Below are 72,089 nucleotides of genomic sequence, written 5' to 3' on the forward strand. Positions count from 1 at the left end.
GATGAATAAATGAACCGATTATTTTATGTTTTATTGAAAAGTTACATTATCTTATGCCATGTTGAACTCATAGAGATGAGCTGAAAGAGAATAAAAGTGAGTGAAGGATTGGAAGGCTGCTTTTATAAGGCAAATTAAAAATAGGCCAAGCTCCAGCTCAATTGATGATCTTCCAGTAGACAGTTGAGTGCTTCCGGGAGAAGAGTGCCATTCTGGAAGGCAGAGGGCCTGTCCTCATCTCAAGGCTCCTTTCAATGGGACATCGCATCTTCACACAAGCAGCTGCTCCTTTGTCAGACTGTCTACTTTGGTCAAATGTGGCATTGCATGGGGCGAATTTAATGGCTTTCCACCTTCTAATGCAGTCAGAATACAAAGCAAGCAGAGGTTCAAAGTGTCTGATTCTGTTGTGCTGGGGAAATACATCATTGGTACAGCTGGAGATAGATGCTCACAGACACTGGGGACCATTCCCAATCTGTACTGTCGGCGTTTGTGCGGTGCTCATCTCTTTTTTTTCCTTCTCCCTGCAGAACCCCTTGGTGTCTTTTGTATTCACAGTCATGTCCATACACATCTACTCTGGAAAAGAAAGAATGAAAATAGAAAAAAATTAATGCAAGTTCAGTATCTTCTGTGGCATCTACTGGTTTGTTCTCAGCCTGCCCTACTTTTTCCTCAAACCTGGCTTGCATACCAATTTAGGATATTTCTTTGCAAATCTTGTTAGAGTTTCTGCAAGAAATAACATTATTTTTAAGGAAAAAGAATTACAGTTATAAACCCGTATAAAACTTTCAGAGTACAGTGCTTGAGGAAACAACCCTGAAGTGTATTTCTTTCTGCACCCAGGTCCTCCAGGATCCCATGGAAGAAGTAAATAATTAACTACCTACTGCTTGCTGGGAAAATGGCACAGAGCGCTAGCTTCAGGGTGTGTTGTGCCAGCACTAGATGGTCTTCAATGTTCTCTGTAGCCCACAAGTTCCAAAGTATCAATTGTGCCCTCAGGGAAATAACATTTCAAAACTGGAGGTAGGGGACACCTAGGTTAAGCCAAGGTGTTTCACTGGAAAACAACAGCAGCCACTCTGGCCTCACCTGCTTTGTATGTCCCTGAACATTCCCAACATTCATTTCAGACAAATTCCATTTTATTTTTCTACCTGAGGCGTTCACCAGTTTGGCTGGTTTGGCTTTCCAGTTTCTGGGAACAGTGAGCCACCTTCCGACAGGGAAACTAATAAGCAAAGTGTGGCAAGTGGCCAGCAAGGGACATACTGGAGGCTGGAAAAAGCCCAGAATGCAAATTGTGAACTGTAATCTAAAGGGAATATTGACCTTTTGAAAAAAGTCAAATCAGATACAAAAGGAGGAATTTCTGCCTATCAACACAGGCAAGACTACATTAGGGAAGCCCAAAATCCACCAGGGGAGTATGCTCAGAAAACCCTAGGGCTTCATTCAAATTTGGAAAAGGTGAGCACTATGTTAATGACCCCCTAAAAAAAGTCACTGGAGAGCTCACCTCAGTCTTCCATGCTTCTTCTTCTCCCTCTTTGGGCTGGGCCACAGGAGAGGAAAGGTACACCTTCAGGCCCCTCTGTCTCTTCCCCTTAATAAACTATCTGGTTTCTTACCTATGCATCTCTACAGAATTCTAAAGAGGCCTAGGGACATGCAACCTCCAGGATCTGCTCTCTTGACTCATATCTGTACCCGTGATAGTATCTAGAGGTGCAAAATAAATAAAGTTAATTGTAGTAAATGAGACTGATTTGGGCCATCCTACATCTGAGAAAAGACTCCTAACAGCTAATCTAAACACTACCAAGCAGACTATCCATGAGAAAGGGAGTCAACAGAGTAGCAAAGGCCCATCTTGCAAGCCCTGGACTTGCAGCTGAAGACTTGGGCCTGTCATCCCGGAGAGAAGAGGAGAGAAGCCACCTTTCTTTTGTTAAGGTTCAGTTACTGTGCTCTGTGTAGAAAGATGGTTTTGGTTTTATCATCTGTGTGGCATGAACACCTAGGTCTTGAGACCCATTTAGGGAGATGCGTAACAACAGTGTAAGAAAGACCAGGGGTTTAAAGTTTACCTCCTGTATTGTCCTTGGCTGGTGCCTTAGTTTGAGCGGGACCCCTGGGCCCAAATCTGCCTATCATATTGTTCTACTTGTAGATTTCTAGGACCCTCTGGATCCTTTTATTTTGCTGTTCTCCCATGCGTCTCTCATTTAGAGTCCCAATAGGATGCCTTCCCCTCTGTCCCAGTTTCCTGGTAAGTGAAGGCTTTCGTGGGACATGCCCCTTGGGCTAGTATGCAGATATAAGTGAGTATATACCATTTGATTCTTTCTGCTTCTGGGTTAACTCACTCATTATGATCATTTCTAGCTCAATCCATTTATCCACAAATTTCGGGAATTCCTTGTTTTTAATAGCTGAGTAGTATTCCATAGTGTATATGTACCACAGTTTCTTTATCCACTCTTCTACTGAGGGACACTTAGGCTGTTTCCATGTTCTGGCTATTATGAATAAGGCTGCTATGAACATGGTTGAGCAAATTTAAACCCCTTCCCAGATCTAGCCAATGGTCAGAATATTCTCCACAGTTGAGTGGAGAGTGTGATACGACTTTCTCACATACTCTGGTGCCTCACATTTGACCATGTCCCCTGGAGGGGGAGACCTGGTGGCACTCAGAGGAAGGACAGCAAGTAGCCAAGAAGAGACTTGATACCCTATGAGAATATATAGGGGGACGTAATCCCCCTCAGGAACAGTCATAGGGGAGGGGAATAATGGGAAAATGGGGGGGGAGGAATGGGAGGATACAAGGGATGGGATAAACATTGAGATGTAACAAGAAAAATTAATAAAAAAAAAAAAAAAAAAAAAAAAAAAAAAAAAAGAAAAGACCAGGGGACACTAACAAGCTCGTCCTTGTTAGTGAGTGTTGTCTTACACACTGACTATGGAGTTGAATGCCATATCCCAGAGAGGAGCGACAGATCGATACAATCTGGCTGCTTCTTCATTCAGTTTCTTAGCTCGTGGCTAAGAGCCAGGGATATATTTTGCTGTCTTTGTTCCGCACTGCACACGTGCTCTGGCAAGCAGCTGTTATGCCTTCCTTTCAGTGCTCAGGCAATGATCAGGGTACTTCTGTGAGGGCCTACAAGAATTTACATCAGTCCTGGCCAGTAATTACTGTCTCTTTCCAGACACAACTCCTACACGTTCTGCATTTCAATGCTCCAGTGCTGTGGAGTAAGTAGAGTGAGGCTAAAAATGCTTACAGTCCTAAACCTTGGAGTGCCGCCGCTACCAGCCAACAGGGCATCCTCTCTGCCAGGTGTTGTGGTGCATGCCTATAGCACGACAGTGGTGCAGCCAGCTTTAGGAGGCAGATGCAGGAGGATGGGGAGTTCAAGGTCAGACTGGGCCAGAGGACATCTTGTCTCAAAACATCAAAAAGAAAGGGGTTAAAAGGGCAACCCTTTCCCCAACAAAATGGTCAAGGGCATCTCTTTCAGATGCTGCTAATGTAAGATGTGGGTCTTTGGATGATTGTACTTGGCCTAGGCTGTTATTTACTGACACCCAAGTATTTAATAATCGTATCTACTTTCCATTTATTCTGCTCTGTTTCAACAACAAAGCTGCCGAGTTCCCTCCTACCAAAGGACTGTGTAATACAGTTAGAAATAAAACGTTTCACTTTATTCCCTTTTATCTACCCCCTGTCCTTTATTGCCCCAGAAATATTCTTGTGAGGCTTAATTAAATCTCACAACATTGCTTAAGCCTGTGGGGAGGTGTCACAAAAAGATATAAAAATGAGGGTTACTAATCCTGAATGGTGATGTGAGGAAATTCGTGGGGGTGTATCCGGGGCACTGTGAGTAAGGTAAACGGTTAGTTGTTCAGGTGTGGGAAAGACATGTTCCCCGCAGCTGGTATGGAGAGATGCTTCAGAGGAGGGAGCATCTGAGGTGAGCCACGCAGAGTGTATGGAATTTAATGTGAGTGGTAAGAAGCAGGTGATAGGCAGCGGGAATAAAGAGCTTAGGAAGGCTCTTACATCTCAGAGCAATGAGCGGATTTGTTTAGATTAAAATTGATAACTGAAAAATTGTGTAAAAACTACACTGTAGATGAATTTAAATGTAAAGGTAGGAAGTGAAAGCTTCAACTGATAGGTATGAAGTCAGAATATGTCCAGATGACATCATTAGAAGATAGATAGCTGGGGACATTAGAATATCGGGAGACCATTTTGTGGTTTGTTGTACTGGGCTGTGGCTGAGCCTTGAGTTCAAAACAAGGTGGAGATGGATGAGATGGTAGAACATCCAAAGGGAGAAGTGATAGAACATGAGGCACCTGAGGAGAATAGGCTGGTAGGTTGTGTCTGCCATGCAGCACCATCCCAGATAGTCTGGTTCTATCTGTAGCTTAGTTTATGAACACCTTGTGGCAAGAAGAAGGCTGCAAACTATACTTCTTCAATTCTGTTGCACTTCTTACCTTTGTATTTGTGATATTAGGTACTTCTTAGGATCTTTGGGCACATTCAGTGTGTGTGTTTTTTTCTTCTTGAAAACCAGTTAGTACATCAGTGGTGCATACTTTAATTGATAGCATCTTATTATTAAGGTGCAACATAAAATGTACATTATTACTGTATTTCAGTTTTGCCTTAAATAGTCATATTTATTTCAATTAAGGCAAACAATACAGCATATAAATTGCATTTAAATATTAAACACACCATGAATATCATTCAGTAAACATACATTGCTCTAAGTAAATTATCACAGAAAATAAATCAGCCTCCCGAGCTTTAAGGTAATATGAATGCATTCACCACTACTTAGTGAGAACTCTGATAAATGTGTTTCTGTCATAAGTGCTAGAAGGATACAAGTAAGTGAGAGAAGAGCAATTTCTTGGACTGAGGATACATAGGTAGAGTTCAGAAGAAAAAAAGACAGACACTTCATTTGAATAAGGCAGAATGTGACACATTATGGGAGACTCCCAACAAGGGTTTTGGATTGTCTGAGAAGATATGCTCATTGCTTCTTAGGACATCAGATGAAGTTTCGAGAAAGAAAGATGATACATTTAAGGTGAGCATGGGAGAACACATCCAACTGACAAAAGTACAAAACTGCAAAGAAGCCTGAGTGTTCAGGAAAGGAGGCAGGTCAGTGTCACTGGAAGGAAGACTATGGGTAATAGTAACCATCCTGGGAAGCATGGAGCGACTGTTATGTATTGGACATTGTGTGTGCATCCCTGGCCCTGTTGTAGAAGGTGAGCTGAGCACAGTGAAGCCCGGGGCAGTTAAGTAGCCTGGCCAAGAATGTAAGGCCCCATGCTTCACCAGCTGGCCTTCCTTCTTCCTTTCTAAGAAGGCACATGAAAGGTTACATGAACAGGAACACGTGGGGGAGGGGTTGCAAAAGATGGGAAGAAATCTGAACTTGATCCTGCAGCTACAATGATGGCATTTTCTGGATTTGGAATAACATGTGACACCTTCCCCCAGCTCCTCCCTCCCCCTCGATTATTGTCAATGTAGTAGAATTGTACCACAAAGGTCTTAATGATACGGTGATAGGGAAACTTAGGTTGTTTGCTCAAGGGAACTTTTAAACTGTTGCTTTTATTGTAGTATTTTGTATTGTCAAAGATATTTCCATCCATTATTATTTGATCCTTGTAACAACGCATTGGGTCTTTGGAGAAACACTGCAAATGACATTGGTCTTGTAAAAGTCCTACAGATGGTGGGTGGCCGATCTGGGGAAGCAGTAACTGTTCAGAAGCCTAGATAACTGCTGTCATCTTCTGGTTCTCGAGTTCACTGTTGTTTTGGTTTTATCTCAGCAAGCCTCCCTCTGCCACCAGTCATACCAATGGGCGTGCACATGGGTTTCCTTTGCTCTGGAAATCAAAACTCCAATGCAGAAGATGGTGTCCTCACCAAGTGGAGAACTAGGCCATTCAAGCTGCCCCCCTAGAGCTCCAGTGTCTGGAGTGTGTGGAATTTTCCCTGGACCTCATTACTCATTACACAACCATTTTGCTTCTCCCACCCACCCTCCATCTTATTTTAAAGTCAGAGGTTTAGTGTTGCTTGGCTAAAGAGATAGTGTCATTGGCTGTTCCTGCATTGACCAGAACTCACCGTATATTGTTTGTAACATTTCAATGCCTTCTATTGTATTTTGAGTCAATATTCTGGCATAGGTAGTACCTGGAGTAAAAAGCATGTTCCACTTTTAAAAAATTATTTATTTTTATTTCACATGTGTTGGTGCCTTTGCCTGCATGTTTGTCTATGTGAGGATGTCTGATCCCCTGAAACTGGAGGTATAGACAGTGGTAAGGTGCCATGTAGATACTTGGAATTGAACCCATGTCCTCTGGAAGAGCAGCCAGTGCTCTTAACCACTCAGTAATCACCTCAACTCAAATGCTTCAAGTTTAATATCATCTTGTCTCTAAAGAGTAGGAATGGATCATAAACTATGCTACAGATTAATCAAAAGTAGTATCTGAAACCAAGAGGAAATTAGCCTTTCCCAGTCTTGAGGCTGGAAGTCTGAAATCAAGGCAGTCCCCCCTTGAGACTGGACAGAAGCCTTTCTCACCTCTTCCTAGTTTGTGATGGTGAAGTCCAACTTCAATGTTCCTTGGCATGCAACTGCAAAGCTTCAACTTCAAAATCTGCTTCTATGGTCACATGGGATTCTTCAAATTAATCCTATTGGACTAAAGCCTACCCTAATGATATCATCTTATCATGATCACATCTGTAGGTACTAAGGGTTAGGACTTCAACCTTAAAAAAAAACTCACGAGGACAAGAGTTGTATTTCCCATCTTCTCAGGGTCAGTACAGTTGTGAGGTAGCAGAATTGCAGCATGGTTAACTTGATCATTGGACTATAACCCTGGCTGTACTAGGTTCTGGCTGTGTACCCTTGGGGAAATGTGTTAGATCTAGTATTTCTCTGTTGGAAAAGGAGCAATGTGGTACCACCCTTACAGTTAGTATGAGGTTAAGCACGTTCATCACTTTGCTTAGCTAGTGTTATGTCTATTCACTTTGGATATGCTTATAGAGTTCTGTTGAAGAGACTGTAAGATGTACTGAGAGTTTTATCATTAAGCCACAGTCCTTGGGCTTTACTGTTTACCTGCAAGTGAAGATGTCATGTGAGGTGACTACAGTTTCTTCTACTCTGAGTCTTGTACCTTTGTCTTGTTGTACCTTTAAGTGAGAGAGGGCAAGAGAATGAGAGTGGACAAGAGAGATTACTGATTGTATATTCTATTGGAGATTCTCTTTCTTTTACTTTTTTTATTTGTATTTTATTTTTATTAATTTATTCTTGTTACATCTCAATGGTTATCCCATCCCTTGTATCCTCCCATTCTTCCCTCCCTCCCATTTTCCCCTTACTCCCCTCCCCTATGACTGTGCCTGAGGGGGACTTCCTCCCCCTTTATATGCTCATAGGGTATCAAGTCTCTTCTTGGTAGCCTGCTATCCTTCCTCTGAGTGCCACCAGGTCTCCCCCTCCAGGGGACATGGTCAAATATGAGGCATCAGAGTATGTGTGAGAGTCATATCCCACTCTCCACTCAACTGTGGAGAATGTCCTGTCTGTTGGCTAGATCTGGGTAGGGGTTTAAAGTTTACCACCTGTATTGTCCTTGGCTGGTGCCCTCGGAATATATCCAGAAGATGCTCCAGCACACAACAAGAAAATTTGCTCAACCATGTTCATAGCAGCCTTATTCATAATAGCCAAATCATGGAAACAGCCTAAGTGTCCCTCAGTAGAAGAATGGATAAAGAAACTGTGGTACATTTACACTATGGAATACTACTCAGCTATTAAAAACAAGAAATTCCCAAAATTTGTGGACAAATGGATTGAGCTAGAAATGATCATAATGAGTGAGTTAACCCAGAAGCAGAAAGACTCAAATGGTATATACTCACTTATATCTGCATACTAGCCCAAGGGGCATGTTCCATGAAAGTCTTCACTTACCAAGGAACTGGGACAGAGGGGAGGACATCCTATTGGGCCTCTAGATGAGAGAAGCATGGAAGAATAGCAAAGTAGAAGGATCCAGTGGGTCTTAGAAACCTACAAGAAGAACATTATGAGAGGCAGATTTGGGCCCAGGGGTCACTCTATTGGAGATTCTAATAAATATTGTGGATTTATGGAAAGACACTTTGTTACTAGTTTATGTCTCCTGCTTAATACTTTGAACTATATCTATTCAACTTACTATTTTTAGTTAATAAAATTTAAAAACCATTTCTTTTTTCCTCAAGTCAGATTTTGTGTTAGATCAGGAATGAGCAGGAATGATGAATATACTGTTTTTCATCGTATTGCATTTAAATCTCAAAGCAACTGAGATTTTATATCCATTTAAAATTGTAAATAAGCTAGGGCAGAAATAAAATAAAAAAGATTCCGGTTTTCTAAGAAGTTACCTTATTGTCCATCTGTAGCTCCTTCTGCTACACACACACACACACACACACACACACACACACACACACACACACACACACACACTTCTAGATTATGGAAATAAAAACGGAGAAGACGATGCACATTCCATCAGTTTCTACGGGCTGACCCTCTTTGCTGATTCACTTACAATGTACAAAGACATCCTCTACAGGTGGTAAAGTGAGCCCCAGCAGCAGATGGAGAGCAGATTGGAGGGAGGACCAGTTGGAGAACTCAGGGGGGAAGCTTCCTGGGAGCTGTTCCTTTTGGATGTGATTTAACATCTTCCTCCATCCAATTCAGTTGAGCTGGTGCCTCTCTAGTTCTTTCTGAGCAGCCATTTGAATGGAGAGAAAAGGCAAGTGCGGTAGGATTGGAGGAACAGTCTTGAGAGACAAAGAAGGACAACAAAAGCTCCCCAAATGAACTGCCTTCTGTGGAAGGATCAGAAGGAAAGTCACTAAGGTGTGGTGTGATATGAGGTCAGGTATCTACCAGAACAAATGGGAGCAGGAAGAATGGACTAACAGGGAAATGACCAGACCCAGACTTCATGCAAATATTTTGTTATTCTAAGTATCTCACACAATTCCAGTTCCCAAACGATCTTCTAGCTTTCTAAGAAAGACTTTCCCAATGCTGAAGGGTTAGCTGCCCACACTGAAGTGAAAGGGTGGAGTTATGTAAAAGGTGAGTCTTAGGGGAACAGGAAGGAACCTCCCTCATATGTTTATCTTGCATTCTTATGAAAGCTTTGGTTTTGAAATGTAACTGTCTGTGGTGAGGGAGGAAAGGATAAGAAATGACTTTTGAGACATGCAGGCAGGCAGGCAGACAGAGAGACAGACAGACAAACACACACACACATACACACACACACGATGGCCATCACAGAAACAATTGATGGGTTTATATAGCCCAGGTCACTATTTTTTGTTTGTTTGTTTGTGATTTCATTCTCTCCTCTGCCACTATTTTGTAGATACCTCATTAGACTGTTTGGAGGAAGGATTTTGCTTCATTGGAAGAAGGTGATAAAAGAATGAAAAAAAAATCTGTTTGCCAACCAACACCAGACAACCACTGGATAAAACAGTAATTATTATTAGTAAACATAAACCAAAACATGAGGACTTTAAAACTAAGAGGTACTAACTAAACCTAGCTGACTCCTTAAAATTATTTATGAATTATTGAAATTTTGAAAGCTGACAACAGTATGTAGATGAAAACATGCATAAAAGGGTTAAGCCCTCTACAACAGTGATTTTGATAATTGTCTCTCTTTTTCTTCTCCGAGTCATCACCAGTGGTGGTTAATCCCACCTGTGAAGAATAAGACCACTACCACAGTGTAAAGTCAAATTTGATGCAAGCTTTAATTAAATAGTGGCCAAGGTGATAGACTCTCTGGTCAGGTCCATCTCTGGGTTTACAGAAAATGGCCCCGTCACTGTTTGAAGGGACTTAAAAAGGCAAAATCCACAACTCAACACATTTTCCATCTGGTCCAATCAGGGGCAAGCATACATCCTGATGTACTTCCTGCCTATGTACATCCCGCCTACATCTAATTAAGGCAAGCGGTCATCCTGCCTATACACCTCTTGTCGGTGTGTGATCAAGCACATCTGATGCAGATGGGTCAATCAAATTTTGTAGAGGGAGGAGTGAAAACACGTGGCTTGTTATCTCCCCTAAGCAATAGCCTCCAACATTTCAGGAAGTTATCTGTCCTCAGAGAAGGGGCTTAAAGATTAGATGTGGTTTTGCTTTTCAGATCTTTTAGGCACAGAAATTAAAACTTAAGAGGCAACATAAATTAAAACTTAAACCACCACAACTCATTTAACATTTGGTGTGATGCACAATTAAAACCCCACAAAAATCATTCTTGGGCTGTCTTTGTAGAGAGAGGGGTCTATCGGGACTCTTAAAGTTAGAATTACTGGTTGCATACTTAATTTCGTACTGTCAAATGACATCACTAATAAGGCTTGATAGAGCTATCTCCGTACACAAAGTGTCTAACTGCTCATTTATTTACAACTTTGCCAGTATTGTATATCGTAATTAGTATTTGCTATTTAAAATTTTTCTACTTCCTCTTTCACTAAAAAAGTTGAACACTGAGAAGTGTACTGGTGATTTATATCTTTCCTCTAAATTATCTGCTCATGGCTTTGTATTTTGAAAAATACTTTTCTAAGAAAATACAGCTTGAAGCTCTCTATTTGCTGTTTCTTCTTCTTCTTCTTCTTCTTCTTCTTCTTCTTCTTCTTCTTCTTCTTCTTCTTCTTCTTCATTATTATTTTCTAATTAATATACAGAACCCATGGCCTTGCCTTTATGAGTAAGTGAGCTAAAGCACCAGCCTAGCACTCCATTTATTAAACTAGTACATAATTGTTTCTCACAAGCAATACTTGAATGGCTCTTAATTTTCATCCTTGTCCATTGTAGTTTTTACTGGACAGAATTTTCACATGTTTGTGCTGTTGATGCTCCCTGAGTTTTTATGAATTATGTAGGAAAACCATTCCTGATCTTATCTTATTGAAATAGTCTATATTTTCTACTTCTTATATATTCTAAATATTTACATGTGACTGTTTGAGTATTAGGTATTTACTCAGTTCTGGTAAAAGAATATAACTTAATTCCCCTCCACCCAAATTAAGTCCTAGTTTTGCTTATTGGAAGGTCTATTCTATTGCTAATGGGTTGAAGTCACTTGATCGTAAAGGTTTGTGCACATGCTTAGGGTTGTTTGGGGATTCTCTATGCATTTGATAGAATTTGATAATATTCTTTTCCTTTACATTTTAAAATAAATTCATTCTATTTTTTTATCCTCTCATACATTACATCCTGACTGCAGTTCCCTCCCTCCACTCCTCCCAGTACCTCACCTATAACCTCTCTTCCCTCTCAGTTCCACTCATCCTCCATTTTCTTTCAGAAAAAAATAGAAGGCCTCTTAGGGATATCCACTGAGCATTCAGCTCTGAGTTATGCTGCATCACTTCAGATCTCATAAGAATAGGGCCCCATGCCTTCCCTCACCTCCATATACCACCGTTACTATTTTGCAATTTGCTTTGACTAGTCTTATGCCTTTTCTCTTTCAGACAACTGTAAGAATGTTTGTTAAATATTATAAACAAAACTATGGATTTTGACTCATAGTCTATTGACTATTTTAGAGGATTAGAGGATAGTCAGCATGGTTATAAGATCGTCTCCACTTGTGGGGGTAGGGTCTCTGTCTCCCTCAGTCTAGCCTTATAGATTTATAGCCACCCTCATAAAGTTTGCAAAATGCTTTCTAAGGCCATGCTTCTTTATGATGGTGTAGCTCTTTTTGATAATGGTTCTTTTACCCAGTGTTTTAAGTCTCTTTATAATAATGCAATATAACAATGTAATAATTTTAATGATTAAGTATATTTTTAACAAGAATTATCAGGTATCATATATAAAAGTTGGTGTTGCAACTTACTTATTTTTGTATTTAATTTTTGCAACTTATACTCTGGAAAACCATTGCTAAGTTCGTTCTTTCCTCTTTTGAAATGAGTGATAGCATGTTGACCAGGCTGGCTTTAACTCCTGGGGTCAAGCAACCCTCTTGCATCAACCTGAGAGGCTGGAATCCCAGCAATGTACCATTGTTTCCTGCTAATGGTCTCTTCTATGACTATCTCTCTGTCCTAGGGAGTCTAGTCATGGAAGCCTAGAATTATTAAATTATTTGTGGGTATGGAGTCCAACAGGCCTTTCAATATTTAGCATGCATCTGGGGGATATTTCTTTTCAGATTTAGATTTATATTACTTGCTTCTGTAAGAACCTAGCTTGCTTGGGATTTTTTTTTTTAAAGGAAAATGAATATTTACAGTGCCTTGGTCTCTGCATAAGGCAGTCTCTGTGAAGCAAATGTGGCTCCATTCAGCTCAAGTCAACTTGGTAAATGCATTCGAAAAGATGGTTCTAGCAAAGTTTTAGAGAAACCCAATTGGGTTTCCTTTAGCTGATGGTGACACTGTTTGCTTTGTCCTTTCATTAAAGGAGACAAAATTTCCAGCCCCAGTTCTATCCCTCTAAAAGAGAGCCATGTCTGTGGAAACAAGGAGGTACGGGTGGGTGTGGGGGAAAGCTGCTCCTGGCTCGACACTTTGCTGCAGAGGAGTCAGTAGGCTATTGTTCTTTGGACGCTGTGTGCAGGCTCCTTTCTGTCTTCTGCAGGCTTGTTTTTCTCACTTGGCTTTTATTTTTATCATCTTAGCAAATGGTGCAGTATGAGAGGAACACAGCACAGAGGGTTAACAGCACAATCTCAGCTTAAGCCAGGTTGGAAGTTAGGACTTTGAAGTGCTCTCTTGTCACCTCGTCTCCCTCTTTGATGGATAATTTATCTGGATAGGCACAACTTCAACATCTCTGCATTGACCGCCTCTAAAATCCCAGAGAAGTCTTGCGCACCACCAGATAATTTTTCACAATACCTGGATAACACAGGAAAAGGTGGCTTTCAAAACATACACATATCCCTGTCTCCAAGTGACCCACTTGTCACTTTACACCAACAGCAGGCCACCTTGCAGAGCTATTTCTGGCACGCACCCATGGCTATACATGTGCTCTCCAAGGCTGAAGCAGGGAGAAATGAGAATGGAACTTTTATGAAGTTGTTAGTGATGTTCCTTTGTGATAAAGTGAGTGGATGGATGTGGAAAAACATCTATTTTTACACTTGAAGAAGACAGAGTTAGCTCATCAGATTACCTCAAGCAAAGCGGATCTTGATAAGGCAACACGCCTCAGATAAACTTAGGCCCCTCTCGGGGGTAATAGTATGGACTACCCACAGCTTCATGAGCCAGTGAATTGACCATGAATAGGTTAGAAATTGTTTCTTTATCTGTGTATTTAAAACATTTTGTCAATTATTATCTAGGTTAGGGTTAAAGTTTTTCTCTCTTGTTTTATATGTATTGGTAACTTCATTTGGTGCTTCTCACATAACAGTTACAGAGAGCTTTAATGAGCCGGCTCTGTTACTTCCCCTCCGTGAACTGGCTACTCTCTAGAGACAGTCTTTCTGTATAATTTTACATTGCCATTTTCTGAAGATGAGTAATTGTTTTTGGAGAATGGCATTTAATTCCCATTGATTCAGGGGAGAAGGGAAATGTTCACCTTGCCAAGCCAGTCATTACAATGGTAAGGGTGCTAGACAGATAGCTCAGTGATTAGGAACACTCGCCACTTTTCCAGAGGGCTAGAATGCAAATCTCCATACCCTTGTTCCACCATATACAATCTCCTGTAACGCCAGTTCCAGATCTGACCCCATCTTCTGGAACCTGCACAAAAGCATGTGCATGCATTCACCACACACAGGCAACACACCTTAATATGAGTTTTTAACATTTAAAATATTAATATAATTTTGATATTTAAAAATAAATTAAGTAACTTTATGAAATTAAATTTACAGTCTACAAATTTAAATACTCAATAGTCCACTTTCATCTATGGAGCATTGACTCATGTCTTACTTATTTATGGCCAAGGAGTCACATAAAAGCTTCTGGTACAACTAAAGGCAAAGGGCAAAATAAAATGATTAAATGAACCAATAAACCAAAACAAAATGCTATGGTGTTCTTGGAAGCCAAATAAAATTTGAACAAGTAATATCACAAAGCCAGAATAGAAACATAGCTTAACTGTTGTGGAATTCTCCTCTCACCTCTGGTTCATGTTCCTGGGAGTGACTGGAGTTTTCTGAGCTAAGAGGAATACAGAAATTTCAGGGATTGGCCCTGACATTACTCTGTGAAGACATCTTGGTGAATTACTTTCCACTCTCTGAGGGTGCTGAGGGCCCCTTTGCTGCACTCATGGACACTGGGCAGTTGACAAACAAGTTCATATGGAATTAAGGTTGCTTCCTGTGAAGGCTTCCCTTTTGAGGCTGCCTACTTAAACTAAAATTCTTACAGCTTATTTTGTACTGTGTGTCACACACGGACTCTTATATCTGTTCTTCCTAAATGCTGTATTTATATATGTGGAAACTGAGGTGTAGAGAGTATATGCCTCAGCTCAGGCTGCTGGACAATAGACATAGCATGACAAGTGCCATGACATAAGACACACCATGTTCTGGGTGGCTCTACACACCAAACATTTTTTATTTTCAATTGCCCCTTTGGAATAGGGCCAATTTCCTTCCCTCCTCCTTTCCCTCTTTTCTTTCTTTCTTTCTTTTTCTCCTTCTTTCTTAGATTTTACATGTATTAGGGCCACCATTTGCTTCCATCTTAATCCAGTTCTACCAGTTAGGAGTCATGCAATGGTAGAGCTTTCCCATTCTCTGACTTGGCTCCCTCTTTTGATTAACCCTAAAGATTTTATGACTCACATTCGGTCAGTTCTGCGTGAGCTGACCTCACCTCAACTTCTAGTGGACGCATTCCATTCCATCTTAAAGCTTTCCTAATTCGCGTAAACTCGAGTAGTGACCTTCCAAATGACTTTTAAATGCCTGTTTGACTTCTGTGCTATTTAAAACTTCTCCTTTTTTACTTTTGCTTTGATTCTACCTTCTACTTTCCTGCTCTGCTTCTGTGTGCAACTCCTCAAAAAATAAAATAAAATAAAATAAAAAATCAACTCTTTTCAAGTACCCTGTAATGGCACATTGCAACAGTGGGACCATCCTGTGCTATCTTAGCTTGTCTATGTCCTACTTACTTACCTTTCTTTGCCCTACTGTTGCAGCTATGTTCCATCCCAGCTATGACCAACATTCTGCACTAAATACACCGCCTTTCCCTTCCCTCCCCACTGTGCCCTATAATGCGGATGGATAATTGCAGTAAGGACAAAAGTAGCATAAAGGCGAATGTTGAAGGCAACTACAGCTCAAGCAATAGGCCACCTGTTGAGGAACTTTAATGAGCTAGGGTGTGCTTTAGGGGAGAAATACTGCAGGGACTTTACCTGAGACCAGCATAGCTGGTACCTGTGATACTTACAGCCCAAAGAGCAAGTGCTGATGCAGTCTGCCTAAGTGCACTGAGGAGCTTCTATTAAATGAGGCCATGGGTAGGAAACAGATGAAAGAACTTGAGCAAGGTGTTTCCTTTCTTTCTTTCTTTCTTTTTTTTCTTTTTTCTTTTTTCTTTCTTTTAAGAACTGGCAAGTTCTGTTCTGGACACAAGTAGCAGAAGAGTATCAAATTCTAAGTGTTCTCACTGTTTGAGGTGGGGAAAAGTCAGATGATTTTTCTTTTTTCTTTTCTTTTCTTTTTTTTTTTTTAATTGTAGCAAAGGAGCATGAGGTTCTCTCAGGCCTGGGGAGTGGGAGTGACCTGCTAGATAGGGTTTGCGTAACAGTGTCTCAACCACAACAGTCACATGGGTTCTTTCTGCTTTGCTACTTTTTGACTGCTCGTCAGAGGGCTGTGCACTTCGCTTCCTCCCTCCTTCAAGGCCACCGAGCTATGTGCAGGCGGCATTAGTCTTTGTCCACAATGTCTCTGCACAGGCCCCTGCAGCGGCAGACCAGCAACGGCAACTTGAAGTATGGTGCTGATCTTGCGTACAGCTCCTATTCCCCGCTCACAGGCCCGCTCACGATGGAGGACAACCGAAGGATTCAGGTGCTGGCAGACACCGTGGCTACTCTGCCTCGGGGACGAAAGCAGGTAGGGTCATTTATGTTTGTCTGACGACAACTGAGAATGATGCTTGCTCCCCTGTGTCTCCCTGACTTCCTTGAGTCAAGCAGCCTCACTCCCCACCCCTAATAGCCATTTTGGTTCTTATTCAAAAGAGAATTCTTTCCTCCCTCCGACCCCCTCCAGGACAACCTCTGTCTACGAAGCCAATCCACTTAGAAGTTAATGTCCGAGAGTACATGTGAGGAAGGAGATGACACGCTCACAAACAAGTGTAGCAGTTGAGAGATGGAAAAGCAGTCACTTTTCTTTTTTCTATAGTAAGACTTACATTTTTTTTTCATTTAAAAATGTGCTCCAGTAAAATGAAAGTTGTTGAGCTCAAGAAACTTGCAGGTGGTTTACAGGTACACAACTGGCACCATCACTCTTTCTCCCTTTGTGCCTCTGTTGATTCTTTCCCTTCTAGTTGCTCCTCTAGGCAACTATTCCTATCAGTTGACAGTCAAGAGAAGACTTCTCCTTGAACATGAAGTCTGTCAACTAAATAAATTCTTCAGCCCCAGAGCACAGATACAACCTGGGTCTCCTGGGAGATAACGTTTTTTACCGGGAGGTAAATGTTGCCTAGAAACATCTGGCTAGCTAACTAAACAACTGTGGCACCTAGAGCAAGTTGCTAGCCTCCTTTTCCTTATGTCCTTTATATCAGACTAAATTCCACTCATTTGATTAGGTAACAGCACAACCTCCCTCCTTAAACTCCATGCTCCTTAAGTAAGAAAATGTGCAGGGGAGGTCAGTACTCAGAAAAGGCTGTTTGAAAATTTTTATTGCGTAAAATTTCTTTAGAGATGAAAATTATGTCTATGTGATTGTGTTGTGAATTTTTGCTCTTTAAATTTTAAGACATAAAAACTAACTAAATATATATATATATATCTTTATATATTTTGATCATATGACTTCCTCCAAGGTCCAAACTATGTATTTGAATTTGCATACAGCTATTGTGCACAGGATATTTAGAATTGTCTGAGAGCATGGCTCTGTGGCCTGCGATCTTGTGTGTATCTTGTTCTCCTCTGAACGCCTCTACCTTCAGCATTACAGAGTTCCAGCTTGGAGGAGAGTCAGGAGCTCCCTTCAGTGACAGGGGGAACTGATTCCTCCATAGGGATGAAGATGATGACATCATTTACCAAGATTTAATTATCATTCTCAATCCAAAGTCCTTTCATGATACAAAGTTCAATGAACATCTGTATCGGTTTATAAATGGGTAACACAGGAAACACCACTGTCTTTATTCAGATTCCAGATAGAGAACAGTCCATTTCTCTATTTGCTACAAAGCTGTTAAACTAAAGTCTGTTCATTTGTTAGTCTATGGTTCACTCGTTGGATGCATTACTTCCCAGGAAAGGAACTTGTTAAGCTTTGCATCAAGGAGGGATCCTTCCACATTTCCTTTTCAGCTCAGGCATTATATTGTGCTAGACCCCTGTAGGATGAAAACCATCACACCATCAAACTAGCTATATTAACCAGGAGGATGTGTTTACTCCCTGGAGAAGGATTCCCATACAGGACAGAATGAACCACTGTTCTACAGCATATATGTAACATGTCTCTGAAAACCATCTTGCGGGCTGTCTGGTATTTCTAAGCAAGGAAATCCTGCAAGTGGGGGCACAGAGTTTGGTGTGATAGGAAGATCCAGACTGTGAGAAGTCAGAGTGGACACAAGCATGTGGGCCCAGTTCCTTGAGAAAACAATGCAGTTTGCTATTGCTAGCCACAGAGCACTGATTCCAAAACCACCATCCATGAAAATCAAAGACCAGAGATGTATATCCGGAGTCCTGGATATAAAGTAGCAGTATATTTGCATATAAACTACTGAGATCAAGTCTAATATCTAAGACAATATCATTGTCATTGGGTATGCAAAAAGCTGTCACAGTATATTGTGTGGAGATCAAGGGCAGAAAAGAAACTTATATATGTTCAGTACAAATGGAAGACATTTTGTTTCTGTGGAGCATTTCATCTACAGCTGGTTGAATGAATGGATGCCGAGAGTAGACTATGATTTGAATGGTACCCAGAGCCAATGAATAGGTGTGAGATGTTCTGGACTTTAGGAACCTCATTATAGAAATTTGGCAGGTTGGTGGAGCGATTTTTACAGTAGTTAGAGAAAGGAAAAGGAACAGCAGAGAGAAAGGGTAAAGATGTGGTGTCCAATGGCACTGAAGAACCACAGCTGGATTTTCAGCCCGGGTTAAGATAGTATGAAATTGAACAGGACAATAAGGAGGCTTGGCTGGATTAAAGGGAACAATCAAGGGATTGATGCATAAAAACTGTGTGAACACACAGACTTTCTATACTATTAACTTATGTATGTGCTTTCTCTGTTTTTTTCTTTCTCCTCTCGTATTTTTTAACACACCGTCCTTAAAGCTTTTTCTTACTTTTATATTTCCTTGGGGGTGGGGAACCAAAGACAAAATTAACCTAAACCTTTTGAGCATGGGCTCAAGGTCCTCCATAATCACCGTCAGTGAAAGTTCCTGAGGGTACGTGCTAAGGCTTTATAATGTTCTATGGGATATTTTCTTCCTATTAATTATTTTCCTAGAAAAACAAACAAACAACATCAAAAAAGAAAACCACCCCTCTGGTAGTGTCTGAATGGTCTGCAGCAGGATCCCTCTGAGGCAATTGTGGTAGCAGGTGTTCCTCTGTCTGCTGTTATTTTCAACACTTTGAGGGCTGACGTCAACATTCATACTTCTTGTTATTGTGGCTTTGGTTTCTGCAAAGCTATATCTGGCTAGCTTGTAGCTTCAGCCTTAATCTTCAGAATCCACTGGTTGTTTGCATTCAGATTTTTTTTTAAAACAGCTTTCTGTGTGTGTGCATATTATTTCAGTACCTGCACGGGGAGGAAGTGCCAGACACCAGTAATGTTTCTAAATTTGAACATAGCTTTTTGGGGAGCAAAGTCCCTGCAATATAAGCTCCTGAGGGAGGGTGATGGAAGGGAAGAGAGGGCTGATAAGCATGCTACGCCCCAGAGGTAAACATTATGCCTGACTGCCACCCTCACAAGGCTGTAATGGTGGCCGTTCTTGCCTAGGGCTGCAGTGAGAAGCAGGAATCTAGCATACAGGTATGAAGTGTGTGAATTAGACCCAAGCAGATTGTCCTTGTCTGATATTCTTTTAGTGATCAAATTATTCCTAAATAGGAAGCTTCTAGAAGACTGGCTTCATGTACAATTTCCGGTAGGGATGGTACTAAATGTTTGCAGTGGGTATAGTTCTGCTTGGGTTCTGCCCACAGGGACTTTCTTTGTGCTTCTGCCAGTGCCTCATCAGGCAACATCAAACCTGCAGTGTGATGCTTGGGTTAATACCCAACCATTCTTTCTTCAAAGAGGTGTTGTACTGTAGTCAGACCTTCCTGGAAGCTGGAACGTCCTATTCACCTCTCATGTGGAATTAATGTTAGGGCATTGACTTTAGTTTCATTATTCTGTTGTGTCTTTGGATAGTTTGATTATTCTTTCTCTCTTAATGGTCTGGCTTTCAAAAGTCGGGGAGAGCTGCATTCATGAAACAGTTGGGAACAAAAGTGAGATAGACAGACAATTGGAAAGAGCCAAGGACATAATTTGAAAGAAATTACTTTAAAAAAAAAAAAAAAGCTCACTTCTGAATCCCTCCCCTCTCTTTACACATCCACAGCTTTTGCAGGAAATGAGTACCCAGAGCCAGGCCAAGAGTCTAACAGTCTGACTTAGGAACAAAAGTGGCTTCAGTGTTGGTCTCTGAGCTGCTCTAGGTGGAGTCACCAATCAAGCTATGTTTCCGACTTCCTCTTTGCTTTGCACACTGACAGCTGCTGTTTTTGGTCTTGATTTTGCACTAAAGAGAGACCTGTGAATCACTGCATAGCAAGAGACATTGCGTGTGGAATATTAATGCCTTGTCTTTTAAGACATCTCTCTGGAAGTAAAGAAGACTCCCTGAGATCAGTCCCAGGCATCACTATGCACATGGCTAGTGAGAAGCTAAGGAGCCTGGTCTACTGTAGTTGGAGCCGAAAGTGTAGCTTTCAAGCCTGCCAAATTGCTAAACCTAGACTTCTCATATTAGATAATGTGTAATAAAAGACAGCTGTTGCCAGCATATGCTGTGAATTGCACACCAGTTCTCCATTCATGAGTTTTGTTGTTGTTGTTGGGACATCACTCCAACTCAGAAAGACTCTGGCTAGGGAGGGCAGTCTGGGACACACTCCATGTCTACATCTTTAAATAGGGCTGGTGCATGCTGGGGAAAGGGGTACAAGGAAAACTTGATTCAGAAGAGTCTTGATAAAGCCTTGGGTGCACTCCAAGTCACACAGGCAGTTTAGCATGTGAGCAAGGCAGAACCTTGAGAGTTTCTTTTTATGTCACTCCTCAGGACAGCTCAGATCAAAACCGAGAAGACATTGTGTCAAGGTGGGGCTGGCCCCATCAGAGAGTCTGATGGTAGCTAATGTATTTCAATCTTTTTTTTTTTTTTTTTGTTCGTTTGTATGTTTTGTGCTGAAAATAGCCTCTCTACCAATCCAGAATGGAAGCTAATGTGTGATCTGATTTTGTCTGAGCTTTTTGTGTCAGTAATAACCCAAACAGATCAGCCCAAGTGTGCTCCCCCACGGCATTCGTAGTCACTTTTAGCCAGTGAGCTACGCAGGACTGTTAAGAGGAGGGAAGCAAGGGGCATCTTCTTCTGTATAGGCAGCTCTGATCTGTTTGGTGGACCTAAAAGATTTTAGAGTTGAATGTACCCCAAATCAGCCATCGCTTAAAGGGCATCCTGAGGAAATCTAGAGGCTCCTATCAATTCCATGAATATAAAGTGAGGAAAAGAGTATTTAACAGTATGGTAGCAGGACATTTTATTAATTCTTGCCAACATTTGTTTATTTAGCACTTCACTTTTTTTTTTTTTTTTTCCTAGCTCTCTTTCTAGACTGTTTGATTTTTGAGCACTTTCCCCCTTCCTTTGGCTTTTAAAATCCTTCTGTATGTTTGGGATTTTCATTGTTATCCTTTAAAAGTTACCTTTCAATTTTTCCTATGAGCATTTAGATTAACGAAGGACAAAGTTAAAGAAGCTCTTAGCACATCCGTCTGATGTGAATATTGTACTTACGGTCTCTCAACATCATTTAGTTGTGGATGGCATAGTTCTGTCTGTCTTACTATTTTTAAAGTCATAATCTACCATGGGCCCCACGTGAAGCCCTGGAGTGGAAAGTAAAACCAGTGTATTTCCCCAGAGTCCCAAAGCGGATCCTTAGCGGCAGAGGCGAAACATTTGATCAAATATGCTCTTCATATAAATGTACATATATTGACACATATAAACCTCTACGAGAGTGATAATATGAATGCTATGGCAAGTCATAATAGTGAGAACAATACTTTTAAAACACAAGGCCCTTAATTGTGATTATAGTTAACATAATTAAATATAGCTGAACTAAGTACTTGACAATCTGAATTAAGGGTGAAATACAAGGAAATAGGTATAATGAAAACAGATCAAGCAAATATGAACACACTAGGGTGAGATGGACAGTACTTATGAATATCAGCTTTCTTACTCCTCTTTCACAGGGATGCCAGCATTCTCACTGAACTGAAAAGTTCCCATCTTTGCTAATCTCTCTCTGTCTCTCTGTCTCTCTCTGTGTCTCTCTGTCTTTCTCTCTCTGCCTCTCTCTCTGTATTTCTCTCTCTGTCTCTGTTTGTCTGTTTATCTGTCTGTCTCTCTCTGTCTCTCTCTCTGTCTCTCTCTCTCTCTCTCTCTCTCTCTCTCTCTCTCTCTCTCTCTCTCTCTGTGTGTTTCATGTGCATTAAATACTTTAAGCAGAAAATCAGATTATGACAAACTATTCAGATTCCTGTAGATAGCTCATAATTAGTCCTCATAAATCAAAAGCAGATACTTATTACAGGCCTACAGGCTTATTTTGAGTCTGAGCTCTCCTGTTTGAGACTCCAGATACAACTGGCAAAAGAAGACAATGCAATCGTTGCACATAAAATTTGTGGGATAACTTCATCTCTTCACTTTATATAGTGATGGTGCATGAATTCTTAACACTGAGGCATTCCAGAAAAGTTGCGGAATTGTTGGCATTTGGTACCTGGCAGTTTAAATAATGCAGGTTTCTGTGGAACTTTTCCTGTATGCATTAGTTTCTCCTATGCATTTTCTATGTGTTTTTTTAATCCTCATATTAATTTTACTTATCTATACCAAGTATTTTGATCAACTATTTTATTTATTTGCTTATGAATGACAACTACAGTTAAACATCATGGCTTATTGCCTTGAAAAATGCCTCATAATTAAAAGCATAATTGTTCCTCTTGTAAAAAAAAAAAACCTGGGTTCAATTTTCAGTACCCTCATGGAAGCTCACAACAGGCAACCCTTAATTCTGGTTCCAAGCATCTGTTGACCCCTTCTGACCTACATAAGACACCAGACACACACACACACACACACACACACACACACACACACACACACACACGTCACAAACATATCTTATTTATATATAAAAATATATAATAAGAATATATACTCTTGTATATAAAATCTATTCTTACTATATATATATAAGAAAAATAGCAAAACTCTAAAAATTATCATGACCTAATTAGAAGCAAAGAGTTATGTTTTGAGCCCTTGGAACAATATTTAAGAAAGCTTAATTAAAAATTAGCATCTACTAAATATTTCTTAAACAAATGAAACCAAACCTACAACAATGTTAAAAATGACCTCAGTCCCCTACATCTAAGGTCTCCTTTTTGCTGACTCCATCTTTTTATAAGAGTCTGTTTCTGTCCCAGAAGCTTATGGGTATATGACTTTTCCCAAAATGTGCAGAGGAGTAATGCAATGTTATTTATAGCATTATGAGGTTTCTTTTCATTCTTGGCAAAAAATCTCACTATATTCTTCCAAAACTATTGTGAAAATAAATCATAATCAGAATTAAGGTTTTGAGTCCCTTCCTCAATTTTCTGAATCTATTTCATATTTTCTATCCTCATTATTTGTGTGTGGTGTTGGTGTTGGTGGTGGAGACTGGGTGTGTGTGGGCATTGTCTATGTGCATTTAATGCTGTGCTTACAATGCTGTGCATGCAGAAATCAGAGGATGAATTGCAGGAGTTGGATCTATCCTCCCACTAATCAAACCTAGGTGGTGAGCATCTTTACCCACTCAGCCATCTTGCCAGCACTTTGAGACATATTTCTCTATGTAAGCTCATTCTTTAAAGACTTTCTTATCCTGATAAAAAGAGTAAAACACTGAACTGTTATAATGAACATAAGCATTTCATCTGCATCTACAGAATATATGGACTGTCTGGCTCCCATGCTATTCTATAGGTAGGTGTTTCAGCATGGTTGTAAATTGCTGTGGCTCATTATGAGAGGGTGACATAAATGCAAGTGAGACACAAAGCCATCTCTGGAAGCCTCCAGTTCTGCTACACGGCGTGCACATTCTCCCTGCACAGAAGCTTACTATCTGAGCTTCTCCTCATCATCGCCACACAATGTCTGGGTGTCCCTGCTCTCCCAGACTCTCCTTTGCTGTTAAGAGAGAATGGACATTACTAATCTCATCTAACAAGGTTTCCAGGATGATGATAATGAACAAAGCCCTTTGTGATCCAGAGCAGTTGTAGACATGTCTTAAAGACCTTGTGATAATTCAATATTCTTTATATTTTTCAGCTTGCTTTGGCCAGATCAAGTTCTCTAGGTGACTTTTCCTGGTCTCAAAGGTAAAAAGATTCATTGTCTTTTCTTTTTTTCTTCCTTTCTTTCTCTGTCTGTCTGTCTGTCTGTCTGTTTGCCTGCTGGCCTACCTGTCTGTCAGTCTCTGCCCAAGATGTTTAGGAACATTAATACTACACACACACACACACACACACACACACACACACACACACACACACACACAAACAAACATACACACACATTCACACACACACTCACACACACACTCACATACCTCTAACCCATACTGCAATTACAGAAATGAAAGCTAGTTTTCATTGTCCCAGTTATCATTATGCTAAATCTGTGTCAAATATGATACTCTGATATTCAAGTGGCTTATTTATTTTTTCTTACAGAAAGCTTGTCACTGTGGAAAAGCAGGACAATGGAGCATTTGGATTTGAAATTCAGGTGGGCAGTTTTAAACATTCTAGATTTCCAAGGAAGATACAGGCATTAGTTACATCATGATATTTGCAAAGAGCAATGAGAGCAATGATGGGGACAGGGATTTATTTAGTGGGTGGCTCTTTTTCAGTGTGTTGAGTACTATTGGGGAGAAAGCATTGACACTTACATTCCTTAGAGATGCACCTCACTCCCTGTGATGGGGACTCTTAAGGAGTCTTCCTTAAGGACAAGGCCAAACAGAGATGCTTGATACTTTACAAGCTTAAGTAAGAAAGCAAAAGACATTTATTTACAGACCTTTATTTTCATATAATCATATTCTGTACTGTATGTAAATCAGATTCTAAATACTTGAGCTGGACATGGTGTATGTATATCAGCTTCTAAATACTTGAGTTGAGCATGGTGATTCAAAGCTTTAAACCCTGCCCTTGGGAGGCAGAGGCGGGAAGTTCCAGGCTAGCCAGGACTACATTGTAAGACCCTGTTTCAAAAAGTAAAAATGAAAATAAATAGAAATATTTGCCAGATGGTATACTTTTGTATATGTAATCCATACACATCACAAAGGAGGCCAAACATTTCCTATTGGGTACAATGAGAAATTTCTACCTGCCCCCACAACCCAGATAATAGCACGTTATTGCTTGAAAAGCCTTTGGTGGAATATTCTACCCATAGTCATAGGATTCAATGTGGCTGTTCAAGAATTTCCTTTCTTCCTTGTTGCTTGTCTTTTTATGATTATATTTGTAAAGATGGAGAAAGGAGTCAAGTGGACTGTAGTCTAACTGAGTGCAGCAACTTAAGTCTAGTTTCCCCACATCATTTCTGCATTTCTTTTCCACGTGCTTTGCATACTCACACTCTTATGCTATATGCTAACTCCAGTGAGTGCTGCTTTCAGATAACATTGGTGAGATGTCAACCCCATAAAAGGAAACTTGGTCTATAATTTAAGATCAGGATCAGGAGGCTGCTACAGTAAACATGTTTTACAAGTAAAGAAACAACATGGAATGAACAAAAAGTCCTGGGAGAAGGGGGGGGGGGGGCGGTCTCTGTTTTCTGAACTCCCCTACTTTAAAATTTAGTGAAATCTACAATATACCATAAAATCATTGAGACATAATATTCTACAGAAATGGGTTAAATCTATCAGATTTTAGAAGTATGGCCCCCGTGCTTAAGAGCTCATTGAGAATTGATGGTTTCACCTCAGAGCTAAATCACACACACATTATCTCAGAAGTCAAAGGGCTTACAAGGGTGCTCTTGACGACACTTTTCTTAGCTAATAGAAGCACAGGGATGAGAGATGTGGGTGGGAGATGGGGTCATATTATTTGACCAAGTACTCTTTTCTGTGCCTTCATGGCTTCTGGTTTTCCCTGTCTATCTCTAATCCCAAAATTTACAGCTGTTATGCAATGCACATTTGCCAGCTCCATAAATCCAAGCGCCTTTCCTGCTTGGTGTTCACTTTGATAGCTGGGGGTTGAAGGTGGGTCTCCCTGTTGGTGAGGACTTCTAAATGTGTTTCAGTTCAGTCTTTGGCTCCTGCAGCATCTGAGCTAGAAGGGCTTCCATTTCTAGAAGGAGCAGCACCGTGGTGTGGTCGGAGGCAGGACACTCGCCAGAAGGTTTCTGATACAGCTAAACTTGTGTTATAGGCCACTTAAAGCTCCTCTATTTTTCAAATGGAAGGTTGTAAATGCATTACAGTTGAGTGGGCATTTCTGCATTTAACAGAAGCAAGTGGCTAGCTCTAGAAGTGCTCTGATGTGGCTGAATGTACTGTCCCAGGCATGGATTGCTCTAGAAGAAAGCAGCACTCTGATGTGGCTTAGTTCTTAGAACTCAGATCTTTAAAGGACAACTCAAAACATTGATTTTGCTCTAGATGGAACTCAGCCCCACAGCTCAAATGTACTAAAATGGAAAGCATGTGTGTTTGCAGTTCCGGGAGTGCTATAGGTATCAAATGTTTCCTTAGTGTTTCTATACATTTTGAAGTAAAAACTAAAAACACCAGCAACAAAACCCAGCACCACTGAACTATTTGTGTTCAACTGAGACATCTGGGGAGCATGTCTCCTTTTTTTATTTACTTGGATGACTGAGGAACTGGCGAGAATTCAGAGCAAGAGGGGGTCTGTGTAGTCAGGAATGAAATTGATTGAGTCGATTAGATCCCTGTATGTTCCAGGCCAGCCTGGTCTACAATGCAAGTCCAGGACAGCCAAGGCTACACAGAGAAACCCTGTTTCAAAGAAACAAAACATAACAAAACAAAAGAAGAACCCTTCAAACAAACACAGGACACATTGTCCTTATTTGCAGAACTCTGATCCAATATAATCACTGTGGCCCATTTCCTTGCTGGATATTTTGTATCTCATAGCCTGTCCCAATGCCTGCTTTAGCCTGAGAGACCTGCAAGGATCTTTTCAATGTAGTTGGCTACCACTGTTTCATCCCATTGAGAAATATGAAACTTAAGTTTTTTTTTCTTAATAAATACATAATGATAACACCAGGTGCTCTCTTAGGCTTGAAAACAGATCACTTTGAGCCACTTACATTTCACTTTCTTTTTCATGCCAGATATTTTCTTTTTTTAATGAATGGAATTAACTGTCAATTATCTGATGGAATTCCAAAATTGGTACCTTCAGTTCAGTGTATAGTGAGGAAAGCCTTTCCAAATTGTCTTTTGTACTTACCTATTATGCCACGCAATGCTGTTGGCAGGATTTTATGTTTTGGCAGATATTTGTTGACTTTTTAAAAAAGTTACTATGTATCCACTTATATTTATAGACTTACAGGCTCCAGAACCAGAACATCTGCTCCTCTGGTGTGTGCACTATGATCTGCAAAGTGCAGGAAGATAGCCCTGCTCACTGCGCTGGCCTGCAAGCTGGTAATGTAGCTCTGCTCATGCTAGAAGACACCATTTACATAGCAAGGAACCTTTGATAGTGAAGGGTGGGAAGCAGTTGTTGCTTTGAACTTTCTTGAGTGACACTATGGTTTGGACACTTGCTTGTTTGGCTTCATTTCCGTGTCAGGAGGGTTTGTTTAACTAACTAATAAAACACTCATTTTCCTTCGTATCTCCCAGGTGACATCCTGGCAAATATCAATGGTGTGAGCACAGAAGGATTTACCCACAAACAAGTGGTTGACCTGATCCGATCCTCGGGAAATCTGCTAACGTAAATATCCACTCTGGTGCTGTAGGGTTTCAGAGATGCTTTGGTGTCTGAAGTTGCCTAACGCATGAATGAATGGACTATTTGTCTGTGGCTTACCAGAAGGAAGGCAGGATACACGGCTTTGGATTGGGTGCAGACATTTTCATGGGCTTCTTTTGTTTGTCAAGGTTTTGTGAGTCATGGGTATATTCTTAACATCTGAAGTCAGGGGATGACAGTAGAAAAATGTCTCTGTGGAAGGGATAGCATTTAATTTCTGACTCAATGAAAATGGCACATATCTTTGGACCAAGAGAAACTGGTTCTGTTTCCACAATGCATGTAATCTTTCAGCATTTCTCTCTTTCATATCCCCCAAGCCTCTTGTTTTTCTGCTACGGTTTCATAAGCAATAATGAAAATAAGTATCCTCAGTTTTCCCCACCTTTGAACATAAATAGTTGAACATTAATAATGTTCAAATTATCAGAAAGACACTGGTCTTCCCAGCTACTCAATGGGTTTAGTCTTTGATTTTCATCTTAACAATCTTATGGAGATACAGTTACAGAGACACCCATTGTCATCCACAAAGTCATAACTGCCTACAAAAATAGAAAGCATTGCACTTGCCTTAATTGTGTCCCAAGGACCCAATAAGACTTAATTATCAGCTACAAGGGAGTTAATTATTACATGAAATTCATAGATACTCAATAAATATTATATTTCTATTTCTGCGTGTTCTGCGGAAGCAAAACCAAACACAGTTGAACTCTAAATGTTATAGAAGATTTCTAAGAAAAGCCTGACATTTTTAATTACAGTTATTGAAAACTAGCATAAGAAAGGTAGGATAATGTGACAGGGCAGTACACTGAGTAAGACGGTGGCCAGGTGAGCTTAGCCTGTCAAAATGTTCCACTCTGAGGAAGTATAGTTGGAACTGAGACTAAACAGTGGGAAGAAGTGGGCGTATGAACTTCTGGTAGGAACGTGTAGGTAAAGAAAGATGTCTTTGAGCCCTAGAAGTGGATTTGACATATCCTGAGGACAAAGTGAACTTGGTAGCTGGTGGATTAAAGAGACTAGATGAGTGATGAAGTCATAGTTGGCCAAGCATCAGATCATGAGATGCTTTGTTTTGGCAGGGTATTTAGATTTTATTCTGAATTAGGTGGTTTCAACATTACCTAATCATTTTTCTTCACAGCGTCTTGTCAGTCCAGGTTTATTCTTTTATGAAGATGAAGTGCCTGGGGGTAAAAAGGGTTTAATTGTGTTCACTGGAGAAGTGAGTGACAGTGGGATCCAGTCTGCTGAAGATGCCAGTATAGGCTCTTTCTATTATAGTGGTCCATTGTGAGCTGCCAGTAGAATCCATAAGATTCTTCACCAATACTTCAAAAGAAGTTTTGGGTGGGTCTGTCGAGGTGGTTTTAAGAGATGACTGATGATGGTAGAACTTAGGCCAGCCCTTAGAGTTTTAGTTCTTAGGGGTCAAAGTTTGTCTCAAAGAAACCTAGAACCATACAGAATCCAAGAGAAAATATTATTGGTTAGAGTAAGAAAAATAGGTCCCATGTAGACAAAGCCAAAAGACCACAGGTAAATAAGGATAGATATAATTCTTATAAAGCCATAGATGGGTTAAATGTGTGATGTGAACAAACACTGAAGGAAGGGCCCATCTCTACTGTTGTGTACATTCACCAGTGCTTAGACATGTGAGAACATTAAAAGTCTTATGAGGCTTCACAGTGATTCTGTTGTCCAAAAAACAGACATTGTCTCAATCAGAAATCAGATGCACTTGTTGGACCATCATCTTATAATGTTGGGTCTATGTTGGAAGAATAGAGAAAAGATGGTTTCGCATTTAGTGTTCTTACCACATCTGTAAATTTTTCTCACACTTTGATGAACATAACTACAATTTAATTGTCAAAAAGAATTAGAACAAATACTATAACATGCTTAAGAGTGTGATTCAAAGGTGAAGCTAGCTATCACACTCAGGCAGAGGATTTGTAGTCAAAGCAGTAGTCAAAACAAACCAACTCCAGAGAGAACAAGACTATTTTTAGAAAATCTCTGATAGAAGAGTAAAAGAACATTGTTAAACTGATAATTCTAGGTAGCCATTTGTAAACCAAAGGTTTTGAGATGACATAGCCATACACAGTTGCAGAAATTTTTCCGTTTCAAGAATTAGCACATTGACTCCACTGGTGTAGCAGTCCCAAGTACTGTTTTTTGTTGACATACCGTCTGGCTCACAGTAGACGCTCAATGAATATTCACCAAGTGAATGAGATTACTCAGGCTGTCCAGGAAAGAATAGATTCTGGTGGAGACAACCATCGTTAGCATATAGAGCCTTCTAGAATATTAGCTAAGGTTTGTAAATTAGCCAGGATCTTTCCCTCCACTCTTTGTCGGGCAAATTTTCATCCCCTTTTCTTTCCCCCACTGTTGTTGAGAAATTTGGCTTAGGTACAGACACTCAAGTGTCCACACTCCATAGTCAAGAGCCTTAGAAAGGGAGATAGTCATGTTGTATTTCTATATAGTCTGCTCTCCACATGCAGTACTTCGTCAGGATGGGTACCTCTTTGATGATCCCTGTTTGAAGATAGCTCTGTTATTTATGATCATCTTTCCCTTCTCTTCAAACAGGATAGAGACTCTTAATGGAACAATGATTCACAGAAGAGCAGAGCTTGAAGCAAAGCTGCATGCTTTAAAGGTAATTTGATTTACCACAGCACATCATTTTTCATCCTTGAACCTGTGAGTAGCAGGATAATGAAGCATCTGAGGAACTGAGGTAGCCCTTGAAGGGGAAATGTCAGGATGCATCTAAACTACTGACTCGTCAAGGGCCACACAATTACCTTTGCAGGAGTATCAAAGACAGTAAATATGTGTAAATCACCCTCTTCCTTCCTCATTCAGAGTCTATGAGGCTCAGAAAGTCAGCGGGAAGGCGTATTACCTGAAGAACTATTCACAGATGCACCTGTGATCACGTTTGATTTACATTTAGTTTAAGGAGGGGAAAAGGAGTAAGAGTTAGTGTTGAGTGCTGCAGAGTGCTGGTGCACCCACCACCTTTGCATTCCCAGTGTCCTTTTCTACCTCCTTTCCTCCTGCGCCCTTCTGAAACAAACTCCCTACCACTAAACCTGTGGCCATCCTCGAATCTGCTTCCACTGATGCTATCACCTTGAAAGGAAAGAAAAAGGTCACAAGTGACAATGCCTAGCACAGGAAGCTCGGTGTAAATTCCCTGGCATGGCACTTTGAAGGTTTTGAACTTTTCAGTTCTCTAGGTTGGCGAGCCTTCCAGGCTCTGAACTACAGACACTCAGTGAGCAAGTGAAGGATGCTCTGAGTCCTCCTAGGTCCTGGCTGACCACCTCATCTCAGTACTCCCCTTGCAGCCCAGTGGAGCTGCCAGCCTACTCGGAGATGGCTTGGTTACTGGCAAGGTACTTACTTGTACTTTGTAAGTCTGAATTCATTAGCTTTTCTTAGGAAGTACACTTATTAATTACTGATTTCAAGAGGGCAGTTCACTGTAATTGTGTTTTATCTTGAACTTTTCCTTTCGATCATGTTCAGTCACCAGCAAGTCACCACTCTTGCCATAGTGTCCATCCCCACTACTTTTTAAATCTACTTTAAATAAAATCATTGAAGAATCCTCCCTGCTCAGATTTTGATAGGAATTAAAGTTTTTCATAAAATGACTGAAGATCAATTAAAATCTGTGTGTTTTTCATTTGTCTCACTTTGAATATAAGTTTCCTATTTTATTCAGCACTTCATACACTCCAGAATAATTTCCTTCAAACATTTTCAAAGGCATTCTCTAGCTGAAAAGTGTTATTCCTTTTCATTTTAAGTTTTGTCTTTTTAGCTCAATTATTCAACTACTTTACTTTTCTTCTCTTATAGCATTGGCTACGATCTTCAGAATATTGTAAATTATTCTTGACTTGAAGAACTGTTTCTAAAACTTGTATTACATTCTTATGAGAAGTAATAAATGCTTTATAGTATATTTAGATTTATTAAAGTTAATTTATTTTTGTAAACAGCAAATAATCTTAGTGAACATCATTTTCAAATGCTAATTTCTCAGGGTTTTTTTTTTCCAAAACAGGACTATGAAAAATAGACTATTGGTTTTATGTTTTATTGCATGAAATAATTACATTTATAATTCATGGGATGAAGTGCTTACTTGAACAAAACATTATTTTATGCTCTTCAGCAATTTCTACCCTGAACATAATTTTAACAGAATTTCTGTAATTTTAACATACATACTTAACTAATATTAATTAACGATGTGCACACCTTTCAATGTCTATTCTCTTCTAGAAAATAAGTAGGTTCTTAATATACTTTGGATGTCTACTTAAGAACTCATCTTCAGCTGGGCGTGGTGGTGCACGCCTTTAATCCCAGCACTCAGGAGGCAGAGGCAGGCGGATCGCTGTGAGTTCGAGGCCAGCCTGGTCTACAAAGTGAGTCCAGGATGGCCAAGGCTACACAGAGAAACCCTGTCTCGAAAAACCAAAAAAAAAAAAAAAAAAAAAAAAAAAAACCAAAAAAACAAAAAAAACAAAAACTCACCTTCCTGACTCTTATTTACTTAAGAGCATTTCAACCGTTAAAACATACACAATATGAGGCTGTTATAAATAGTGTGAAATGAAAATATATCCTAATGTGTTCTACTGATGTGCTTGTATTGCTCCTTCAGTTTTCTCTTACCTGTAAGTGTCTGTCATTCTGAATATTGTATTAAATGATGATCTTTCCAGAAAAGTCCTTGTATTACTTTACTACTTTTGAAAAACTGTTTTCTAGGTAATTGAAAGTATTTTTCATTAATGAGATCTAAGTTTTGTTTCCTTAGCTCTGTGGAAACATTTGATATATTGTTTGTAAAAGAACTTCTAAACGGTGATCAGCTGTCAATCATCCACATTAAATTTTTCCTAAATATTTAGTGTTTTTTTCTTTGTCATATTGAAATCTTTAATTGGTCCAGAAATACTCTTGGCATATACTATAAAGTATGGGATAACTTAAATTTTTTTTCCATATGCACAGACAGCTTCCCAATGTAATTTATTTTGTGTTTTGCTTTTTCTTCAACTGAATCACGGTGAAACATATATTTAAAACAGTGTTCATGTAAGTCCACACTTACTCACAGGTTCTCTAATATGGTCCACTAGTCAATTTGTTTTTTTATCTCTAATTCAGTTTCTAATAAATAGTGATACCTAATTGGACAATGTTCTTAGTCTGTTGATAATCTGGTCAAATAGCCAAATTCCATGAGTAAATGCGAGAGGTTTGATTGACATTTCATTTTATATAAATAAGTCAGGCCAAGAGCATTAAATATTACATGGTATTTCATTTTCTTATTGCTAGGTTATCTTAACCATTTTACTGTTTTTCTTTGCATCTTTCTATAAAAATCTAAAAATTTTACACAATTGGGTCATAAAGTTTTATGTTGTATTGCCCTTTATGATTGTATTATAGTTTTTTATAAAAATAAATTTTACAGTTGGTATATAGATATATGTAAATTATTTCTATGCTGTTTTTAATAGTTAAACACTTTGTTAAACCATACACTCTCCACTAAGTTGTTTGTATATTATCTGGTGTACTCTACAAGGATAATACCTGTATAAAATGGATCTGGTTCCTTTCCTTTTTTGCTGTGATGCCTTGGGCTAGGATGTGCTTTAGATGAGGGAACAGTCCTGAGCATCCTTATCTTGGTCTTTAAGGGTGGTTCCTTCAGCTCCTTCACTTGGAGAATATGTTCTCTTTATAAACAGACTTCAAGTTAGAGAGGGTCCCACCCAAACTGTATTTTTATTAGTTGTTATGATGCTTATATATTAAATGTTATTAAATACTCTTCTGTGCATCTAATAAGAAAGTCTTCTCAAAGATTCGTTAAAAGCATCTATCAGTATGGTGAATTACACTGCTTTTTTTTTTTTTTTTTTTTTTTTTCTTATGTAAAAGCACTCTTTTCATCTGAAGAGAAGACCAGCATGGTTGGTCATCCTGAGACTTAATGATCACTCTTAGGCTTACTTTGCTACTGTTGGTAAATTTTGAAAATAGTTCCCACTGACTTACATTTCTATTTCTCCAGCTCCTTTTTAGATTTCGTGCTAAACCTGTTAAGTTCATGACGTGAGCTGGGTTGTGGTAGAGTTTTTATAGCACCATCTGAATCATCAGGCCTTGGGGCTCTTTCTGGATGGAGTGCTTTCAGGTCGTGGTTTCAGTTCCTTTATTATTAGTGAAGCTACTCAGGTCTCTTTCTGGACCAGCTTTAGTGGGGTGTGTGTTGGCCAACACAGTTTTCTGTTTTTTAAACATATGGCAGGGCCTGATAAAACTTTCATTCTTAACATTCAAATTTGTACTTTAGCTGTGATCATTGTCCTCATTGTTATTTATTCTGTTCATGCTTTCTTTTTCCCTTCTTGGTAATTTTTTCTAGGGGACTTTCTAATTCCATTATCCAGCTCCCCCTGAGAGAAGAGAGAGAGAGAGAGAGAGAGAGAGAGAGAGAGAGAGAGAGAGAGAGAGAGAGAGAGAGAGAGAGAGAGACTGTGCAGAACCAGAACCCTGATCTCTTCTTTGGAAGAAGTTGTCCCATCTGAGTCACATTTTCAGGGATTTCCTTTTTCTTAACCTATGCTTCAGATGCTTGCCTAGCTTACTTTTCACTACAGCTTAATTAACTCCAGACTCATATCCCAATTCATAGTGTTTAAAGTTGGCACTGATCTTTATATGTACAGGCATGTGAGTCTAGCTTTGAAAAACCATCTCATTGCATATATTGTTGTTATTACTTCCTACATTAACTTATAGAATTGTGTGAGAAATGTGTTAGGGCCTTTTGACTTGTCCTCCTGAATAATGACTATAGGGGCATCCTCATCATCTGTATTCCATATAGAATGTGTTCTTTTTAATGAGTTTGTAAATGTGAATTGTACTTTATTGACAAGTGATATATACGTATATATATTGTATATGTTATTTCTCTCAACTTTTTGTGCCTGTAAACACTAATTTCATTTTCTATTAGAATTTATAGCATTCTTATTTTGATGTCTGTTTTGAATCCTTCCTGTTTCTGTGTTGCTTGGAGAGATCCATGCCATGATTCACTCTCTGTCCTGTCATTGAACATCTGAAGATGCTGTGGACGTGGGAGTTAGCTTCTTTTTCATCTCCATGAGATGGCTATACAGTTCCCTCCACACAAGGCTTCAAAGCTCTCCTTCCGGGTCCAGGTCCAGCAGCTTGGCTGCCTCTCTCAGAGAGTAAATGCTCAGTGTGACTCAGATCATGAGGTGTGCTGTGTTCCTGTCTCCCAAGGTGCCTCTAGCTGTGAGCAGCTTTGGCCAGCATCCTTTTCTTAGTGCCTAATGTCCAGCCAGGGTTCATTTCTCAAGATGGAAATTTGGCTGAGTTCTTTGTGTTTAATAGACACACTGAAACCACATATTGCCTCAGTATTTAAATGCCTGACTAACAGTTGATGCTTCTGCTCGACAGCTCTTGACATTCATTTCTCTTTAGCACCTTGCATTTATGTTTCGCAACCAATCTTGAAATTATGAGACATATAGTCAATCCCTCAAGGCAGAAATGACCTATAACTGAAGTCAGGCTGGCTTCCCCTTTGCATGGTGGCATTTATTTTGCATCATAATTACGAGAACATTCTAAGGACTGTGCAGAACCTTGATCTCTTCTTTGGAAGAAGCTGTCCCATCTGAGTCACATTTTCAGGGATTTCCTTTATCTTAACCTATGATGCTTCAGATGCTTGGCACAAATAGTGAATTAGTTTAAAGAGCTAGTTTAAAAATCTGTCTGTGCTACTGACTAGGCCTATTATTTACCTTGAGAAATATTTTGCTTTAATGACATTTCCTTTTTTCCCAGCTTATAACTAAGTTATGAAAATTAAATGGCATTATCTGTAAGAGCACAATGAAAAGATTAGGTGCCAGGAGTAATGCTATTTGTCTTATATAGAATGAGAATACTAGGGCCATGCCTGGAGCCAACTCAGTGTGTGATAGCTCACGGTTGTTCTGGGAAGCTATTCTTCTGTGAGTTCATTCAACAATGTTCAATCATTGCGTCAGCTGCCATGTTTGGGCCCAGTGACATAATGTGGTGTCATAGGGCCATATCCACATATGATTTAACAATCATCTGATATAGAATGTTTAGATTAGACTAGTGTATGGCTGTGATGTCAGTAACACAGGCAGAAGCCACTCCAAGGAAAATAGAAAGCAGTCTCCAATTTAAAACTGTTGCTTTGGCACCTCTGCTCTTTATCATGGTGGGTTTTTTTGTTTTTTGTTTGTGTGTGTGTGTGTGTGTGTGTGTGTGTGTGTGTGTGTGTGTGTGTGTGTGTGTGTGTAAATCATGGCACATTTAGAGGACTAGGCTATACCAGCAAATGATAGATCTTAAAACCTTCTGTCACAAATATGAACTGTTCGGAAAGCTCTGTCCATGTCTTTATGTCTTTAATTTTGACCAACATCCTGCCTTGTTCCTCTACTGTGTCCTGATCTCTTGTAGGAGATAAATACCTTTAGCAAAGACAAACTGTGTAGGTATATATGCTAGCTCTGGCTTGTCCTGTATGCCTCAGGCTTCTGGTTCTGGTCTTTGCATAACTATAGACTTATAAGGTGACAAGAAGAGTGACTGATGCAGCCATCCATCCTATGTCCACTATAGAATGATATCACAGTTCAGAAAAAAGAAACCAAGCAAAAACTAAGTGAGCTGAGCTAAGCATTTTTTGTTACTTTTGTTCTTTGGCTGAATATAGGCAGCCATAGAATCGCTTCAGATGCTGTTGTGAGCCAGTCTAAGTGTTCTGCAGACTGAGGAATGACCCCTGCTTCTTATACTCATTTACTGATGTTCTTGAGATCTTATTTTCATCCCCTTCTCCCGTTTTCCTTCAGATATACATAAAATTTTTTTTCATCATTTACTCCCTCCAGGTGGTGAGGTACAAAAGATTGCTCTTTTCCAACTAGGCCATCCTTCGTATGGATAAATGTACTTGGCAGTCTGAGTTGTGCCTGCATGCTGGCCTTGCTGTTGGACCTAAAATAGCAAAGGCAAGATGAAGCAGGGGGTGCAGGAAGCAGGAAGGAGAGTGAGCACATTAACACCTGCCTTTCCAGATGGCTTCTTCTCTGCCGCCTTTGACTTCCATTGATTTGGCTAGTCTGTGGGCTGGACCAGGCCAGGCCTTCTGTGTTGAATTACTGTGCTCATAGGCAATTCATTCTCATGATGGTCACTCTTTTCATTTGCCAAGAGAAGAAGCAGTTGTAAAGTTGGGGTGTAGGCTGGGGATATAGCTCAGTTTGTAGAGTGCTTGCTTAACATGCATCATGTCTTAGGATTGCCCCCAGAACCTCATAAATGACATGGTAGAGCATGTACTTGGGAATTGGGAGTAGGAGAATCCAAACATCACTATCATCTTCAATTACATAGTGAGGTCAAGGTTCTGGGTTAGCCTGGGCTACATGAGACGACATCTCAAAACATAGTTAGGTACTTAAGTATGTTTTAGGTAGACATCCAATACAAAGATTGTTTCAGAGCTCAGACTCATTGGTTGGTGACAATATTTACTAAGCATTTCTTAACTTCTAGTTGCTGGTCCAAACCTTTCCATCTGTTAACTCATCCAGCCCTAAGAGTTGAGGTTTCTAGTCCAGTCATCTGTATCATTCATGTGGAAACAGCTAGAAAGCATTTTCAAACCTAAGCAATCTGGTTCTATATTTTTTAAATGAAATTACATGAGATTTGCTGGCTCTCTTCCTTTTAAAGAGAAGATGTGTGGTTTTTGGGAACTCTGCATTCTTAGGATCCTCTGTAGTTCAGCAGATGCCTTTAAGGAACGGCAGTGGCTGGTGGTGCTGGCAGTCTCTACTGCTTTGTCTACTTGGGATTTCCTACAATTCTGAATCTTTTCCCCCATCTTTCTCACAGCAAACCTTGAAGAAAAAATGGGTGGAGCTCAGGTCTCTGCACTTACAAGAACAGCGCCTACTTCATGGTAAGCTCAGTTTCCTGTCAGGAAACCACATTGTCATCACACCCTCTCAGTGTTTCTGCCTCCAAATATTTTAAGAGTGTCACTATTACAGTAAATGCTTGGTTGACACCAATGAAGGTCTTGGTATCTGTTTTGCTGGGATGAACTCTGGAGTGACCTGTGTGTTTGGAGGAAGCTGAGTCAAGCTACACTCTCTTCTCCACACACAGTACATAATGCATATGAAAGCATGCATGAACACAGAAATGCACATATTTGTAAGAGGTGACCAAAGATGCCAGAAGATCCAGAGGAAACATTGCCTGAAATTTGTACCACAACAGCCAATGAGTTAGACTCCTGGAAATGATTCTTTCTGAGGCTCTTCAAATTAGAATAGCTGTGTGCTTTATGGGTAGAGCGGCAACAGCTTTCCAAATTATATTAGTTATTTATGCAGAGAGTCTCAAGACTAAGACAGACATGTAAGATTATTATGTTGGTAAGAACACTTGCTATCTATGTGTTTTGAAGCAAGGGTTGAATCTAGTCAGCTGATTTGTTCTTTTCTGTGTTACTTGAGGAGTGAACATTTTTGGGAAATCTCTTGAGACAGACACTGTCCTGCTTTATGGCACTGCCTGTTCTGGTTACTCACTACTTATGTAGCCCAAGCTAGACTCCCCATGCCTTAGCCTCACAAGACTGAAGTTTCAGGCATGCATCACCATAGGTGGCAGCTCTATGCAGAAGTAATTTGCTGGAGTCCCTGGCTGTGTGGGCTGGAATGTAGGTCCTCTCTTCTTTAGGCAACATTCAGCTAACCTCGATTTAGCACCTGGAATATTTGTTCAAATGGCAACTACTTTGCAAAAAAAAAAAAAAAAAAAGATTCAATTTAAAAATCATTTAAAACTGAATCATGAAAACATACAAGCTGTACCTATTCATGCATATTGTGTTATGAGTATGTGATATGTTGTGATGATATGGGGGCATTTTGCAATGTTTAAGTTAAGATAAACCAGCTCCTCAGGCATTTATTCACTATCTATCTGTCTGTCTATCTATCTATCTATCTATCTATCTATCTATCTATCTATCTATCTATTATATCTATCTATCTATCTATCTATCTATCTATCTATCTATCTATCTTGGTAGTAAAAGCTCTTAAAATATCTTCCTTCCAGCTTTTGAGTTTACAGTAGATTCTTGTTGGCTGCAGTCACTGTACCATGTGTAAGACAACAAAGCTCTCATTCATCTAATTGTAACTAGTGCCCATGGGTCAAGCTTCCCTCCTCAGTGTCACCCTGCCCAGCCTCAGGTAACCACCATTCTATCCTCAATACTCACCAGACCGACATTTTCAGACTGCACACATATTGGGATGATTTCATTTTTCTGTTTTTGTACTCAGACTCTTTCAATTAACATGTCCATGGCTGTACATGTTATCACAAATAATGAATTCTTTGTTTTCTTTCATGGGTAAATAGTATTTCACTGTACATGTACAATATTTTCTTCTCCGTATATCATTTGTCAGCTCTTTGTAAATCCCATGTTTTTGGCTACTGTGAATAAGATGAGCATGTGAGTGCAGGCTTTGTTGGTACACTGATTCTCTTTCCTATGGCTACAGATGCACTATTGGCATTACTGGATTATGTGGCAGTCTTTTGGGGAACCTCCTTACTGTTTCCTGTGTAAGGGTTGGTTTTTTTCTCCATGCCTTCACCATTGTGTCTTTTTGGTATAAGCATTCTTATAGGGAGATGACTCTCATTGTGGCTTTATTTGTGCTCAGCAGTGAATTAAAGACACCAGGCATTTTTCGTACATCTGTTGGCCAATTTAGTGTCTTCTTTTGGCAAATATCTAGCGAAGTGTATTCTACTTTGTATATTATAATCTTTTATTTTTCTTATTTCTGAAGTTCCTTTATATCCTTAATCATCACTTAGGCATTAACAGTTTAGAGACTTGATTTTCATTTTTTACTAGGCAAGTTTGAAGTTTGGACAAGTTACTTGTCTTTTTAAATTTTATTCATTTTATTCTGTCTCTCTGTGTGTCTGTGCTCTCTCTCTCTCTCTCTCTCTCTCTCTCTCTCTCTCTCTCTCTCTCACACACACACACACACACACACAAACATTTTGTGCCACAGTGTGTATGTGTGAAGGCCAGTAGACAACTTGTGAGAGTCAGGTGTCTCTTTCTACCATATAGGTCTCAAGGATTGACCCCAGGCTATCAAATTGACTCTTTACCACTGAGTCAACTCACTGGCCCACTTTTGTTTTCTTATGAATTACAGTCAATTTTTGTTGTTGTTTTGGAAAAGATTTGTTATGTTGAAAGCCTCTTGCCTCAACTTTCTGATGCTAACTAACATTACAGGCATGTACCAACATGTCCAGCTCTATCATACTACATTTTGGAAAAATGAGAAGGGATTTTCTGGGGGGAGGGTTGTTTGCTTGTTTTGAGAGGAGAGGGAGAGAAGAGGGGGGTCAATTTTCTCACTTCTTTAGATAACAGGTGTGTCAGAAGCCTTTGCTAAGCTACTGAAGCTTTCTGAAGAGCCCTGTGTGCAGTTTCCACATGGTCAGGATCAGTATTGACTGCTTGTGTTTACAAGACGCTCCCTTGTGGTACATATTTTAAGTGACTAGAGATGTCCATGCATCTCCTTTTTCTATAGCCAACAGAAGTACCCAGCACACGAGCGTCTATGAGGCAATTGCTCTTCCACCCACATTTCTCAGCTCAGTGTTAAGATGAAACCCAGCAGGTTGTAGTAGCACAAAGGAAAGAAATATGCAGGCTGACTGCTCTTGGCCTCATAGATCAAATGGAGTCAGAGCAGCGTCTCTTTTCTACATAGTCAACTAAAGGCACGGGAGAGCAGAGTGAAGATGACTAACATGGGATGCCTTGTGGAGTGCTTGGCATCCTGTGCCTCTTCTGGAAACAGACTCAAGTTGTCAGTTATGATTTTCTGAGCACACTGGCTGACCAAGTACTGAGAATCTGGTGGGGCAGGGCAGAATGTGACTCATTCTTCAGTTTGGGGAACCCATTTGTGGGTTATGAAGCACTGACGGAACTTGGTTTTCTGAGGACAGTGATGCTTTCTGAGCACAGTGCCATGCTAGAATGTTCAGCTATTCTAAAAGGGAATTTGGAATATTGAGACTGCAACTTATAGTTGATTTCAAAAGTCTTTTCTAACCACATGTTCTGATTTGTAACTTTTTCCTCATATGCTTTAGATGGCTTTATAATAAACTTATGGGTTTCTAATAAAAGGTGGCTAATAAGAACCAGAGAAGAAGTTTCTGAGTGTTTACTTTGACCTCATTTGTGTGAACATTTTCATAAAAGTTTTCAGGGTTCCACAAATTTAAGAAATTAGTACTTGGAGGTTCACAAAACCGCATTGTCATAAGTGTCAGTTGGGTTGACCTGATTTCATATCAAGTGTGCTGCTATCTGCCACTAAGGTGAATCAGCTTATAACAATAAAAGTTTTATTTGGCTCGGTGTTTGGAGTCTCAATCCATAATGAACCGGCTTGGGCCTGTGGTGGCACGTCATGGCAGGAGCACTCGGCAGAATAAAATTGCTCTGCTAGTGGCTGGAAAGTGAAGGGGAATAAAGGACCAGGACACAGAAGTTTTCATTCAAAACCATGCCCTCAGTGACCTACCTTCTCCCAGGAGGCAGCATCTTTTAAAGTTTTCACCACCTCCAATAGTATCACCCCATGAGCTTCCTAGAGAACATTCTAGATCCAAGCTATGGGCATGAGCTTATCTTTTTATTTTTATTTTTATTTTTTTGTCTTTTTAAAAATCGATTCTATGTTATGATTTTCATGATTCTTCCCTTAGAAGCTAGCCCATGAATGCTATTTTGGGTAACTCTCCTCATCATGTTTATGCAATTGAAAATTCAGGCCAAGGCATTTGTTTTTCCCCTCTTGCCTTCTTCTATAAAGTCGGGTGTCCTTTCTTGTAGGGATTGGTGGCCGCATCCATCTCACAACACACTGTTCTCTGTATTGTAGGAGATGCAGTTAACTCCCCAAATTTGGAAAATATGGAGCTGGATGAGTCGTCCTTGTTTGGAAACCTGTTGGGGACAGGCCCAGCCCTCCTGGACCAGCACCGATTGTCCAGCGAGAGCAGCTGTAAGAGCTGGCTGAGCTCCCTGACTGTGGACAGTGAAGATGGCTACAGAACAAGTGTGTCAGAGGACTCTAGCCGGGGTACCTTCAGCCGGCAGACCAGCACCGACGACGAGTGCTTTCTTTCTAAGGATGGGGACGATATTCTGAGGAATACCTCTTCCAGGAGAAACCGGAGCATCAGTGTCACCAGCAGTGGGTCCTTATCTCCCTTGTGGGAGGGCAATTACTCAAGCATGTTTGGGACTCTGCCCCGAAAAAGCAGACGGGGAAGTGTCCGGAAGCAAATTTTGAAATTCATTCCCGGCCTTCATCGTGCAGTGGAAGAGGAAGAGAGTCGCTTTTGATGGGCGGCAGGGACCTTTCACATCTGTCTGTTTCACAATTCTCTCTCCACCCGCCTAGATGAGCTCCACCTGGCTTAGTGGGAAAGTACAGATCGACTGCAATGCTCACATCCCATTTCACAGCTGCATTGACCTTTAAGTTCTTATATTGTTATTTTAGGGTCTTATATCAGTTTTTTTTTTTCTTTTTTGAACCAGTGTAGCTCAAGTTCTAAGCAGCCACCAGGAGAGGAAAGTAATAGGTTCGATAAAGTAATAATGTGCCTGTTAATTCTAATGCTGGCCACGAAAGTACAAAAATATTTATTTTACTGACTATGCATGTAAAAAGCAGAGGACTCTTAGACTCAAGTGTGAACATGGAGCGACAGACATAATTATTGGGTTATAGGTTAATTTGGTAGACTACAAAATCTTATGCTTGCTTAATACTCAGTAGCCTCTGGGGGAGCATTCACAGGGAAGAATTAAAGTTTTTTTCCCCCAAACTATCAAAAGATCATAAACAAAGAGAAGTCTTCTCACTTGAACACTGACAGTGAGGCAGGAGAAGCAAGGCATGGGGTGCCGAGGAGGGCTCTTGGGACTATTACCCTAAGCTCCCACTTCCCACCATGTCTAAATAGAATGAGTGAGACTCCCATTAAATTCTGCTCATTTCGGTTGTTTTCCTGCCTAAACATGGATGCCAAGTCCAGAAATCTCAGGATCTGATAAATCTGTGATTATATTTTGCTTCAAATGCCTAAAATTCTAAAAATGAGGGTGAGAAAAGAGTTCCCTCTGTATTTTTTTTTCTGTTATTCCTTATTACACATTCTACATAGGTGTCGCCTCAGCTCTCACTTCCCTGTTAACTATGCTTGTGTTGTATTCTCACTTCTCAATCACGCTCTATTTTATTTCAACATCCATTAAAGTATTTGTTCTGGTAATGTACCTGTTTGTTACCTATATGCTAAAGCAAACAGTCTGAACCAACTGATAAAGACTTATGTTGATTCTAGTTGTGTGTGTGTGTGTGTGTGTGTGTGTGTGTGTGTGTGTGTGTGCGTATTCAACAGAAGTGGCACATTTAAAAGAATTTCTAGTTGGTCTATAGAAAGCAGTTTTGAGAAGAAAGTGAGATAAAGCTTGTAGGACATTAAGTATCAAACTAGTAAGAGATATGTAGGTAGGACTTGCTGTCTACAAAGCTTTTGAACTAAGACATACTCTTACGTGAGACAGTCTAAACACACTACATGTGATCCTGGGACAATTGGAAACAGGATACAAAAGCAAAAAGAAAAAGAAAAGAAAGAAAGGAAGGAAGGAAGGAAGGAAGGAAAAAGAAGGATGGAAATCAGAGATGTAGAGACTGTGGTCACATGGTTTGTTAGTGTCCTGCCTGAAACTGGAAGCCATTTCTTTCTTGTCTTGGCCTCCTTAGATAACCTCACTCTTTTGCTGGTTCTGGTGTAGTTATGTTAGAACAACTGGACTCTTCTCATTCTCGTGTATATGATACAAGGACTTAGGACGTCAGGAACTCAACTCTCACGAGAAACCAGCAGTGGCTCTTGATGTGTCAGTGATGAAGATTAACGAAAAACACACAAAGGGGAGTAAGAAAAACAAACAAAGCTTTATTGAGAAAAGTTGAGGGGAAAGTGAGAGAGTAAAGGGGAAACTCCTGAAAATGGGAGGGGTTTCCAAGAGTCAAAAAGCCATGGACATATCTTGTCTACAAGTTTTTTTGTTTTGTTTTGTTTTTGCTTACAGGATTTACAGTAGAGACTGACAAAGACCGAAATAATTTCTATTGAGATTGGCCAGTTCTCCAGTGTATCATGCATCACGCTAAGGGAGGGACAACACACCCAGTGCATGCCTTTCTGCCCCAACCAGGGAAAGACCATGCCCTGCTTGCATGCTGCTTACTCTGTCGGGGTAATCAAAGCCCAGCTTTGTTCAACTCTGACTTCCATTCCTTAGCCACTGGCCTTTACCTCCCTCTGTTAGATGATAGCCCTGTACTATTTGATATTGTAGGTGTATTGCTGGCTGCTAATTAAATTATGGTCTCTTTGTTCTCACATTTGTATGAGCAGCTTGCAGTTTTATCGTGGCAGAGAGAGCTAACTCAATCACAGCTACCAAGGTGTAGCTGTAGCCTCTTTTTACTTCATGTTTAACCTTTTGCTTATGGGGCAGTCTCCTTTCTGAACTAGATGAAAGCTTCTCGTTAGACAATATCCTTACAGTTTAGTCTGTCACAGCTGAATTAGGAGCAAGACTATATGAAAGGGCAGTTGCCTTGGGTATGTTTCCCTAGTGCTGCAACTTGCAAGGGCTTGACCCTACTCAGGCAATGAGAAGAAAGTAATAAGAGACACATGTAGGTGGAGCAGGTCACGTGCTCTGATGATGATGTACCAGCATCCAGGAAACCCAGCATGTTTATCCCACAGTTGAACAAGGATGCAGATTAGCTAATCTTGGTAAGAGGTCTCTGTGGGAGACCAGGCTAAAGCTGCAGTCATCCCAGAGGAGAAAGCTGTGCCTGATAATTTCACACACTGTTAACATCTGCATTCAGACCAGGGGAAAGCCTTGCTATTCTGTGGGTCTGAGACATTGACTCTAAACTTTATCTACTCCCCAAGATATTGGCGATCTGGCCTGCTAGTACTGACCTTGCTACCTAGAGTCCGTCTTTCTTTGCATCTAGTCAACCTGGATGTCTCATACTCAGCTGCTAACTCTCTTCCTCATCTTCCTTGGTGCTTTTGACCTAAAGGTTTTGACTCCAACCTTCATTTTACCCCAGTATCTGTTTTGACATTCACCTTTGTGATCAACAAGGAACCTTCACCACGAGCCCTTTACCCTCACTAACTGCAGAGATAGCTCCTGCCTCAGCTCTATGCAGTTCTTACCGTAATGCCAGAAAATATTAAAATATAAATTATAGAAACAACACAGAAAAATTACGTTGTCCCTGGCTAGTAGGAGATCAAACATTTAGGCTGATCCTTTTCTTATGGTTCATTAGCAAAATTTCAAATATAGGTACATTCGTAGCCAAATATTATAATACATTATATTTTTCTTACACTACACTAATACGTTAATTAATTACAGTGCATTAATGCTTCCCTAAGGGCTTGTACAACAGTTGCCATTCATCTAGTACAGCATTTTTCTCATCTTCAAGGATTATAATGTTACAGATCAGCTTACACGAACATAGCACTTAATCTGACTTCATGAAGTACAGGAAAGAGCCTTGTGTTTACATGGGTCAAGGTGACTTTAAAGCTTCTTGAATGTGAAAGCCCATTTCAGAGCTGCTTCAGATCATCAGGGAAAGAAGATCATAGGTCATTGGTTTCTCTTGGGGTTTTAATGCAGAAGTGCAAGCTTCTGTTAGTAAATGTCAAATGCAAAGTGGGGGCAGGGAAGGGACAGAGCAAGTATCAAGTTCATCTGTATTGAGAAGAATTAGCATCAAAAGGCAGATCTGTGTCCTTGGTGTTGGGGGAGAGGAAGCAAAGCTGGTTAACCAAGGTGCAGGAAGGAAGGAAGGCTGTACCATATACTTGGTGTTCAAAAGCAGTTCAATAGAAATGAAGGTGACTTTCACACCATGTTTTTGTCTTCATCTGGCTCCAGTGGGACATTAGAAGACGCTTCTGTGCCTTACTTGGATGTAATATTTGAGGAAAATAATTTAAAAGCAGTTAAAAAATTTTTTTGAATTCCAAAGTTGTCAAGTATATAATCTTGATGCATTGCATTCTGAGTTTTGTGTGTTCTGAACTGCATCATCATTTAGCTAAAAGGATATTGCATTAAACAAGTACAAAATGCATTTTCCTCTTGTTAGACTTTTGTCATTTTATGTGTCTGAGTGTTACGCTTGCATCTATGTATACCTGATGCCTGTGGAAATCAGAAGGCATCTGATTCCCTTGAAACTGGATGGTTGTTAGCCTCTGTGTAGCTGCTGAGAATTGAGCCTGGTTCTCTGCAAAAGCAGGCAGTGCTCTTAACCATGAGTCATCCCTCTAGGCCCAGGAAATAATAAACTTTAACTCAAAACATTCTACTTTTAATACTTAGTTGCATATCACAAATAATAACAGGAATAACAGTTTGAGTCAAAGAAATTGAATTTGAACGTAATTTATGTGCACTCTTCATGAAGTATATTTATACATGTAAACAAAATAGAATAACTAACATGTAACTAGACTGAGCCCTTCAGGTCACAAACACTGTTTCTTGTCTACTTGCATAAAGAATTATGAGATCAAAGGATTTATTTTTAGAAATAAGGAATGCTTGTTTTGGATATCAGCATTTTTCCTCCTCCTTTTCCTCTTTCCTATTATAGGTGAAAAATTTGTTTTAAAGGCAGATTTTGAAAGATCTGAGTGACTGCTTGAGACTTCTACGATGCTACCTGTGGTGCTCTGGCCCCCATCGGCTCATGTTTTAATACTTGCTCCCAGTTGGTAGAACTGCTCAGGAAGGATTATAAGATGTGTCCTGGGAGTGAAGTTTGAGGTTCTCAAAAGACTCAGTCGTATTTCAGTGTTTTTGTCTTGTGGTTGTGTTTTAAGATGTGGATTTTTAGCTACTGCTCCAGAGCCAGGCCTGCCTGTCTGCTGCTGTGTTTTCCACCATGTTGGTCATAGACTCTAACCCTCTGAAACCATAACCCTCAAATTAAATGTTTTCTTTTATACATTACTTTGTTTGTGGTGTTTTATCACACAACAGAAAAGTAACCAAGACAATATTAAAAGGCACCATGGTGCTAGGGGTATAGATCGGGGCAGAACTGTTGCCTAGTGTGTGCAAGGCTTTATGCTCAACCCCATTACTGCAAATAACAAATCAAACCAAATATTACCTATTTCTTTGAGAGTTTACAGTCATTAATTTTTATCCATGACTCAAAAAGTTACAAATGTACAGGGTGGGCTGGGTCACATGTCCAGGCACAAGTGTGCGTCTGCTTATTGTCTCAGAGTGAGAATTCACTTGTAAACTCCTGGATATTGTCAGAGTGTTGTCCTTGCGGCCATATGATTCCAGTCATCTTATTTCTTCAGAGCTATCAGTGGAAAGGAAGGGAGAGGCCACAAGTAAGGCCAAATCTTAAGTAACTCAGTTTAGTCATGGGTTACAGACAATAATCTTTGTTGTGCAACATAATCACCAAAATGTCTTCCCAAGCTCCTTGCCAGATGATGTCACGTGGGGGTGGCAGCCTTACACTTGTGCTGTGTATCAGAGTCTAATCATGGAGTCTCATGCTGTCATGGTGTGTGCATCCTGTTAGAAGCAAGATGTAGAAGCAGAATAGCTTTTATTTACACATTGCAAAGATTATTTTTACTTATGTGCATGTGTGTCTGACTGTATGTCACCTGTGTGGGCACCCACATAAGCCCAAATAATGAATGTATCATATACCCCGAAGCTGGAGTCATAGCACTTTGAATAGCCTGATGTGGGTTCTGGGAATTGAACTTGGTTCCTTCTAAACGAGCAGCAAGTGCTGCTAAGCACCGAGCCACCAGGAACTAGAAGCAGGGATTTGAAAGAGGCACAAACATCAGGAGATGGGGATACATTAACCTCACAGAGCCTATGGGCACCACTATAAAAATACTCTTCAAACTGAACCATGTAAAGGTATTAGGATTTCCTTAAACCATTTTGAGTAAAACAAGCTGTGAGTGTTACAGTCATATTTTCAATGTCAAGAAATTGTCACATTAAAGAATTTTAGAGTTACACAACTAGTCACCAAGCTGAGTAGGCATCTGGAGCCAAGAGTGTTGACCTCTTAGTTCTGTCTTCAGTGTATATGGAATGACAGGAAGTTTTAAGAAAGGCTGTACCTGAGGGTGATTTCCTCCCCCTGTATATGCTCATAGGGTATCAAGTCTCTTCTTGGTAACCTGCTATCCTTCCTCTGAGTGCCACCAGGTCTCCCCCTCCAGGGGACATGGTCAAATATGAGGCACCAGAGTTCATGTGAAAGTCATACCTCACTTTCCACTCAACTGTGGAGAATGTTCTGTCCATTGGTTAGATCTGGGTAGGGGTTTAAAGTTTACCGCCTGTATTGTCCTTGGCTGGTGCCTTAGTTTGAGTGGGACCCCTGGGCCCAAATCTGCCTATCATAATGTTCTACTTGTAGGTTTCTAGGACCCTCTGGATCCTTCTACTTTGCTATTCTCCCATGCTTCTCTCATCTAGAGTCCCAATAGGATGTCCTCAGGAACAGTCATAGGGGAGGGGAATAAGGGGAAAATGGGAGGGAAGGAAGAATGGGAGGATACAAGGGATGGGATAACCATTGAGATGTAACAAGAATAAATTAATAAAAAATTAAAAAAAATAAGAGAAGCTGTAGATATAAGCAAGTGTTTCCCTTCATATCTAATCTGGTTTATATGAGTTCAGTGACAGGCGTGTCTTTATGATCAGAGAAGAGTAAAGGTTCATGTATATGCAAACAGAGCAGGTGTTATCAAAACTATAAGGCAGAAAATGAAATGATTAACCGTGAAAAAAAGTCAGGAGGCCAGATAGATACAGTGGCACATGCTTGTCAGCCCAACACATGGGAGGCTGGGGTAAAAGGATTGCCTCTAGCTCGAGGTCAGCTTATGCTGTATGGTGAGGACCAGGCAAGCTAGGTCTTCACAATAGATCCTATTCAAAAAGTGGGGTGGGGTGGGACTGCATCAGGAGACACCACAAACAAATTTAGTCGAAAATGAGAAAATAAGCATTTTGAAAAAAACCATAAAATACTTAAATTTTAGTTAAAATTGATAAGCCGTGTCCACAATTTAATAAAAACCATCTTCAAAAACCTTCAATTAATAGAATGGTTTTTCAAGTATCATAATGATGTAAAACTTGGTATGATCTTTCTGTGATCAGGCAGAAAGCAACAGTATCTTTTCTTGCTCAGTAAAAAATGCTAGAGCCATGACTAAGTAAAGCAAGATCTCAGGAGGCAAGGTCAGTAGGGAGCCAATGTTTTCTTATTCATTAGCCATCAAGAGTTGGAATCAGAAATTTTCAAAAATACCACATTGGGCTAAAAAATATTATGTACATGTGGAGATACAAAAAATGTGATTGAGATTTCTCTGTTAGAAGCTACAAAGGGCCAGTGAAAGAGATCAAGAAAAATCCATATCCATATACATTCTGTGAGTTAGAAGATTCAATAATTTTAAGATGTCATCTACTTTAAAATTAATCTATACTTTCATATCACCTCAATGAAATACCAGCAAACTTCTTGTGGATGTGCATAAAGTTATTCTTATATTTACATGGAAAGCTAAAGATCTTAAAATATACAACAAAATATTGAAGAAAAGGGACTAAACTAGGGAAAACTAGAGTGTCTTGTTTTCAGTTATTATAAAGCTCTAGTGCTCAAGACAATATGTTATTTATGTAGATCTTCCCCATTCCTGTCAGTGCCCATTCTCCAGTGAAGGCTTAGTCCAGAGACCTCTTTGCAAAGACTGTGGCATAGAAAGGTAAGAAAATAATAATTGTGAACTGTAATTACCTGATGAACTTTATTTCATCTGGTGGTTAAGATAAAATTCAATAGAGATGATGTTGGTAATATGCACCCTTGATATCATGCAGCGAAGAACACACTTGATTTCTGTGGCACTCCTCCCCAAGCCTACAGCCCCAGGATACTCACAAGAAATATTTTAACAAATCTCAAGTCAGATACTGTAAACTGACAAACCAGTCTCTCTAAAAACTTTCATTAAAAAACCTGAGGTCTGAAACTATTATTCTCAAGAGGATCCTGAGACTTGATGACCAGCACTTTGGAAGATAGCACTTACTAGGTAAGAAGAAAGTGTAAACTTCAGTTAAGGTATAGATGTTGATTAGTTGGTTGCTAATTTGGACAAGTAGTAGCAAGCATGTGTGTGTAGCTATTCCTCCAAACGAACATGTTCCTTTCTAGAGGGAGGAGGCTCATTGAGGTTCAATAAGGATGAGCTGCAGAGGTCCTCAGTGGTTAGCAGCAGTTGCTCCTCTTCCAGGTGAGTAATTTTCCATTCCCAGCACCCTCATCAGGTGGTACTCAACCACCTGTAACTCCAGCTACAGGGGATCCTATGTGGGTGCATGTGCATGGATACACACATATAAAATCTCACAGGTGAAACGCTCAGAAAGAAAGTAAAATGAGGCCCAGTGATGCACAAAATTCATACATCCCAGGAAACTCATAAAACAAGAATCCCAAGGCCTCTCCACAAGGTTACAGAAGTAAAAACAATCACGATGGGCTGAAATTCAGCAACCATTAGAGCTCTTATAGATGGTACAAGGAGCTCCAGGGATGTAGCTTTAAAGATCTATCTCTCTCATGATAGAGTGGGGTTTTTTTTTCTGTTGTTCATGTAGCTCCACTTGAGTCATGCATGCTCTTTTATGTAACCTTCACCAATGCTCCAATAAGTAGAACCAATAAATAGCTCCAGTAAATTCACTGATTCACTAAGGTAGATTTGGGTGTAATAATTTCTTTTGCCTATCTGAGTAGATGTATGTTCACACACCAACCCCTCCCCACCCCAGGAAAAGTCACATAGCACTATTATCACAATATAAGATGGAAACAGCTGGTCAAACTGTTCACAAAGTAAATGAGGATACTAGGATATTGCCACAATTATTTTTTTGTAAATATAAACTTTAAAAGAAGAATGTATTAAAAATAAGTAGACTTAAATTGATGACTGATAATTAAAAGAAGGATAAAGAACCATGGTAGAAGACTAAAACATGAAAAATTATTGGAAAGGTTCAAATAAATTTAATTATTATTGATGATTTCTAGGACAGATTTTAAGGAACTTGTAAGGCACAGCTCTTACCAAACAGGTAAAAAAGTTGAACCAGCAAACTAAATATCAGTTCTTTTCAGCTACATGATAAAGTTAGGTCATATGGCAAAGCATGGCCTCTAAGTTTGAGAAAGAAATTCACATGTACAGAGTCATGGATGAATAGAGCTGGTGCCTACAGAGAAGCAATGCACACACAAGAGTCTAAACTGTAACTGACAAGTTCTGGGGGTTCACATGGACATATCTGAGAACAAAGAACTTCATTGTCATGGCTATTATGCAAAGGCCATCCTCATACTTTGTGAGTGGTGGTTCTCACAGTATATGCAGCAGAAAACCCCTGGGAATCCTGTTCTTAAGGAGTTCTGCAGAAACCGTTTTACATAATTCTAAATGACTAGTTTTCTTTAGAAGGATAACTGATCTGGGAGAAGGGAAACACCCAATAGTAGCTTATTTAGTTCTTTGTTCCTGCCTAAGGAGAGGAAGGCTGAGAAATAGCCACAACGTCCACAACAGGAGACCAAGCTAGCTGAAACGATGAGACCCGAGGAACCGCAGCATGCTCTCCACCCTTGAACCTCATCTCCACCTTAAGGAAGATCCTTTTATAGTAATTATTTTTACATGGTACTTCATTCATATTGGGTGATGAAGACAGCATTACAAGACACACAAAATAATATAAAACAGCTTGAAGAAAAAGAAGAAGCCTTAGAATGAGAGCCAGATCAGACAGAAATGCTGTAATTACCAGATTGGACACATAGCAGCCATGGTTGATAGGCTAAGGGCTATAATGGATAAAGAAAGTAGTATGTAAGAATGCATAGGCAGTGAAACCAGAAAGATGGAAATTCTAAAAGAATATGAAAAATACATGCTAAAAATTTTCAAGCATGGTGACAAATGAATTCAACATTACATCATAAATATTATGCAAGAAAAGCAATGAAGACAATTAAGACTTACCACTAAGGAGATCCAAGATGGCGGTGCACAGTATTCAATATCACTGAACAGCCGAACAGCTGTGACAACAGACAAATAGAGACAGCCTGCGGCAGAACTCAAAACCCCAAATAGCTATCTTCCCAACTGAGACAAGAGCAAACAATGTGAGGGAGTCTCAGCCCGAACCCAGGTCACCTGGCTAAAACCCAAGAAAAACGTCAGGGTTCCCACCTGCGCGACATCAGCTTCAGGCCTTCTCGGACCCACACACTGCAGTTCCTACTGCGAGTGCCCACTATCACCGAGCCGGGTCTTTTCGGACACAGCAGCAGCTTACAGGCTTCTACCTCAGACCCTCCCATGAAGTGATTACCTTCCGGGACCCGGCCGGAGCCTAGTACCTCAACTGCCCACTATCACTGACACACTTGCTTAGACTTTCCATGTACCCCATCTGTATCCCCAACCTCAGACCCTCCTGGGAAGTGGTTACCTTTCAGAAGGAGACTACAGCTCCTACCTCAGGTGCCCACACTCACCAGCAGGTGGCAGAGACGTTTAGGGTACTGCAACCTCAACAGTTCCTACGGAGGAAAGGATACCTTCTAATTTAACCTCAGGCTCCCCTACCTCAGTGAGCACAGTCTGAGCACATTGGTTTGAACATAGTGGCTAGGCACTTGCTTACTGACCATGAAGCAAGAAAGCCAGTAGCAAGGTAGCCAACTCCAGGTTTCCCTGTCTTAAGAGGAGGGTCCCGAGACCCTCACAATGGCCAGTGAAGGATACCAGAAACCACCACACAATGCCTGAAACAGCCAGGTGGCTACAGACCAGCGTAAAAACACCAAAAACAAAAGCAAAAATAATATGGCTTCTCTAGAACCCAGTTTTTCCAAAGTAATCAGGACTGGACACTCTAACACATCTGAAACAAAAGAAAATGAGTACAAATTTTTTATTATGAAGATGATAATGAAGGAAAGAAGGAAAATGCATAAAGAAATGCAAGAAGAAACAGCCAAACAGATTAAGGTCCATGACAGAGAGGAAATGAAATCACTGAATCAATTTCAGGAAAAAACAATCAGGTAAAAGAAATCAGTAAAATGGAAACAATAATAAAAGCACAAGCAGAAGAAAACCTGGAAAGAGAGAACTTAGAGAAGAAAACAGGAACAGCAGAGGAAAGCATCGCTAACAGAATATAAGAGATAGGAGAAAGAATCTCAGGTATGGAAGATACAATGAAAGAATCTGATGCAACCATTAAAGAAAATGATAAATCTAAAAAATTCCTGACCCAAAATATCCAACAAATTAAGGACACCATGAAAAGACAAAACCTAAGAATTATAGGATTTGAAGAAAGAGAAGATTACAGGTTCCAAGGCCCAGAATATTTTCAAGAAAATCACAGAAGAAAATTTCCTTAATCTCAAGAAGAAGATTTCTATAAGATTACAGGATGCCTACAGAACACCAAATAGGTTAGACTATAAAAGAAAATACACCCATCAAAGAATAATCAAAGCATTAAATGTATAGAATAAACAAAAAAATATTAAAAGCTGCAGGGGAAAAAGACCAAGTAACATATAATAGCAAACCTATTAGAATCACACCTGATTTCTCAGCAGAGACTATAATAGTCATAAGGGCATGAGCACAGATCTTTCAAACTCCAAGAGACCACAGAAGCCAGGTCAGACTACTATACCCAGCAAAACATTCAATCACTATAGATGGAGAAAACAAGATATTTCATGATAGAGCCAAATTTAAACAATATCTATGCTCAAACCCAACACTACAGAAGATACTAGAAGGAAAACTCCCACCTGAGGTGGTTAACTACACCACAAAAAAACACAGGATATAAATAACTTTACTATAGCAAAACCAAAATCAGACAAGCACACAAAGACAGTTCCACAACCAACACAGAAATAAAAGGTTCTAGCAATCAATGATCATTAATATCTCTTGACATCAATGATCTCAATTCTCCAATAAAAAGACATAGACTACAGAATGGATGAATAAACAGGACCCATCATTTTGTTTCATACAAAAAACACAAATAAGCCACAAAGATAGACATTGCCTGAGAGTAAAGGGCTGGAAGAAGATTTCCCAAGCACATGGACCCAAGTAATAAGCTGGAATAGCCATTCTAATATCTAATAAAATAGACTTTCAACTAAAATTAATCAAAAAGAGATCAGGAAGGACACTTCATACCAATGAAAGGAAAATTCCACCAAGATGACATCTCAATCCTCAACATCTATGCCCCAAATACAAGGGCACCCACATTCATAAAAGAAACATTACTAAAGCTTAAATCACACATTGAACCCTACAAATTGATAGCAGGAGACTTCAATACCCACTCTCACGAATGGACAGATCATTGAGACAGAAACTAAATGGAGAAATAATGAAACTAACAGATGTTATGAATCAAATGGACCTAACAGACGTCTACAGAACTTTTCACCCCAACACAGAACATACTTTCTTCTCAGCACCTCATGGAAGCTTCTCCAAAGTTGACCATATAGTTACTCACAAAGCAGCCTCAACAGATAAAAGAAATTTGAAATAATCTCCTGTATTTTATCAGACTACCATAGTCTAAAAGTAAACTTCAACAACAATAGAAATAACAAAAGGCCTACACACTCATAGAAACTAAACTTTTGAAAGGGCTATTCTACTGTACATAGAATCTCTGAACAGAAATTAAAGAAATTTCAGCAGAATTATTATGATAAACATGGAGTCAGAAGATGGAAGGCAATTTGTTCACTTGCCTATCACAGAATCTACTAGAATCAAGAAGCAAGTTGGAGGTAATAATCAAGAAAAGAGAAACTTCATTCTCATATATTGCAGTTTTAAGCTTTTTTAACTGAAGGAAATATATAATATCCAAATATATTATGAGTAAAGACTATGTTGATTTAATATTTCCAGACAAAAACTTATTCTGTTGCTTTCACATGACATATCTCCAGGGCTTCTGGAGTTAGTTTGAACTGCTCTACTCAATGACAACTGGGTCAGGGATAAAATAAAGAAATTAGAGACTTTCTAGAATCCAATGAAAATGAAAGCACAACATACTCAAACTTATGTAACACAGTGAAAGCACTAAGAGGAAAGTTTACAGCACTATGTGCCTTCATAAAAAATTGGAAGGGCTGGCGAGATGGCTCAGAAGTTAAGAGCACTGGCTGTTCTCCCAAAGGTCCTGAGTTCAATTCCCAGCAACCACATGGTGGCTAACAACCATCTATAATGTGATCTGATGCCTGCTTGTGGCCTTCAGATGTACATGCAGGCAGAGCATTGTATACATAATAAATAAATAAATATTTTTAAAAAGAATTGGAGATATCTTATGCAAGCAACTTAATGGAATGCCTGAAAGCCCTAGGGAAAAAAGAAGCAGACCCACTGAAGAGGAGTAGATAATTGAAAATCATCAAACTCAGGGCTGAAATCAATAAATTAGAAAAAAGAAAACAACTCAAAGAATCAGTGAAACCAAGAGCTGGCTTTTTGAGAAAATCAGCACGATAGACAAACTCTTAGCCAAACTAACTAAAAGGCAGCGAGACACTATCCAAATCAATAAAATGAGAAAAGAAAAGGGAGATATAATGACATATATGGAGGAAATCCAAAGAATCATTAGGTCTTACTTCAAAAACCTATATGCTACAAAATTTGAAAATCTAAAGGGTATGGACAATTTTCTTGATAAATTCTGCCTACCAAAGTTGAATCAAGATCAGGTAAACAAATTATATGGGCCTATACACCCTAAGGAAATAAAAACAGTCATCAAAAGTCTCCCAACTAGAAAAATCCCAGGACCAGATGGATACAATGCAGAATTCTACCAAATTTTCAAAGAAGAACTAATATCAATATTCCTCAAGCTATTCTAAAAAATAGGAACAGAAGAATCATTACCAAACTCATTCTATGAAGCCACAGTCACCTGGATACCTAAGCTACATAAAGAACCAACAAAGAAAGAGAAACTTAGACCAATTTCTCTTATGAACATTGATGTAAAAATACTCAATAAAATACTTGCAGATCTAATCTAAGAACACATCAAAATATCATCCACCATGACCAAGTAGACTTCATCCCCAGACATGCAGAGGTGGTTCAAATATGGAAATCCATCAATGTAATCTACCATATAAACAAATTGAGAGGAAAAACACATGATCATCCCTTAGATGCTGAAAAAGCTTTGACAAAATCTAACACCCATTCATGTTAAAAGTTTGGGAGAGATTAGAGATACAAGGCACATACATAAACATGGTTAAGGCAATATACAGCAAGCCTATAGCCAACATCAAACTAAATGGAAACTTAAACTAATTCCACTGAAATCAGGAACAAGACAAGGCTGTCCACTCTCTCCATATCTCTTCAATATAGTATGTGAAGTCCTAGCTAGAGCAATAAGACAACTAAAGGAGATCAAGGGAATACAAATTGGAAAGGAAAAAGTCTAATATCACTATTTGCAGATGATATGATAGTATTCATAAGTGACCCTCAACATTCTACCAAGGAACTCCTACAGCTGATAAATACCTTCAGAAAAGTGGCTAGATACAAATGGCAGCACAGTCTCCTTGTAGGTTCCATAATATGGGGAGTAGGGACTAATTCTGACATGGACTCTGCCCCCTCCCTCCACATTGATCACTTCCCCCTGGCAGGGTTGCCTTGTCAGGCCACAGAGGAAGAGGATACATGTAGTACAGATGAGACTTGATAGGCTGAAGTCAGATCTTAGAGGAGGAGTGCTCCCCTTTCTGAGGACTAGGGGAGGCAGAGAAAGGGATGACAAGGGAAGGTCGGAACAGGAGGCAACAAGGGAGGGGGCCACAGTTAGGATGTAAAGTGAACAAATTAAAAATTAAAAAAACAAAAACAAAATCAACTCAAAAAATCAGTAGCCCTCCTTTATACAAATGATAAATGGGATGACAAAGAAATTAGGAAAACAACACCCTTTACAATAGGCACAAATCACATAAAGTGTCTTGGTGTAACTTTAACCAAGCAAGTGAAAGACTTGTATGAAACAAACTTCAAGTCTCTGAAGAAAGAAATTGAAGAAGATATCAGAAGATGGAAAGATCTCTAATGCTCATGGATTGATAAGATAAACATTGTAAAAATGGCCCTCTTACCAAAAGCAATCTACAAGGTCAATGCAATTCCCATCAAAATACCTACATCATTTTTTCACAGATTTTGAAAGATCAATTCTCAACTTCATATGGAAAAACAAAAGACCCAGAATAGGAAAAACAATCTTGTACAATAAAAGATATTTTGGTGCAATCTCCACCACTGATCTCAAGCTGTACTATAGAACAACGGTAATAAAAACTGCATGGTACTGCCGTAGAAATAGGCTGGTTGATTAATGAAATTGAATCAAATACCCAGAAATATACCCACACGCCTGTTTTAGAAAGAAGAAATACTAGTTACATCTTTATTAAAATGCTTAATGTTTACCCACGAAGACAGTGTAAATCAGAACGGCTAATATCAAGAAAACAGTAACAAAGGCTGCTGATAAAATGGAAATGAGAGACTCATATTCTATTGCTGGATGCAGACTGTCAGTGCTTTTATAGAAATTAGAATGCAAGTTCCTTAGAAAACTAAAAATACAATTATCATATGGTCCACCTCTTCCACACCTGGATATATACCCATAGGAATGTTAGCACACCACAGAGTTGCTTGCACATGCACATTTATTACTGCTCAATTCATCTCTCTTTAGCTGTGGGACCAGCCTATATGCCCCCCAACAGATGAATGGATATAATATTATGGAATATTTACACAGTGGATGTCAAATAAAATTATCCAGGCTCAGAAAGACAAATGTAGTGTTTTTTTCTCATATATATCAGCTTTATAGAGCGTGAAAGTAGACTAGGAAAGATGAACCTAAGAAAAGAAGTCTAAATGGAGGGGTAAGGCAGGATAATAATGAACAATGGGACAAAAATTTAATATTTCACTTTTTCTCTCATACGCATACTCTATATTTAAATATGTATATTTATGTATGTAAGTCTGCATTTAACAGGAAAGCAAATGATTGCTTTTTAGGGAATGGAAAATAGGAGATAGAAAAGTAAAGATTGATAAACAAAAGGAGAGTAAAGACAGGGAGGGCAGTGAGAAGATTCTAAAATAGAGAAAAGACTCAAATAGATCTTTCACAAAAGAAGTCACATGAATAGCCACAGACACATGGAAAATATATTCAACTTTTCTAATCCTGAGAGAAATGCAAATTAAAACCACTGTGAGGAATTACTTTATACTTAGTAGCCTGGCTATTCTGAAAATGATAAAAGATAACAAATGTTGGCAGGGCGTAGATAAAAGGAAATCATTCTTCCTTACATACTGTTAGTGTGGGAAGTCACAGCGGCCATTCTGGAAATAGAATGGAGGTTCCTCAGCAAGCTAAAAATGAAGTTATCCTATGATTCAACTTATATCTGAGTCACTACTTAGAACAATTGGTATCAGCTTATCACTGTGATGTTGGCATTCCCGAATTCATTAAACCAATATCTACGGTATGGAGACAGCTTTAGTATCCATCAACAGATGAATTGGTTCTCTTTAAAGATGGCACTTATACATAACAGAATATGATTCAACTCTAAAATGCCCTAATTTGGCATGGAGTGAATTCAATGTGATCACTTCTTAACATAAACTTTTCAGAGGAGTAAAGAAAAGAACTCTCCTTGCACTATGACACTAATCAACAAGTGATAACCAACTCTCAGGACACCATTGCACAGAGGAAATATAAGACGTGATTGGTTTTTCTTCATCTGGAGAATGACATTTTGCAATGATTTTCTCTCAAAATGTCCAGAAGTTAATTAAAGGGGTTGATGTCTCCCAACTTTATTTCTATTTCAGAGAAAATTAGAAAGAAATGTATTGCCCAGAACATATGCACTCTTATTATAAAAAACTTACAATGCTGTCACTTTTTTGTCATTAAAAACATACAGAGAGACTGGACAATGGCAGTGACTGAGATTCCTGTGTCAGTGTGCTGCATTTGAAGATATGACTGCCATTTCCTAACCCAGTACACTGCACTCTTAGTCTGCTTACAAACTAAACATATCCACTGGTTAAAACAGGATGTGTGTGAAGATCCAGACGTGAGATCAGCTATCTGAGCTTCGGCCTTCAGGCAACTGCAGGCCTACAGTGTGTCAAATGCAGATTTCCAGGCACCAACCCTCAGAGATGCTGCCCAATAGGCCTGAGTGGCTGTTGGCAGATCCTGATGTTTGAGGTCCCAGTCCACCATGTCTGAAGCGCTCTTCTGAGCTGGGCACGGAATGGAGGACTCCATTCTCAGTAGGGGGTTACTTTCTCTCTTCCTGAATGGCCAAAATGCAGGTTCAACTTCCTTTCTCCGGATAAGAACCTGCCAACTACCAACCCCCAACAACAAAGAGCTAGAAAGGAGAATGCCACCTTCCCATCTCATGACCTGTCTCCAAAGCACTAAAAATCCAACCCATACTCAAGGGCTGCTGAGAGTATCTGGAATTCCTAGAATGTAAAACATACCTGCACCTGAAGCCCCAGCCAATAGTATATACCTACCCTGAGAACCCCTCCCTCACCCCACAAGAACTATATAACCCTGTTCACCCCAAATAAAGTTGAACTGTCTCACAGAAGTCAGTCATTCTATTCCACTTGCAGGCTGCCCGGTTTCCATTGCTTTTACTCCCTTGGCCCTCCTGGACCAGTATCAGTCAGCAATCCCCAAAGGGAAGGGAAGGTTACAGGTGGCAGAAGAATCGTTCCCCTTGTCCACTCAAATAGGTTTTCCAGATTTAAAGTGGATGCTCAATGTAATAGAGCCCCAGACCTTAGCACAACTGACTCCATGGTGGTGTTAGGCCCATTTTTTTTAGACTCCCTGAACAGGCTACCCAAAAGCCAAGTCCAAAATGCAATGGCAAGGAAGTCTTTGTTGCAGGTTTGAACCTGGGCCACACCTCATATGCACTGTCACAGCAGATGCAGGGAAGTGGCCTTGAGTCTCAATTGAAAGGGGTTTTTATAGGTTTTATACAAAGAAATGGGTTTTACATATATGACAGGATGGCATTTGGGCAGAAAAGCTACAAGCAGTGAGTTGCAAGCCTTGGTGTTTCATGGTTGGGCAATAGGTGTAGGGGCAAGTTGGCCTATAAAAAAAGATTGCCTGAAGCAGTCATGGGGGTGTTAGGAACTTTAGCCTGGCTTCTCCTAATTGGTTGTTGCCATGTACCAGACCACCTGCTGGTCAGATTGATAAGCAGAGAGTATATTTGGACTTTCCCAAGATGATCTGATTGTATTGTTAGGGAATATTTTTCTGTTTAGACTAGTTTGTGTTTTTTCCTGGAATCTGGGTTCAGTGTTGGCCAGGTTTAAGATGAAATGGAGTTTCTTTTTCAAAATGGAGTTTGTCTTGTCCTTACAGTGGAGGTACCACGAAGGCTGTAAAACTCATCATGTAGACAGAACCAAAACTAAAAGTACTAATATATCAAAGTCCACATAATTCTGGGAAAGTCTCTAAATGTACTATTTTGCTTTTTGGTTTCTGTAGTTCCACTTCTAGCTGACTGTTCTTGTTAACAGAAGTATGTTTACCCAGGACATGTTGTTTGTGCTTAAAAGCTCACCCTGAGAAAAGCTTGATGCTACAGTGGGATCTTGAATACTTAGTGTAGTCACCAGTCTACAAGATCTGTAAAGAGTTTCTGTTGGCTTAAACCCAGGTCTGAGCAGTCTTCTCTGTAAATACCCCACAACACTCAAGGATCTATAGTTTGTGACATGCTGCTCAAAAGAAAAAAAAAAAGTTAATTTCTCTGATATAGGCTAAGGGTGAGGGCAATGACTAATGAGAGAGTAGAAGGAAAATGTCAACAAGACTCAGCACTCCCTTGGAAGCGAACTGATTGCTGGCCATATTTGTAGATTTCCCATGGTGGTTTTGTAAAGTCATCTCCAACCTCAGAGCATGACAGTCCCCAGGTTTACTGAAGTAGAAACCCTTTGAAAGGGTCTCATTCAATACTCTTACCTCAGTGGTTTCTGCCTCTCTCCCCTTTGTGCAACTCTTGAGGAAAAAAGAATTAACCAGAATGAATACACCCACTCCTAAATCAAAATCACACCGATAGCTTTTATATATATATATATATATATATATACTCCACAAGCATGTGAAGCCTGCCCATCTTCTAGTGTTATCTCTTAATTTAGTTTTTCAGTATTATATAGTTTCCATTGTGGAGACCTTTAATATTCTTGCTTACAGTTATTTCCAGGTATTTTTGAAGCTATTGTGAATAGAGCTGTACTGATTTATTCCATAATTTTATATGAAAGCTACTCATTTTATATGTTGATTTTGTGCCTGGCTACTTTGATGAAAGTGTTCATCACATCTAAGTGATTTCTGGTAAAAATCTTTGGTATTTTAAGTATAGGATTATGATTTCTACAAATATAGTTTCACTTATGCCTTTTTAAAAACATTTATTTATTTATTAATTTATTTATTTATTCATTCATTCATTTATTTATTTTGTGTGTATGGATGCTTTGTATACATGTAAATATATGCACCATGTATATGAAGTCTCTAAGGCCGAAAGACGGTGTTGAGTCCTCCTAGGACTGGGATTACAGATAATTGCGGGTGCTAGGAATCAAACCTGGGTCCTCTGGGAGGACAAGCAGTGTTCTTAACCACTGAGCCATTTCCCCTGCGCCCCATGCCTTTCCTTTTTGTCCCTTTTCCTTTCTTCCCTCCTTTCTTTTCTTTCTTTTTTTCAGAAACCATAATATATAACTAGTAATATCAAAACAAAACAAAAACAAACAAAGCCTTGAGACAAAAAATTCTCCCAGAATATAACTGAGTTCATTTGAGTCAGTGGTTTGCTGTTAGTCATGAGGCCTGCCCTTGAGTGGGGTTTGTATGCCCAGAGAGACCTCATTGGAGAAAACTGATTTTTCTTTTGGGAGTGATTGTTAATTTGAGACAACTTCTAAGTTAGAAATGGTGTGATACCCAGATCACAAGACCTCCGAAAAGACCACCAGAACTCGATACCGATGCAACACATACAGAGTCCTGTATTACAGGCTCGAGCTCAGATCACAATCCTTCCTGATGCAACAGGATAGGAGAGTGGTGCCAGAGCTTCAAGGGTAATGGGTTTATAAAGGGAAAAACCATAAGCAGGGCTTGTGGGTCACAGAAATGTCAACCTTTAGTTGGGTTGGGTGGAGGCTGGATCACAAGGGGAAGTTGTGGGTCACAGGAAAGCTGACCTTTAGTAGGGTTGGGTGGAGGCTGGATCACAAGGGGAAAGTTTTTTTCTTTTTTTTTTTTTTTTTTCAAATCTCAGAGGAACATTGGATGCCGATTATATCTAATTGCTCAGGAGACTGCTGGCAGGTACAGTTTATGGGAGTACATGGTCATTCCCACAACACAGGGAGAAGTAAGTGTTAGAGGACAAGTTTTCACAGAACATACAGACCATGGCATTAGTTACAGAACACATAGAACATGGCATTAGTTTGGTCCTTGCAATGGGATATCGTGTCCACTTCTCCTTCTCAGTTCAGAGACCCCTGTGGGACTCTGCTGGATAAGGTTAAGTCTGACTTCTCCAGATAACCATTTTTGCACTCAGGCTATGAAGGCAGACTCCCTTTTCTTATCAGGATTCTCACTCCACCTCATCTGGTAATCCCAGATTTGTAAGAAGTGTCATATAGCCCTCAAGGAAGATTAACAACCCAACCTTTTCCTGATAAGAAACTTCTTCAATAAGCACAGGGAATTCCTGGAAGTGCCCACCCTATGCTGAGATCATAGCCTTAGCAAACAACCTTGAATTGTACCTAGAGGTCATCCCCTCACAATAAGATAATTAAGTACTGTTTTCTCCTTTATGTGCTAGGACCCGTGAGTTACTGCATCACTGTATGTAGATTAAGTATCCTGGAACCCTTAAGCTCTAGCAAATCAGACACATTCATCCTCAAAAATCCCTCCCCATTGCCCAAGTCTTATAAAGGCTGGCTGGCGTGCTTGGGGCACTCTCTTGCTCACCATTCCTCTACCATAACCATCTGAGACTCTACTTGTTATGGGAGGAACCACCTAGTGGATATCCAGTTGTATGGCAGCAATGGTGCCTTTGCAGCCACTGGGGTCAGCTTCACCACTGCTGTCAGCTCTGTGCTGATGCTCTCCAACCCCCATGAAGCACTGCTGGCCGTGCATCTTACCGGACCTACCTTCTGTCCCATTTCAGAAATCCACCTGGTTCCGTTGCTCTGCTTAGCACAGCATCTCAAACAAGGAACTGTAACACTTGGTGCTGTCGTGGGCTTGTGCAGCTCCTGAGTCTCTATTGCATTCGGAGACCTTCAGTCTCATTCTTAGACTGTAGCATTCTGTGGAAAACCCACTTTCCACCTCCCCCAGAGGCATCAGGAACCTGGCTTAGCACCCAGGCAATGGGCCTCACCCTAAAGCTCTCTTAGCAGCTCCTGATTGAGAAACTGGTCCTTGATACCCTTGATCTCAAGGTCCATCCATTCTCATCTGGTGGAAAACAGTGCCTGGACCAGCTCACAAGATGTGGGACCCAGACCACCCATCTGGGCATTATGAACTGAGCAGCAATGAACATGGTTGATCAAGTGTCCTTATGGTAAGATGATGTATACTTTGATTATATGCCCCAGAGTGGTATATCTGGGTCTTGGGTTAGATCAATTCTCATCTTTATGAGAAACTCCCACAGCTGTTTCTATAGTGGTTATACAAATTTTCACTCCCACTAGCAACGGATGAGTGTTCTCCATACTGCACATCTTCACCAGTGTGATTTGTCATTTGTTTTATTGATCTTGGCCACTCTAGCTTGTGTGAAATGAAATATTAAAGTGATTTTGATTTACATTTTCTTGAAAACTAAAGATGTTGAATATTTCTAAGTGTTTCTGAGTTATTTATATTTCATCTTTTGAGACCTGTCCTAAGATCCAAAGAGGGCAACAGACTCACCCAAACAACAAAGACAGGTTATTAGCACCTGGAATTACAATAATTCCAACCCTAGATGCCCAGAACCAGCAAAATATATCAGTAACAGCCAGAAAAATATGTCTCCATCAGGACCCATCAACTCTACAACAGTAGACCTTACAACATGCAATATAGATAAGGCACAAGACAAAGACTTCAAAATAGCTATTCTCAATATGTTTAAGGACTGTAAAGAGGATATGAATAAATCCCCTTAATGAAGACTGTGATATACAATGGAAGGAAATGATAAAAACAGTTCAAGACCTGAAATTAGAAATTTTTCATTTAAAGAAAATAAAAATGGAGATAAATCTGGAAATGCAATTTTCAGTGTGGTGGGGGTTGGGGATGGAGAGATGGCTCAGTAGTTAAGAACACTGGCTGCTCCTCTAGATGACCAGGGTTCAATTCTCAGCACCCCCATGGCAGCTCATAACTATCTGTAACTCCAGTTCCAGGGGATCAATTGCACTGGGGCTGCACATGGTGCACATATATGTGCACACAGGTGAAATACCCATACACATAAAATAAAAATAAGTACATCCTTAAATAAATTATTTTCTTTTTTGGTTTTTCGAGACAAGGTTTCTCTGTGTAGCTTTGGCTGATCTAGACTCACTTTGTTGACCAGGCTGGCCTCAAACTCACAGTGATCCACCTGCCTCTGCCTCCCAAGTGCTGGGATTAAAGGTGTGCACCACAACGCTCAGCTTAAATTTTTTTTTTTTTTTTTAAGAAAGAAAGGAAAATTCAGGAAGTCAAACAAATCCTTTAGAGAAAAGTCTCACCAAAACATTGGAAGACAGTAGAACAGATAATATCAGGCATTAAAGGCAAGGTAGAAGAAAATGTTACATCTAAAAACAATCCCGACACAAAACATTTAAGTAATCTGGGATACTATTAAAAGACCAAATACATAAACTATATGATTAGAAAAAGGAGAAAAAACCCAGGTCAAAAATCTCAGTAAAGAGTTTTGACAAAATAATAGAAGAAAACTTCACTAACCTCCAGGAAGAGATGCCCATAAAGGTACAAGAATCATACAGAACACCAAATAGACTAGACCACAAGAGAAACTCCCTTTGATGTATAATAATCAGAACACTGAGTGTCCAGAACAAGAAATGATTAGTAAAAGATGCAAAGGAAAAATGTACATAACAAAGAAAATATTAAAATCTACAAGGAAAAAAGGAACAGAACAAAGAAAGAATTTAAAGACTTCAAAAATGAAAGAACAGGTAACACATTAAGGCAGACCATTAGAATAATACCTGCCTTCTCAATGGAGTCTCTAAAAGCCACAAGGGCCTGTATTGATTTTCTATAAACTAAGAGATCACAGATGCCAGCCCAGACTACTATACATAGTAAAATTATCAATCATAATAGATGGAGAAGGAAAAATATTCCACAATAAAACAATGTTTAAGCAGAATGTATCTACAAATCCAGCTAGAAGGTACTATAAAGATACTTTTAGTCCAAAGACGTTAACTATGAATAGAAAGACATGAGAAACAATCTCAGAAGAGTAAATCAAAAGAAGAAGAAGAAGAAGAAGAAGAAGAAGAAGAAGAAGAAGAAGAAGAAGAAGAAGAAGCCCTCATAAAACACTAACACAAAATAACAGGAATCAGTAAATACTACTCATTGATAACTTTAACTTTCAATAATAATGTTCTTAATTCCCAAATAAAAAGACACAGACTAACAAACTGGATTAAAAAAAAAAAAAAACAAGGTCCAGCTCTCTGCTGTATTGAAAAAACACACCTCCCCATTAAGAATAGATATATTTTCAGGCTAAAATGTGGAAGAAGGTATTCCAAGTAAATGTACCTAAGGATCAAGCTACTGTAATCATTTTTATACCTGACAAAACAGACTTTATATCCAAACTAATCAGAAATAAGGAAGGAGACTACATACTTATCAAAGGCAATATTCCACCAAGAGGATATAAACACACTACCACTAAAACCACACGTTGCCCCTTTCTTATCTTGCTTTATACTCTAGCTAAGACGTCAAGTACCGTCTTTACTAACAGTGCAGGAAAGAGACTCCTTTGTCTAGTAGCTGATTTGGAGGGAATGCTTTCGGGAGTTACTCCATTTATTATAGACTTTTACCTACTACGTTAAGGTATGTTCCTGCTGTTCTTACTTTTGCTTATGGCTTTTGTCATGAAGAGGTGTAGAACTTTGTGAAAGGTTTCTTCTGCATCTTTTGAGATGATTGTATGATTTCTATCCTTATAGCTATTATGTAATGTGTTACATTAATGAATTTGCATGTGTTGAACCATCATTGTATTCCTTGAGTGAAACCAAACAAGCCTTGATATAAAATCTTTCTAGTGTGTTCTTAGATTTGAATTTGGTTTGCATGTATTTTGTTAAACTTTTTTTTTCTGTTTATCAGAAATATTTGTCTTTCTATTTTTTTGCTGTCATGTCCTTATTTGGCTTTGGTTGGGTAATACTGGGTTTATATAATGTGTTAGGTAGTAGTAGCCTTTCTTTTTTGGTTTTAAAACTGCTTTTCCTTTTTAGAAGTCTAGTAGAATTCAAAAGTCTATTAGAATTCAGCAGTGAACTCAGAGTCATGGGTTTTCTTTCTGCAATCCTATTTCTTGTTGCATATTTGTTTAAGAATTTATATCCCCTTAATTTAATTTTAGTAGCTTTAATTTTCTAGCCATTTATCCATTTCTTCTAGGTTCTCCAAGGGTTTGGAATATATGCTTTGACTATATTAGCAAATGGTCCTTTGTATTTTACTGGAATCTACTGTAACACTCCTAATTTCCAAATTTATTAACTTGGGTCTACTCTGTCTTTCTTTTGGTTAGTTTGTCAAATATTTTACTGATTTTGTTTTAATAATAAAAACTCACTTCCTCCCTATTTTGTTAATTTATTGTTATCTAAGTTTTAAATTGATTAATTTTTTCCCCTGATCTTTATTTATTTCTTCTTTCCTAGTTCTTTGAAGTTTTTCTCTCTATTTTTTGACTTGAGGTGCACCTTTAAGTTATTTCCTTATGAGATATTAAATTAAAAAAAAAACAAACATACACAGCTACAAACTTTCATCTTTGTGTTTTCTTTCCCATGTCCCAAGGGTTCTGACAAATTATGCTTTCATTTTTCTTTAACTGCATGATAATTTAAATCTTCCATGATTTGTTTGATGATACATTAGTTATCCAAGGGAGTATTGTTCAATTTCCAAGTCTTTGCATTATTTCTGAGGTTTTCATTAAACTGTGATCTGATAAGATACAAGAAAGTATTTCAATTATATTTGTTGAGATTGTTATAAAGTCTAAGGTGTTCTTTCTGCCTCTCTCAGACTTGCTGAATGGATCAAGAAACAAAATATATTACTTTGTTATCTACAAGAAACACATATTAGCTTTAAAGACAATCACTGCGTTAAAGTAAAAAGTTGGACAAAAATACTCCAATCAAATAGCACCAGGATGTAACCAGATATTGATATCTTAACATCTGACCAAATAGACTTTAAACTACAGCAAATAAGAAGAATTAGACAGGAACACTTCATTCTAATCAAGGAAATGGTTCACCAAGGAGACATTATTATTCTAAACATATGTGCACCAAACTCTGATGCACACAATCTCATTTAAAAAAAAAAGTCTACTTCTGCAGCATTTAAAGACATAGTTTAACATACCAATAAACAAAAATTGATTTCAATGCCCAGGTTTCCCCAACAGACAAGTCATCTGGACAAAAAACAAATGGAGAAACATCAAAAGTAATTGATACCATATATCAACTGTACTTTACAGATATCTGCAGAACATTTTGTCCAAACACAATCTACTCAGCATTTCACAGAAGCTTCTCTAAAATAGACCAGGAATTAAATGAAAATGAAAACACAACAAAGCCTCTGTGACACTTGTGAAGAAGAGGGAAATTTATTCATTTTTTATTTTATTGAAAATAGATTGTTTTATACACTATTTTGACTACAGTTTCCCTTCCTCTGACTCCTCCCAGTTCTCCCATCTCCACTTCTCTTAGGAGCTACACCTCTTTTTACTCTCCTTAGAAAATAAAAGGTTTCTAAGGAACAAAACAAGACAAATACATCACAATAGGACTAAACAAACTTACAGAAGAAAAAGAGCCAAATAAAAACACAAGAACATATATAAACACAGAGACACATGTTTGCTCACAAAGAAATCTCATAAAGACACAAAACCAAGAGCTATAATATATACACAAAGGATCTGTGAGGTTAAAAAAAATGCCCTGAGATGATATTATGACAGACATGTAGGCCATTGCAACAAAATACACATAGCCTTAGCCATTTAATATTTGATAAAGACTTCATAACCATGGAAGAGAAAAGAAAGCACCTTCAACAAATAGTGCTCGGAAAACTATACATCCACATGCAGAAGAATAGAATTAGATTTGTATCTGGTACTACCTTGCTAAAAACAAACAAACAAACAAACACCAAAACAAAAACTCCAAAGGCATAAAAGACTTAAATGTCAACATTTGAGACAGTGAAACTGCTAAAAAGAAAACAAAAAGAGTACCCTACAGGATAAAGGTGTGAAAAAGGACTTTGTAAATATGATTTTATTTGTCCAAGAATTAAGGCCAACAGTGACAAGTGAGACTTTATAAAACTTCTGTATAGCTTAAAAAAAAAAAAAAAAACAAGTCAAGAGGAAGCTCACAGAATGGGAGAGCAGCTTTGCCAGCTATACATCTGATTGACAAAGGATTAATGTCTACAATATGTAAATAACTCAAAAAATAAATAATTCAAAAAACAAATGATTCACTAAAAACTGAGCCTAGTACCTGAATAGAAAAATTTCAAAAGAAGAAAAAAGTCACTAAGTAATTAAAAAGTGTTCATCATTCCTAGCAATTAGGAAAATCGTAAATCAAAACAACTTTGAAATTTTATTTTACCCCAGCCAGAATGGTAAATATTAACAAATAACTGACAACCAATACTTAAGATGGTTCATAGAACCTTTATTCACTGCTGATGGGATTGCAAACTGGTGCAGTCACTATGGAAATCATTGTGAAGAATCCTCAAAAAAGATAAAAATAAATCTACTATATGACCTATCTGTACCACTTCTTGCCATATACTCAAAGGACTGGGCATCCTACTCCATAGGTATTCCATGGGCTCAGCCATCCATGTTCATTGCTGCTGTATTCACAATACCGAGGAAATAGAAACAGCTCAATGCCCTCCAACCTATGAATGGATAATTAAAATGTGATACATATACACTACAGGATTCTACTCAGCTGTAAATAAAAATTAAATCATAAACATTGAAAGTAAGTGGATGGAACTGCAAGAGATCATATTGAGTGGGGTGACCCAGATCCAGAAAGACAAATGTCATATGTTCGCCTTCATCCGAGGCTCTTAGTTCTAAATCATCAGATGTGAGTAGATACCCTGGAGTAACTGCAGAAACCAGCAAAGTAAAAAGAAGCCATTGCCAGGGTGAGTTCATGGGTGGCGGGGGCATAGAGCTTAGACGTATGAATATCCTTCATTTTTGTCTTATTTTGCAAAGAAGAATTTGAAAATATCTAGTCAATGAGCAAAATCCTCCAGTGAAGGAATTCTTGCAAATTGATATGAGCACCAGTGCTTACTGAAGTTGGTACCTGTTAATATTTGTAAGTAGAGTGGGTAGTCTAATTTATAAACTCACTTTTTACTTTAAACCAGGATGTCAAGCACAAGACTTTCATGGGCTCCGCAAGAAAAGAACAAGAAATTGTCAGATTGAATCCCACAGAGTGGTCATTTTTGAAGATGTAAAATCTTGAGATCTGCCAGTATTATCAGTGGTTGTAGTGAAGAAATTGGGAACTTGGGCTTTGGAATTGGGCCTCAGGAGTCGGTTCCAGGCTTCTCCAGAAGCATATTAGTTACAGTTCTTTAAAGAAACACAACTGGCAGATATGCATAACAAGTCATTAGAGTAGCTCACAGGTTGTGGTATGCCTAGCACAGTGCCGTCTCTCCACAGAAAGGGCAAGAATCCAGTAGTTTTGGCTTGTTTTTTTTGGTCCACAAGGCTGGATGTCTTAGCTGGTCTTTTTGGTCTACACTGGAGAAGTAGGTTCTAATACCAGTGCAGGAAAGCTTCAGCAGCAGGATGGACAAATTTGCCATCCAGAGTGAGGGCAAACAAGCCAAAGCAAATGCTTCCTTCTTCCTTGTCCTTTTATGCAGGCTGCCACCAGAAGGTATGGCCAGGGTGGGTCTTCTGAACTCAAATAATAAAGATTTAGAGAGTCTCTTCTTACCTCAAAGGGTTCAATCAAGACCATCTTTCACAGGTGTTCCCTGGTGCCTGGGCCTTAGCATATTCCAGCAATCCTAAATTGACAATCAAGATAGGCCATCACAAGCAATAGGGCACATTTAAGGCAATGCCTTGTTTGTTTCTTCCATCTGCCCTGTAATCATATTTATTGTCAACTTGATAGGATATAGCATTACTTAGGAGACAAGCTTTGGGTGTATCTGTAAGGGATTTTCTACAGAGGTGAGGTGAGAAGATCTGAATGTTGAATAGAGCCCACCAGAGAGTACACAGACACTCTTTTCTCCTTTGTTTTCTTTTTCTTTTTTAAATTAAAAAAATGTTATTTTAATTTATTCAGATTACATCTGTAATGTTATCTCCTCACTTGTATCTTCCCGTTCCCACCCTCCCTCCCTCTTCTGCCCTATTTCCTTCCCCTAGACCTCTGACAGAAGTGGACCTAAGGAGGTCTTTATCACTATTGGTGGCCTGGCTGTACTGAAAACTTGCCTAAATCATGCAGCCCCTAACCTTATGGTTCTTTGTCTTCTATGCATAAAACCAACGTCCTGGTCGACACACTTCAGTTAGCAAGAACAGGTAACAGAAGCCAAACTACAGAAGCCGAAAAGCACACTTGGTACATTTCGGGACTTTCCTGGGTCTTGGCACTATGGACTAGGTCTCCGATGGATTAGGTCTTTGTTTACATTTTGGCAGGTGTTGGGGTCTTCATTCGGGGGTTTTAAAGTCTTAATTGTGCCTCCACCATGATGCCAGTTGTTCTAAGGAAGGCCTGGGCACTTTCACACATAAACGTGGGTGGCACCATTCCATAGGCTGGAGTCTGAAATTGTAGTAGAAAGTGCACTGACTACCAGGATCCAACTCTCTCTCCCCTGACTGTGTGTGCCGTAGACTCCTGTTTTCACGCTTCCTCACCGGGACCGGCTGTACCCTAAAAGTGGAAGCTGCAAATAAACACTTTACTCCTTAAGTTGTTCTTGTCATGTAGTTTGTTCTACAGTGACAAAAATGTCTAATGCAAACCCCATGAGACTGGTATTCGAATATTCATTTTACAGTGAAGGATGCTGAGGCCTCAGATGACATGGTTGGTCACAGACCATGTAGGTAAACGTGTCCTTTTCAATTCATGCTCT

The 72,089-nt window shown here is 39.4% G+C and overlaps 1 protein-coding gene and 1 long non-coding RNA gene across 3 annotated transcripts in view; both read left to right on the plus strand.

The window, feature by feature from the left end:
• Positions 1–1,509, plus strand: part of LOC127206847 (uncharacterized) — a 19,364-nt gene extending 17,855 nt beyond the window's left edge. Inside the window, exon 3 of the long non-coding RNA XR_007832896.1 lies at positions 853–1,509. This is a non-coding gene — a long non-coding RNA (uncharacterized LOC127206847). The remainder of the gene's footprint in view (positions 1–852) is intronic.
• Positions 1,510–15,998: 14,489 nt separating this feature from the next.
• On the plus strand, positions 15,999–43,477 carry Cytip (cytohesin 1 interacting protein). 2 transcript variants are annotated; one of them, XM_051166129.1, is made up of 8 exons: positions 15,999–16,284; positions 24,090–24,139; positions 24,494–24,548; positions 27,372–27,474; positions 27,676–27,769; positions 30,428–30,497; positions 37,868–37,934; positions 41,992–43,476. In XM_051166129.1, exons 1-8 carry the CDS (start codon positions 16,111–16,113, stop codon positions 42,456–42,458), a joined length of 1,080 nt encoding a protein of 359 aa, XP_051022086.1. In that variant the 5' UTR covers positions 15,999–16,110; the 3' UTR covers positions 42,459–43,476. The 2 variants fall into 2 exon arrangements, with proteins under 2 accessions (XP_051022086.1, XP_051022087.1); XM_051166130.1 differs by lacking the exon at positions 24,090–24,139 and having other exon boundaries at positions 16,013–16,284; positions 41,992–43,477.
• The last annotated feature ends 28,612 nt before the right edge of the window (positions 43,478–72,089 follow it).

Source organism: Acomys russatus, chromosome 24, assembly GCF_903995435.1.
Source record: "Acomys russatus chromosome 24, mAcoRus1.1, whole genome shotgun sequence".
Classification (NCBI taxonomy): Eukaryota; Metazoa; Chordata; class Mammalia; order Rodentia; family Muridae; genus Acomys; species Acomys russatus.

What these genes read in the sequence shown, in the direction of transcription:
- Cytip (XM_051166129.1), top strand. Translation starts at nt 16,111, where the DNA reads ATGTCTCTGCACAGGCCCCTGCAGCGGCAGACCAGCAACGGCAACTTG. An exon ending in CTGCGCTGGCCTGCAAGCTG is followed by an intron (nt 27,475 to 27,675) that starts GTAATGTAGCTC and finishes CGTATCTCCCAG; the next exon opens with GTGACATCCTGGCAAATATC. An exon ending in TCCTCGGGAAATCTGCTAAC is followed by an intron (nt 27,770 to 30,427) that starts GTAAATATCCAC and finishes CTCTTCAAACAG; the next exon opens with GATAGAGACTCTTAATGGAA.